This window comes from Peromyscus maniculatus, chromosome 20, assembly GCF_049852395.1.
Source record: "Peromyscus maniculatus bairdii isolate BWxNUB_F1_BW_parent chromosome 20, HU_Pman_BW_mat_3.1, whole genome shotgun sequence".
In the NCBI taxonomy this organism is placed as follows: domain Eukaryota; kingdom Metazoa; phylum Chordata; class Mammalia; order Rodentia; family Cricetidae; genus Peromyscus; species Peromyscus maniculatus.
In genome coordinates this window covers 73,390,371-73,460,533 of record NC_134871.1, presented here as the reverse complement: position 1 = coordinate 73,460,533, position 70,163 = coordinate 73,390,371, and the positions used below count along the sequence as shown (strand labels likewise).

The 70,163-nt window shown below is 47.5% G+C and overlaps 3 protein-coding genes across 6 annotated transcripts; 2 read left to right on the top strand and 1 right to left on the bottom strand.

Annotated features, from left to right (window-relative positions):
* Window positions 1-2,461: 2,461 nt before the first annotated feature.
* LOC102907661 (glycosylation-dependent cell adhesion molecule 1-like) lies at window positions 2,462-4,809 on the top strand. The gene is made up of 4 exons (XM_016000350.3): window positions 2,462-2,577; window positions 3,327-3,371; window positions 4,112-4,309; window positions 4,551-4,809. The coding sequence occupies exons 1-4, from the start codon at window positions 2,514-2,516 to the stop codon at window positions 4,679-4,681; spliced, it is 438 nt and encodes a 145-aa protein (XP_015855836.2). The 5' UTR covers window positions 2,462-2,513; the 3' UTR covers window positions 4,682-4,809.
* Window positions 4,810-30,842: 26,033 nt separating this feature from the next.
* Window positions 30,843-37,919, top strand: Ppp1r1a (protein phosphatase 1 regulatory inhibitor subunit 1A). Of its 2 annotated transcripts, none has more exons than XM_006981789.4 (7): window positions 30,843-31,061; window positions 34,232-34,292; window positions 35,213-35,250; window positions 35,648-35,711; window positions 36,226-36,381; window positions 37,256-37,362; window positions 37,811-37,919. In XM_006981789.4, exons 1-7 carry the CDS (start codon window positions 30,978-30,980, stop codon window positions 37,814-37,816), a joined length of 516 nt encoding a protein of 171 aa, XP_006981851.2. In that variant the 5' UTR covers window positions 30,843-30,977; the 3' UTR covers window positions 37,817-37,919. The 2 variants fall into 2 exon arrangements, with proteins under 2 accessions (XP_006981851.2, XP_076413104.1); XM_076556989.1 differs by having other exon boundaries at window positions 30,858-31,061; window positions 35,219-35,250.
* Window positions 37,920-38,661: 742 nt separating this feature from the next.
* On the bottom strand, window positions 38,662-67,522 carry Pde1b (phosphodiesterase 1B). 3 transcript variants are annotated; one of them, XM_006981790.4, is made up of 16 exons: window positions 67,343-67,522; window positions 67,132-67,254; window positions 48,705-48,818; window positions 47,286-47,468; window positions 47,057-47,123; window positions 46,630-46,746; window positions 44,450-44,590; window positions 43,974-44,074; window positions 43,765-43,890; window positions 43,548-43,649; window positions 42,431-42,551; window positions 42,095-42,176; window positions 41,662-41,770; window positions 41,081-41,211; window positions 40,433-40,555; window positions 38,662-39,971 (listed from the first exon to the last, which is right to left on the bottom strand). In XM_006981790.4, exons 2-15 carry the CDS (start codon window positions 67,239-67,241, stop codon window positions 40,452-40,454), a joined length of 1,608 nt encoding a protein of 535 aa, XP_006981852.1. In that variant the 5' UTR covers window positions 67,242-67,254; window positions 67,343-67,522; the 3' UTR covers window positions 38,662-39,971; window positions 40,433-40,451. The 3 variants fall into 3 exon arrangements, with proteins under 3 accessions (XP_006981852.1, XP_076413103.1, XP_006981853.1); XM_076556988.1 differs by lacking the exons at window positions 67,132-67,254; window positions 67,343-67,522 and adding an exon at window positions 56,104-56,230; XM_006981791.4 differs by lacking the exons at window positions 67,132-67,254; window positions 67,343-67,522 and adding an exon at window positions 55,247-55,550.
* Between the last annotated feature and the right edge of the window lie 2,641 nt (window positions 67,523-70,163).

Sequence of the window (70,163 nt, the reverse complement as noted above, 5' to 3'; positions counted from 1 at the left end):
TCAAGAAACTAGATATCAACAAACCAAATAATCCAATTAAAAAATGGGGTACAGATCTAAATAGATAATTCTCAACAGAAGAATCTCAACTGGACAAGAAACACTTAAGAAGATGATCAACATCCTTAGCCATCAGGAAAATGCAAATCAAAATGACCCTGAGATTCCATCTTACACCTGTCAGAATAGCTAAGATCAAAAACAAAAATGGCAGCTTATGCCAGAGAGGATATGGAGCAAGGAGAACTCCTCCATTGCTGGTGGGAGTACAAACTTGCATAGCTACTTTGAAAGTCAGTTTTTCAGAAAACAAGGAATCAATCTACCACAAGACCCACTCTTGAGCATATACCCAAAGGATGTTCAATCATACCACAAGGACACTTGCTCAACTATGTTCATAGAAGCTTTATTCGTAATACCCAGAACTTGATGCCCCTCAACTAGGGAATGGATAAAGAAAATGTAATACATTTACATGGTGGAGTATTACTCAACTGTTAAAAACAAGGGGGGCAGGGACCAGGAAGAGAGGATGGAAGGGAAACTACAGTTTGTATGTAAAATAAATTTTAAAAAATGTTATTTAAATAAAATAGAAAAAAACAAGAACACCATGAAATTTGAAGGCAAATGGATGGAACTAGAAAGAATTCATCCTGAGTGAGGTAACCCAGACCAAGAAAGACAAACATGATGTGTACTCACTCATAAGTGGATATTAGCTGTAAAATAAAGGATAATTATGCTTCAATCTACAGATCCAGAGAGACTAGGTGGGAAATGCCTTTAATCTCTGCATTTGGGAAGCAGACAGATCTTTGTGAGTTAGAAGCCAGCTTGATCTACATAGTGAGTTTCAGGACAGCCAAGGCTATATAGAGTAATCCTGTCTCAAAAAAAAATACAAATAGATTATTGATAGATGATAGATGATAGATAGATAGATAGATAGATAGATAATATAGAGATAGATTGATAGATGATAGATGATAGATAGATAGATAGATAGATAGATGATAGATAGATGATAGATAGATAGATAGATAGATAGATAGATAGATAGATGATAGATGATTAATAGATAGATGATTGATAGATAGCTAATATAGAGATAGATTAATAGATGATAGATAGATGATTGATAGATAGATAGATGATAGATAGATAGATAGATAGATAGATAGATAGATAGATAGATAGATGATAGATAGACAATATAGAGATAGATTGATAGATGATAGATAGATAGATAGATAGATAGATAGATAGATTGATAGATGATAGATAGATAGATAGATAGATAGATGATAGATAGATAGATAGATAGATAGATAGATAGATAGATAGATAGATGATAGACAATATAGAGATAGATTGATAGATGATAGATAGATAGATAGATAGATAGATAGATAGATAGATGATAGATAGATAGATAGATAGATGATAGATAGATAGATAGATAGATAGATAGATAGATAGATAGATAGATGATAGACAATATAGAGATAGATTGATAGATGATAGATAGATAGATAGATAGATAGATAGATAGATAGATAGATGATAGATAGATAGATAGATGATAGATAGATAGATAGATAGATAGATAGATAGATAGATAGATAGATAGATAGATAGTAGAAGGGGAACTATTTAGAAAGAGATAGGGAACCTACAGGAAGGAAAAGGAACCAAAGACAGTAATAAGGAGTGTCATAATGAAGCCCTTTATTTTGCACAGTAAATATACACTAATGAAGGAAAACATGTATCCAGAAGTATGCTTGGTAGAAGCCACCTCACTGCTGGAATATGAGTTCCTGGATTAATAAATAACCTCCCAATTGTTATTAATCAAATGAGACATCCTATGTGAGCAAACCTAGAATACAACCTAGGAGGTAGAATCCCTGTATCTGTCTCACTCCTCTATTCCTGAACTGATGGGGAGATTTGTGTACACCCTGGAGGACCATCTGTTCTTTCCTGGATTCAGTCACATAAGCCTTATTTTCTGGACCCAAACTGTAAGCCAGCTGCCAGAGGGGTGCTAGAGAAACCATGGAAAGAAAAACAAGTATAATCCCAGCATCATGGGAGTGTCACTCTTCTGAAGGAGACAGATGGTAATTAAATAATCAGATGGGAAAACATATAATAATACTAGTAATGAGTAACATTAAGGAAGACAGCCCACTCAGTAAGTTACCCCACAGGTACAGAGGGATGGCTCCTGGGGCTGGCACACCCTGGTGGTGGCTAGGCCAAAGGGAAGGCTGGGGGCCTTACTTTCCTGCTAACTCATTTCCCAGAAATACCAATTCCCAAAATCCAATGTAGTCAGAATGGGAAGCCAAAGGGAAGCCAGGCCCACTTCCTGGTCCAATCCCCAACCTATTGTCCCACGGCCCATCCTTACCCCCAAAATAAATAAAGCCCCAGTCAGGCTGCTACTACAGCATTCTACACGGCTTCCTAGGGAAAGCTGACCTTGCTCCAGTGCCACCATGAAATTCTTCACTGTCCTGCTGTTTGCCAGCCTTGCCACAGCCTCTCTTGCTGTCCTGCCTGGTGAGTACACCTTCCTTCCCACTCTCCTTAGTCCCCTAGAGGGCATTGGGCTGTCAGATGAGCAACATCACCACCCTTATGGAAAGGTGATAAGATGTAGGATGAAAAAGCCACCACTGGAAGTGAACATGAAGACATATACCCTTGAGTCCAGCAACCCAGAAAGCCAAGGCTGAGTTCAGAAGCCAGACTGGACCCATAACAGGGTAGACTATGGGTGAACAGAGATTATGTTAGATCCTAGCACCAGAGGCTGGTTCACCACAACCCAAGCAAAATCACTGCTTTAGATCTCCTCCCCTCCCTAGTACAATGAGAGCAAGCTGCACACACTGCATCCAGTGCTATCTGTAGCACTCATTTTGAACTATATATAGTCCCAGGGACTTTGGGTACACTAACAGCTTACATAAAGACCTCTGCTATCATTGAAATTTCATTTGAGAAGGAAGAAAAACATAAGCATACTGAAAAGATTACATAGTATTTTAGAAATGCTAATGAAAGTTGAATAATGGACTAGCTGGGCATGGTGGTGCACACCTGCATTTCCAACACTGAGGAAGCAGAAGCAGGAGAGTCATGTAAGTTCCAGGCCAACCACAACTATCAAGAAAAACTCTATCTAAAGCAAACAAACAAAAAAGAGTAAAGAAGGTTGAGGGAGCTGCAATGGGGTACTACAAAAGACCAGTTCACATGTTAACAGTCTTGAAATCTCTAGAGACTGTAACTTCTTCTGTCCTCAGGGTCTGAAGATGAAATCCACATGAAGACTCAGCACACATCTGCCAGTAAGTCTCATGAGAGTATCCCTTGGTTGTTGGTGATAAAAAAAAAAAAAAACCTAGAAAGTAAATGATGCTAGGAAGAAGTGAGCAGACAGTCCCTCCTGCTGTTGGCCTTAATCTTTCCTGCTGCACTAATTGGCCATAGATCTGGGGGCCAGGAACCTTTTGAACAGCACTCATGCTATGTAATCATTGGAAATTGGAATGGAAACAGCACCTGACACCCAAATGTTGGCAGGTAAAATGTTTCCTCACCCTGAGACAAGAGGGCCTCATCAGTTATAGGCACTGCACCACACAGCCCAAAAATCTTAAAAATTGCAGGGTTCAGTTTTGTAGATTAACTGTAAACATGGTTTAATCTTGAGCTAACTTCCCAGATTAACCAGGGAGAAGTCTAAGAAGCTAAAGGAGAAAAACACTTGGAGTTCAGAGGGAAGAACCAAAGTTAATAAGCTCCTCCTACAAGCCAAGCAAAGGGAAGGGTATTTGCAAATGGCTCTTAACTGAGAAGGTAGATTTGCTGGGGGTGTGGGGAAGTGTGATTCCTAAACATGACACTAGAAATCTAATCCGTGCCTTTGAGGAGCTCAGGGATACGGATGCCAGCATGGGACCTGAATGCTCCTATAGATCAGTTAGGGGATGACGCAACACTAATGGCCTGCCTGCTATGCAAACGGGACACTGTTTCTCCCAGAAGCTTTCTCTGCCCCTAACTCCCTGCATGTTCTTGGTTTCAGCTTCCCAGTCCATTCCAACCAGCCACAACAGCAAGGAGAGTACTTCCAATAAGGACTCTTCCAAGGACTCTTCCATCTTCAGAGAACAGCTGGTTTCCAAAGATAATGTGGTGATAGAATGTACCAAATCTAAGAGTCAAAAGGCCCAGACTGGGGCATCTCAGCTGGAAGAGACCACAGGACCCACCACCTCAGCTGGTATGAGCTGGAAAAGAGGGGAAATATCTGGGGAGGTGGTAAGCAGAGAAGGACAGAGCAGGCAGTAACTTGTGTAGTTATAAGGCATCTCTAGAAAGGAGAAAAAGTCCTATAAGGGCAAACTTTAAATGATCCACTAACTGCCAGCACTGCAAAAAGCTTTTCCTGGGGTAGGGTGGGGGTCGTGGAGGTGTGAACAGAGAACCTGCCCTAACTGGACATTTCTATCTTTAAATTACAGAAACCACCACAGAGGGAAAACTGACTAAATTAAACCAGGCAATAGAAAAAAAATTGGATAAAATAATTGGAAAACTTATGAGTAGTGTGGAAGACATAATCCCTGGTACCAGTGATATCACGAGCCAATGAAGATAAGAAAGCCTAACCATGTCCCATGCTGGGCCACTAGATGTGCCTCATCACCCACACTCTGCTCATCCCAACCACCACCTCTCAGTCTCCTCTTCAATGTCTTACATTAAAGTATTGCAACCTGAACCCAGCTCTCTGGTGACTTTGTCAGGCCCAGGAATGGAAGTGGGACACCTTCACTCTACTAGGGTTCCTTTTTTAGCTATCCTATCCCTTTAGGTTCAAACTTCTCATCCTCCTCAGCTTAGAGGCCTGGTCTAGTCTTCCATCCAAAACAAGCCCTGCAAAGACTTGATCCTTGTCATCTTTCTGCACCTCCAACATAGACCACCTCCATGCCTACTATCCCACTGTAGTCTGCTTGCTCCCACCCACCAGTCCATTACAGTTACTCTCCCAATGGCACACACAACAACAGGCCCCATGGCTGCTTCTCAGTTCTGACTTTTCTACTCTGTCCTTGCAGGACCAGACACAACTATCTCCTCTAGAATCTTCTCCTCCCTAATTTTCTTGGATACTACCACCCTTGGTTATTCAATCTCCCTGTTACTTATATGAAATGTTTGGTATCTGATCCTAGGTCCGATCCTGTGCTCTCGTGCCTTCACCTCTCTTCAGAATTCCCATAGCTTCATCTGCCAGCACTTCTTGGGGTGGGTCCCTCTCATTAACCCAGTTAGCTAACATCTACCAAGTGCCTGTCAGGCCTGCCTACCTAATTTGCTCTGACCTCCCTACAACCTTAAGCAGTTTTTACTGTAAAAGCATATGAAACATTGGGAAAAGAAAATCTCTTTCTGTCTTAAAAACACAGGTAGAGAAGATTGCCTAGTCAAGAGTAGGTAGGATGGCAAGAAGGTGAGGCATCTCTACTCTCCAGCATCCTACCCCCAGGACACATGAAAGAAAGTTCAAACACCAACGGAGCAACTAAGCTGCTACAATGCAGGGTTGGCACTCTTCTGGCTGAGAAAAGTCTGAAAGAACTGTGCTCAAAGCTGAAACCCCAGAAAATCACTTCCTTACCTTCTTGCTTTCCTCTAGGATAGAAAGCCCTTTCTTCTGGCTTCCTGGTGCTCTCCAGTATTACTCAACTGTAACTATGCCCCAAACAAGACAGAGAGGTCAACACAGAGTCTTCCTGATGCCGAAGTTTATGATTCGGCAACAATTCTCACCAAAATAACAGGAAAAATAATGTAGGAAGAATTTTTTAGAAAGAAATTAGGAAGATATTTCCTAAGAAGTTAGATTAGAAAATGGAAGTATTGGGGAGATTAAAGCATCACAAACTCATCCTCTGACCCTTCAGTTCATACCACTATAGAGGCTCATTGCCCAGTGAGAACCAAAGTAAGTGCCTGACTAGCTGCTGGGCAGCTGTGCTAATAAACTCAAAACATGGGGCTTCTTGGATAAGAGACTTCAGGATAAGGGGCTTCCCAGTCTCTACAGTCCTCTTACTGCACCCCTGCTGACTCCCGAATCACAGAAACAGAGCTAACAAAGCTACTAGCAGGCAATTACCTCATCTGGAAAGATGCCCTAAACTACCCCCCCTCCACTCTGCTGCTCCTGTGGGAAAAGGATGCATAGGAGGGAAGGCCCCAACACAGAGTACCCTCCTCTTTCCCATCTATGGGCAAGTCGGCAGGGTGGAGGAAAAAAACAGCATCAGCGCAGTCTCCTACTTTTAAATGTTTGACCATTTGTGACCAAAAATATAACTAAATGACCTATTGGTCTATATAGCTGCCACTATGTGGCAGGCCCTATTTCTGAATGAGTTACATGATTTGCTCATATAATATTGTATTTTTAAAAACTTTAAATGCTGTTATTCCCACTTTCACTTGAAGAAAGTGACTACAGGCTCTCATGGCATGTTTTGTATATGCTTGGAACCAGTCAGGGAGGCAGGTGACTGTTGGCCCCCAAGGTCTCTGAGGTAGATCCAAATAGGACAGGAATTAACTCCAGAAATGTACAGTGCCTTAGACTCTACTTCCTCTGCTTCATCAGCTCAGTTGCTCTGCTAAACACAGCTCACTTTGAAGGTTACAAAATACATAGCAATATATGTAGCAGTAATACAGCAAACAGCTCAATCCCAGCAACCCAAAAATAGACTAAAGTTTAGCATAAGCCCCCTCCTAATTTCAAAAGAAACAACAAGCAGCATTGAAATACACCCACTAGTAAATTAAAATACAGCTGCTCAACCAGTAGCCACACCAGCCACCAGAAGGCCAGCCCCCAACTCTGGTTGAGATCCCCTGCTCAACCACAGGTCACACCAGCCAGAAGACCAAAGAAGAAAGCAGCCATTCAACAAAGACAAACTCAGAAATCCACACCTAGATGTAGCTATAAGTTTCTCGTGTCCGCCCAGCCCCAGCGGTCCAGACATATCTCTTTCACCCACAGTCCTACAGCTCCGACCCAAGTAAATGCACAGAGGCTTATATTATTTACAGACTGTATGGCCTATGGTAGCCTTCTTAGAGGCAGGCAGGAAATCCATGGAGAGAGACAGGAAAGAGAAAGGCAGAGTCTAGAAGGATGCGAGCCAGCTGCTCAAGGAACAACATGTAATGGGATGCAGGTAAAGCCACAGAACGCATGGCAAAACATAGATTAATAGAAATGGGTTAATTTAAGATATACGAGCTAGCTAGCAAGTTTGTAAATAATATTAAGCCTCTGAGTGATTATTTTATAAGCGGCTGTGGAAAAGCCAAGCAATATATCACCACCAAAGCCCAGCTATCCTACTATAGCAATCCCTGAATATTTCAACACAGAAGAACCACAAGAAAAGGACCTTAAAACCAACTATATGAAGATGATAGACGCCTTAAAGAGGAAATTAATAAAAACCCTTAAAGAAATTAAGGAAAAGACAAACAAAAAATTGAAGGAAATGAATAAATCCCTTAAAGAAAGAAAAAACAAACAAACGAACGAACAGTAGAAGGAAACAAATGAAACTGTTCAAGACCTGAAAAGGAAGCAATAAAGAAAATACAAACTGAGGGAATTCTGGAAATGAAAAATCTAGGTAAGTGACATGTAGCTAGAATTTTCCTGCCTGGCCCACAGTCAGGACAAATCTTTGTCACCTGCCAGTCCCATAGCCACTCAGACCCAACCAAGTAAACACAGAGACTTATATTGCTTACAAACTGTATGGCCATGGCAGGCTTCTTGCTAACTGTTCTTACAGCTTAAATTAATCCATTTCCATAAATCTATACCTTGGCACATGGCTCCGGCATCTTCACATGCTCCTTGTCATGGCGGCAGCTGGCAGTGACTCCTTCTGCCTTCCTGTTCTCTTTTTTCTCCTCTCTGTTAGTCCTGCCTATACTTCCTGCCTAGCCACTGGCTAATCAGTGTTTTATTTATTGACCAATCAGAGTAATTTGACATACAGACCATCCCACAGCAGGACAGGAACTACAGAGGTAAACTTCACCAACAGAATACAAGAGGTGGAAGAGAGACTCTCAGGCATTGAAAATACGACAGAAGAAATAGAAACATTGGTCAAATAAAATGTTAAATATAAAAATTCCTGACATAAAACATCCAGGAAATCTGAGACACTATGAAAAGAGCAAACTTTGGAATAATAAGAATAGAGGAAGGAGAAAATCCCAGTTCAGAAGACAAGAAAATACTTTCAACAAAATCATAGAAGAAAATTTTCCTAACCTAAAGAAGGTTAGGTACAGGAAGCATACAGAACACCAAGTATATTGGACCAGAAAAGAAAGTCCCCTTGCCACATAATAATCAAAACACTAAACATACAGAACAAAGAAAGAATATTAAAAGCTGCAAGAGAAAAAAAGCAAGTAACATATAAAGGCAGACCTACTAGAATTATACCTGACTCCTCAATGGAGACTAAAAGCCAAAAGGGCCTGGACATATGTGCTGTAAACTCTAAGAGACCACAGATGCCAGCTCAGACTACTACACCCAGCAAAACTGTCAATCACTATAGATAGAGAAAACAAGATATTCTATGAAAAAGTCAAATTTAAACAGTATCTATCCACAAACCCAGCTTTATAGAAGTTACTGAAAGGAAAACTCCAACTCAAGGAGGTTAACTACAGCCATGAAAACACAGGAAATAAGTAATCTCCTACCAACAAAACCAAAAGAAGGAAAGCACACACAGACACAATACTGATAAAATAACAGGAAATAACAATCATTGCTCATTTATATCTCTCAATATCAATGGACTCAATTCCCCAATAAAGAGACACAGACTAATGGATGTGAAAACAGGATCCATCCTTCTGCTGCATACAAGAAACACACTTCAACATCAAAGGAAGACATTATCTCAGAGTAAAGGGTTGGATTTGGACCTAAGAAGCAAGCTGGTACAGCCATTTTAAAATCTAACAAAATAGACTTAAAAACAAAACTAATCAAAAAAGATGAGGAAGGACATTTCATATTCATCAAAGGAAAGATCCACTAAAATGATGTTTCAGTTCTTAACATCTCTGCCCCAAATACAAGGACATCCACATTTGTAAAAGAAACATTACTAAAGTTTAAATCATACATTGACCCTCACACATTGTTAGTGGGAGGCTTCAGTACCCTACTCTTACAACAGGTCATCTAGACAAAAAAAAAAAAAAAAAAAAGAACAGAGAAATACTGGATCTAACAGGCATTGTAAACTAAATGAACCTAAAAGATTTTCAGAACATTTCACCCAAACACAAAAGAATATACATTCTTCTCAGCACCTCATGGAACTTTCTCCATAACTGATCACATACTCCAACACAAAGCAAGTCTCAACAGATAAAAGAAAATTGAAATAACTCCTGAATCCTACCATGATTAAAGCTGGATTTCAACAACAAGAGAAACAACAGAAAGCTTACAAACTCATGGATACTGAAAACTCTACTGAGTGAAAAATGGGTCAAGACATAAATAAAGAAATTAAAGACTTCCTAGAATCCAATGAAAACAAATGCACAACATACCCAGACTTATGGGACACAATGGAAGTAGTGCTAAGAGGAAAGTTCATGGCACTAAGTGCCTTCAAAAAGAAGTTAGAGAGATCTATTAGTGATCTATTAGCACACCTGAAAGCTCTAGAACAAAAAAAAAAAGGAAACAAACTCAAAAGGAGTAGGAAGCAGGAAATAATCAAAATGAGGACTGAAATTGATAAAATAGAAACAAAGAGAACAACACAAAGAATCAATGAAACAAAGAGTTGATTCTTTCAGAAAAGTAACAAGGCAGACAAACCCTTTTCCAAACTAACTAAAAGGCAGAGATGGGATATTCAAACTAACAAAATCAGAAACAAAAAGGGGGATATAACAACACACACCAAGGAAATCCAAAGAATCATTAGGTCATATTTCAAAAACCTGTACTCCACAAAATTGGAAAATCTAAAAGAAATGGACAATTTTCTTGATAGCTACTGCTTACCAAAGTTAAATCAAGATCATATAAACAACATATAACCCCTAAGGAAATAGAAACAGTCATTAAAAGTCTACCAACAAAAAAAATGAAAATAAAAGCCCAGGGCCAGATGGTTTTAGTACAGAATTCTACCAGACTTTCAAAGAAGAGCTAATACCAACACTCCTCAAATTATTACACAAAATAGGAACAAGAAGAACATTGCCAAATTCATTTTATGAGGCCACAATTACCCTGATACTCAAACCACACAAAGATTCAACAAAGAAAGAGAATTACAGACCAATTTCTTTCATGAACATTGATGCAAAAAATCCTCAAAAAAAAAAAAAACTTGCAAATCTAATCTGAGAAAACATCAAAAAGGTCATCCAACACTTAAGTAGGCTTCATCCCAGAGATGCAGGGATGGTTCAACATACAAAAAATAGCCAATGTAATCTACCACATAAACAAACTGAAAGAAAAAAAAACCACATGATCATCTCATTAGATGCAGAAAAAGCCTGTGACAAAATCCAACACCCCTTCATTATAAAAGTCTTGGAGAGATCAGGGATACAAGGAACATACCTAAACATAATAAGGGCAATTTACAGCAAGCTGACAGCCAACATCAAATTAAATGGAGAGAAACACAAAGCAATTCCACTAAAATCAGGGACAAGATAACGTAGTCCACTTTTCCAATATAGTACTTTAACTTTTAGTTAGAGCAATAAGACAACTAAAGAAGATCAAGGGGATACAAACTGGAAAGGAAGAAGTCAAAATATTGTTATTTGCAGATGCTATGACAGTATACATAAGCAACCCCAAAAATTCCACCAGGGAACTCCTACAGATGATAAACAACTTCAGCAAAGTGGCTGGATACAAAATAAACTTTTTTTAAAAAGTAGCCCTCCTATACACAAATAATAAATGGGCTGAGAAAGAAATTAGGGAAACAACACCCTTTACAATAGCCACAAATAATATAAAATATCTTGGTGTAACTCTAACCAAGAATTGAAAGACCTGTGTCTTAGTTAAGGTTTTTATTGCTGTGAAGAGACACTATGACCATGGCAACTCTTGTAAGAAAAACATTTAATTGAGGGGGCTCACTTACAGTTTCAGAGGTTCAGTCCATTATCACCATGGTAGGGAGCATGGTGGCATGCATCTTGACTTGCAGGAAACAGGAAGTTGACTGCAACACTGGGCAGTATCCCGAGCACAGGAATCCTCAAAGCCCGCCCCCACAGTGACACACTTTCTTCAATAAGGCCATACCTACTACTCCAACAAAACCACACTTCCTATTAGTGCCACTCTCTATAAGAATATGGCAGCCAAAATTACATTCAAACTACCTCAACCTGTAAGGCAAGAACTTCAAGTCTTTGAAGAAAGAAACTGAAGAAGATATCAGAAGATGGAAAGATCTCCCATGCTCATGAATCAGTAAGATTAACATAGCAAAAATGGTCATCTTTACCTAAAATAATCGACAGATTCAATGCACTCTCCATCAAAATTCCAACACAGTTCCTTACAGAACTTGAAAGAACAATACTCAACTTCATATGGAAAAACAAAAAACCCAGGATAGCTAAAACAATCCCGAATAATAATAGAGCTTCCAGAGGTATCACCATCCCTGATATCAAGCTGTACTACAGAGTAGCAATAATTAAAACCACATAGTATTAACATAAAAACAGACAGATTGATCAATGGAACTGATCAAAGACTCCAGATGTAAACCCACATATCTATGGACACCTGGTTTTTGATAAAGAAGCCAGAAATATACAAAGGAAAAAAGAAAGCACCTTCAACAAATGGTGCTGGTCTAACTGGATGTCACCAAGTAGAAGAATGCCAATAGATCCATATTCATCACATTGCACAAAACTCAAGTGTGGTGGTATTGTGTTCCCCAAAATATTGTGTTCCTTAATAAACTTATCTGGGGTCAGAGAACAAAAAAGCCATTAGTTAGGCAGTGATAGCACACGCCTTTAATCCTAGCATTTCAGAGATAGAAATCCCTCTGGATCTCTGTGAGTTCAAGGCCACATTGGAAAAAGCCAGGCATGGTGACTCATGCCTTTAATCCCAGGAAGAGTGATGGTAGAAAGCAGAAAGGTATATAAGGCGTGAGGACCAGAAACTAGCAGCATTTGGCTGGTTAAGCATTTGGCTGGTTAAGCTTCAGGCTTTCGAGCAGCAGTTCAGCTGAGACCCATTCTGGATGAGGACTCAGAAGCTTCCAGTCTAAGGAGACAAGACCAGCTGAGGATCCAGCTACACTCAAGCCCAAGTGGATCAAAGACATCAATTTCCAACTTGAAAGATTCTGATTTCCCTGGATAGGCATGAGAGAAGAGGGCTTCCACATTGTCATAGATGTTAGGTAGTCAGGATGCAAAGAAAAAGAAAAAATGCACTATCTGAAACTTCAGCTTCCTAAGTCCAAGTAGAGCTAGGTGCCACAGCCTCTGCTCTTCCTTCCTGGGGCAGCATACTCCAGAGCTCTAAGGCACTACTGAAGGGGATGCTTTGAGACCTCACAGACCTGAGATGAGGATAGGGAGTATCCCCTTTGCTCATGGAGAAGGCCTATGCTCAGAGACAGAAGACTGGCTGCACCCCAGTCTTTCCCTATGAGATGAGTGCACTTCCTCTAGCATCTCCAAAGCTAACTTAATCTGAATAATTCATGGGTCCATCTTTCTTCCAAGTCAGAGCAGCAAGGATACATGGGATATAGTGGCGCCAACTCCACACCACAAAATTCAGTATGTTCTCATGTCTCAAAGCAACCATGAACCCTGAACTTCCTTCAAGAGGTTTTGGGTGCAAGGACAGAGGTACCGAAGAAGTCTTTAATATTACTTCAAGATGCATGATCACATGCTTAAGAGGGAAGAACCTTGCCTTTAATACCAGTACTTGGGAGGCAGAGGCAGGCGGATCTTTGTGAGTTCAAAGCCACCCTGGTCTACAACGTGAGTTCCAGGACAGCCAGAGTTACACAAAGAAAACCTGTCTCAAAAAAAATAGAAAAAAAAATAGGGAGGAGCCTAGTCACAGTGTGCCTAGAGTGGCTGCAAGGAAGCCTGAAGCCACACATCTGTGAGGCATGCACACCTACCTCCACATGCTCCCCTTGAGGTTATCAAGGCTGCTCAGAAGTTTTGGTTAGGAATCTGTCTTGCTTAGCCAAGCAGTTAGGATGGAAGAGACAATAGAAAGTATCTCAAAGACAGCCTTCTCACCAGTTCCAAACATGCACAGAAGCTCTGAGCTCAGCAAGAGTCATCTTGCTTGCACAAGAAGCCATGGGTCAGAAATGATGTAATATGAGAGAAGAAAGAGCTGTGAACTAAACCTCCAGGGGCAAAAATCTCCTGTAGAGGGGTTGATTCGGGTATGAGTTTACACTGGAGTGGGGAAGCATGCATGTTGACTGGTCTATGACCTTGTGGTATCTACAGATTGAATGTTTCTTTCCCTTTAGTCCTAATGTAAGAGTAACTTGATCTGTTTATTTAGTGATAAATTCCTTTTAGAAGGAGTTTTGCCTTCTTAGTAACTATGTGCCATGTTTTCTCAGAGCACGAGCAATATCCCTGAAAAAAATGTAACGTGTCCCTCTGCAAGGGACTCACCCAATAATGGAGTTTGGCCACTAAGCCTGTCCATTTTCTCAGTGCTAGAGACTGCAAGTTTTCTAGGTTGATGCTCCCTCTAGCGGCCTCCTTCTGTTTTTCATGATTGTTAAATCTCTGTGGTGAATTCATTTTCCCTGACGTAGTAAGGAACATTCTAATGGCTTCTAGTTCCATCCTTAAAAGCAGGCATGGGCATACTTATTTTTTCTTTCATTATTATTTCAATCACAGTCATAAGTATCTAAGAAGTCAACCTCTCTCCAGAGAATATTGTCTTTGGCCTGGGGGTGTAGCTCAGTGGTAGACCATATACCTGGCAAGGCCCTGAGCTAGTAAGCACAAAGAGAAGGGAAGAGAAAGGGGAGATGGGAAAGGGGAGAAGAAAAAGAGAAGGGAGTGGAGGATAAAGGAGGGGAGAGGAAGGGCAATAAAGGAAAGACACACACACACACACACACACACACACACACACACACACACAGTCAACAGAACTGCCTTGCCTCCGCCCTTCCTATCCAACTTTTCTCACTGTAGGAGCAGCCCTTGTATCTCACACAGACCCCATGTCCCTAGTTTCCTAAGTAAGCCTGATTCCTAAAGATGATAACCCAAGAACAGGAGTTCCTTTTTTCAAATCCTTTGGATTTATAATAATCCCACTGAGTTTTTCTCCACTTTACCCAAAATGACATTTCCTCCCTAAAAGGTTTCTCTTCCTCCTTATGTGAACCTCCCTGTGGTTAGTCCCACAGGGGCCTCTGAAATCCACAGTCCCAAACGGAGCTTAAGAATCTACAAGTCCAAGCCAACTAAAGACTAGCTGGTAGTAAATAATTCCAGGAGCCTGTGATCAGGCCAAAAGTAACATCCCTCCACAGTTCACTCTAAGGTTCTAAACTCGGTTCAAAGCCAATCAGACAAACAGCAGCTAAAGAATAGTGTACTGAAGCCACAGCCTGCCACTGGTGTCTCCACATGGAGTTGGAGCAGTTTTATTTCAGCCTCAGACACACCTTAGAAACCTTGCCAATAAAATGCTCTCTACAGAAGTCCCCAGTCTCAAAGCCTGTCTTTTACCATTGAGGCTACCGAGAGACCCACAGCACATCTTCCTCCACACTTAAGCCCAGCCAATGGAGAAACACCAAAGAACAATGACAGAAAGGAGGCAGAGCCTTCATTTTCTTAATGGCCAGATCAGTGTCAACAAGCCATAACACCCCAACTCTCTGGTCATGTGAAACTGGCAAATGCCACTGAGATCCAAAGGGGCTTCCTCATCTTCCCCCTATATAAGCCACTAGTCAAAAAAGCAAACAGTGAGGAGAGAGGGAAGGGAAGCCCCATCCAAGCCTGAACCCTCCTCACAGAGGGCAGGAGGACATGATGCAAAGCTGTTGAGGGGCACAGTTGTTAATGCACCAACTCCACCCTTCATGAAACGAGGCCTCATAAAACTGACAACATTCCTCCTCCCAGCTGTCACAGCACTGCAGCCTGCAGGAGGGAGCAGTCACCAGAGAAGAGCCTTTCATCTCCTATTAGTTTCTAATTACCACAGACTGCTTGGCTTAAAACAATACAGATTTATTATCTCGCAGCTCTGCAGTTTCTAAGTCCCTGGTGGGTCTCACCAGGCTGAAATCAGGGCGCTCAGGCAGGACTACATCCCTTTCTCAAGGACCATCTGCTTCCCCGCACTTTCCACCTTTGAGTGGCTACTCACATTGCTTGGCCCATGGTTTCCATTTTCAAAGCCAGCAATGTGAGCCAAGGCCTTCGCACCCTGCCATCAATCCAGCTGTCTCCCCTGTCTCCTTCATCTACATTGAAGGACCCTTGGGGTAAGTGCAGGCCCATCTGGATGATGGAGGACTGTCTCCCTATTTATTTTTAGGGTCAGTTGATTAGCAACCTAGTTCCATCTGGAGCCTCAATTCCCCAGTGCCCATGGATCCTAACAGTCACATCTAACAGGATCTGTGATGGGCACATCACACTGGGGACCCCTGATTGTTCTGCTCCATTATCTGTCCTGTTCCTCTGGGAATCAGCTGCCTAAAATGCCCAAGCCATCTACACAGATGCTAAAGGTTACACAGTGTCCTGATGACTCTTAAGAGTAAAGTACACTACTGCTGCCACACCTCTCATGATGACCCCACGTCATCACCAGGACCATCTCAAAGCCTCAAGAAAGATCTACTCTCTAGACCCCCTTTCCAACTGGCTCTGCCAGTCCCTGGCCCCGCCCAGTCCTCTTCCCTGTCCCTTCCACTGAAATCCTTTCACATGCCCTCTAAGACTTCTGGGTAAATGCCTTTAAGTTCCCAATGTCTTGTTTGAATGTCCTATCACATCTTCTTATATAATATTTTAAGATTTCCTGAGAATCCTACAACCCCTGCAGGCTACTCAAGTGGAAATTGCTTCCTCTCTAGTTGGGAAGGGATGTTCTCTATTCTCCTGTTGCTGCTTTAAACCACATCTTCTTCCTTCAAAGTCTCTCTTCTATGAAGCCTGGACCACAGCTTCTCCCCCATCTGCGATGATCTCAGTGCCTGGTCTTCTTCCCTTTGTTCCTGCCATTTGTGATCACCTTTAGCATTTGTGCAGATGACCTCTCCAGTGCCCAGGCTGCCTAAGTCTTTGACCCCTATACCTCAGCCTGTGCTCCTGCAATAACCTTCAGACCCTTAAATTCAAGGATCTTGCATTCTGTCCACAGCCTCCTTGCCCTTTCATCACCATTACTCTAAGAGTCCAGCCACAATGAGTCTGACTTGATCCTGACCTTCAATTCACTGACCCTGCCATTTTTCCCATATTGTAGCACGAATCTTAAAAGTTCTTATTAATAAAAATAAACTCAGAGCCAGGTATTGGGGTGAATGCTGAAAGATCAGAGAGACAGAACCAGCCACAGCACCTCACCTTGCCAATCCTTCAGGTGATCCTGTTTCCTCAGACTGGATGCCTCTCAGCTGAACTGTGCTGCTCAAAAGCCTAAAAGCTTAACCTGCCTAGTTCCTGGTCTTCACGCCTTATATACCTTTCTGCTTTCTGCCCTCACTTCCTGGGATTAAAGGCTCACTTCTTGGGATTAAAGGTGTGAGTCACCATGCCTGGCTGTTTCCAGTGTGGCCTTGAACTCACAGAGATCTAGATGGATCTCTGCATCCCAAGTGATAGGATTAAAGGCGTGTGTGCCACCATTTTCTGGCCTCTGTATCTAGTGGCTGTTCTGTTCTCTGACCCCAGATAAGTTTATTAGGGTACACAATATTCTGGGAAACACAATACCTCCACACCATATATCTGATAACTATATTTTTCCAACTTCCTTGTACCTAGTTGTTGCCATGTGACTAGCCCATACAAGATGAACACATATTAGGACAATGTAATAAATGTAAAATATTCCCCATCAGTTCATGTGTGTGAACAGTTGGTCCCCAGCTAGTAGTGCTGTTTTGAAAGATTTGTGGAGCCTTCAGGAAGTAAAGCCTTGCTGAAGAAGATGGTTCACTGGAGAAAGGCCTTACAGTTTTATAGCCTGGCCCCACTTCCTATCTGCCCTCTGCTGTAGACACATTGCTAAACGGACTTATTAATAAGAAAACCTGAAGCCAGATATTGGGGTGTAAAGCTGAGAGATCAGAAAAGCAGAAAGAAGCCAATCACGTTCTCACCACTTAGAGATCTTCAGCCAGAAACCTACTTCCTGTATACCCATGCCTCTATGCCTTTCTGTTCTGCCATCTCATTTCCTCTCTGCCCAGCTACATCACTTCCTCTTCCTGCCCAGTTCTGTCACTTCCTGTCTGTCTGTACAGACCTCCAGACCTTTATGGTTAACTAGTGTTGGAATTTAAGGTGTGTGCCACCATGCCTGGCTCTGTTCCCAGTGTGGCCCTGAACTCACAAAGATCCAGATGGATCCCTGCCTCCTGAGTGATAGGATTAAAGGTGTGTGCTACCATTGCCTGACTTCTATGTTTAATATAGTGGCTGGCTTTTTTGTGGATGCTCAGATAAACTTTATTGGGGGACGCAGATAAAATATGACCACACTCTGCTTCTTGTTGCACTAAGATGTGAAGAAGTAGAGTCTGACTGCAAACTCCTGCTACCATTAAGTCAGCGTCTCATGCTTTCCTCTCCATGATGGACTGTATACTCTTACACTGCAAGCCAAAATAAGTTCTTTCTCCCTTAAGTTGCTTCCTTTGTGTAGGAAGTGGAAAACATACATGCATATTTGTATGTGTGTAAATACACAGGGGACATGCATGCATGCATGCATGTGTGCATGTGGGTGGAAGCCAGAGAGCAACCTCAGGTGTCACTCTTTGGGTGATATCCAGCCACCTTTTTTTTTTTTTTTTTTTTTTTTTTTTTTTTTGAGTCAGGATGTCTCACTGGGACCTGGGACTTACATACTCTGCTAGGTTGGCTGGCCAGTGAGAACAGGGATCCTCCTGCTTCATCCTCCCCAGCACTGAAATTACAAGTGTGCACCACCACACCTGGCTTTTTACACAGGTGCTAGGGATCAAATTCAGGTCATCATGTCTGCTCATCAAGCACTTTGCTGCTGACGGAGCCATCTCCTAGGTCCTCTTAAGTTGTTCTTCTTCAGGTGTTTATTTGGTCACAGCATTAAGAAAAGGAACTTGATACAGGCAGATTCTAATTTGTTCCCTTGACAGAAAAGGAATCTGTCTTCCTGTCCTTTCTAAACCCTCCACCCACCTGAGTTGAGAAAAAGTTGGAGTGGCCATCTTGGGACACATGTTGGAAAAGAAAAATTCATAAGTGTATGGACAACATAAATTGGAGTTGATGAAAAATTGGAGTTGATGGATTATTACATTTTTAATAAGAACACAAAGCAGCTTAGAGAGGCAGGTGAATATGAGAGAAGTTAAGGGGAGAAGTTAGGGTGAATAACCAAAATACATAGTATGAAATTTTCAATGAGATTGAAAGTCCTGAACTGTATGGAGCTGCTATCTGTTTAACTTCTAGTCTTCTTATGCCATAGCATCATGACCTCATTACTACATCTGAACTTAATATCCTTGTGCATTTCATCTTCCTATTCCACTAAATATCACCACTCCATCCCCAAACTACATGCTAAGGAATTAATCATGATTTCCCTCAGTTCCATTCCAGTGTTTCTCATCTAGCCTGATGCCTCTACTTCCACTTTTCCTCTTCTAATCCATCCTCCATTCAGTATTGAACAACAATATTTTCAAAGTACATATAAGATCATATCAGACAGCTTGCTGATTAAAACCCTTAGGTGATGCCCACTTGCAGTTCAGATAAAATGTAAACTCTTTACCAGGCATGGTCTGGTTCCCACCTCCTCTGTTTCCACTCTCCTCAAAAATATATTCTACCCATGCCAGCATCCTTTGTGGTCCTTGGACACAACAGCATCTTTCAGCTCAAGTCTCTTGTCCATTTCATTCTTATTTTTATTTTTATTTTTATTCTTCATGTATGTGTTCCCTGCATGTATGTCTGTGCACCATGTGCATGCAGTACTCCTGGAGGCCAGAAGAAGGCATTGTATCCCAGGGACTGGAGTTACAGATGGTTGTGAACTATCATGTGGGTGCTGGGAGTTGAACCTGGAAGAGTAGCCAGTGCTCTTAATCACTAAGCCTTCTCTCCAGCCCCATAAGCAGTGTTGATGGTATAGTGGTGAGCATAGCTGCCTTCCATAACATTCTTACTGCTGTTAGCATGCTATGATTTTGGAGAAAGCCTTCCTGGCTATCTTATTCTTCACCAACTCACCATATGCTTTGGTCATTGCATACTTATCTGCCACCACTGAATTTACTATGCTTTGAAATCATATCATTTGTATATTTGTTTACTAGTTTGTATACAATTTTTCCACATGAAAATATCTGTTCCATTGGAACACATTCATCTCAGTTCCCAGGGAACTTGGGAACTAATTGATTGTTCCTACTCACTACTTCCCTCCTGTACCCTGAATAGTGATTATATGGCACAGCTAGAGTTGAATGGATTAATTTAAATTGAATTCATGAGTGAAATGAATAAGTGAATGGATGGATGATGAATGAGCTGTTCCTTTCCCAGCAAGCAAGGAACAGAAAGAGACTTTAAATGTCCAATAGCTCCCTGCTAAGGAAGGGACAAGGTCCTCTCCTTTGGTGAAAGTGGGCATAAAGAAAGATGGCAGATCAACTTGATGTGCCATACTTTGCTCACGCCCATGAGAGGCTGACCCCTTTCTTAATGGAGACAACAGAGGAAGAGTGGATGGAGCAGGGGATAGATGGGGGGTAGGAGGAGAGAACGGAGGGGAAACTGTGGTCAGTATGTAAAATAAATTTTAAAAATTAATTCTTTAAAAAAGGATGGTAGATAAGGGGCTCTCAGAGTGGCTGTGAAGAGAAGGACACTGGGAACTAAGTGATTCAGGACTAAGATGGCCCCTGTTCTCCACTCCTGGCCTCTGAAGGGTTGGAGGAAAGATGAGGAAAAAAGAAAGCCACTTGCCCAGAGAATCTGCTGTAGACTCTGAAGACCAGCCACAGTGAGGAAGCCTGAAGTTACGTTTCAGAAGGGGTTTTCAATGTGTGTATGTGTATAGGGTGGATTCAGGATATTATAAAAGCATACAGTCCTTCTCCTACTCCAAACTTTTGTTGTAGAATATGGAGTTCCAGCATGTGGGGCAGGAGGAAGGACAGAATGGCCCCCATAGACTTGCACTACAGCAGGACCCTCCCCTGACCTGGAGAGACAGGACCGCTAGGGCTTCACATGACCTGGCCTTAGAGTAGCAAAGCACTGGTTATGCCCACTGCTGGCTCCTGTCTGTCTCAGGAGCCCTTTTCCTTCAGTGGATTCACAGGATCTTTTACCCATCCATCATAGTTTTAGAACCACCCAGGATCCCAAAGCATTAAGTTAAAAGAGGCTACCCTCCCTCCTCCACCACCCAGCTTCTGCTTGGACACTCTCATTTAAAGATCTCTTCAGCACCGGCAAGATCCTCCAGGCTCTGGTAGTTCCAGTGAGCAAGTCTCCCTCTCAGCCATGCCAAGCCTCTCTCCTAACTTTCATCATTGACTCAGTCTGGTAGAAAGCACAGAAAAGTTGGTTCAAGTTTATATGTGACAATTCTTGAAATATCTGAAGATAATTATAATTGAATAATGAATGCTCTATTTGTCAAGCCCTTGATAGGAACAGTGTTGAGAATTTTATGGGCCTTATCTCACTCAATACCTGCATCAACCCTAGGACGTAGGAACTATTATCCCCATTCAACTGATAAAGACAGAGCTCAGAAAAGCAAATTACCAACTCAAGGTAACTCAGTTACTAGAAGAATCAGGATTGTCCTAGAGCCAGTCTGACTCCATGGAAGGTCTAAACTCACCCCTTTCATTTATAATCCAGCCTCCTGAAGCTGAGTCTCCTTCTCTGCCCACTAACATCAAATCTCAGGGCTTCTTCTCTGGAATTTTTAAGCTCCAATCCTCCACAGTAACATCCAAATTCAATAAAACTCTTGCAGCCACAGAACCTCACATCCTCTTCCCTGGCACTGGAAAATGACAGCTTCCAACAGCTTTCCAGTCCAGACTGCACCCCAGTCCCCCCTCAGCCCTCAACCCTGCTCCCTCCTTACACCTCCCTTGCTACATTTTATGTTCTTCATCTCCCAGGAGTTTCTCAATCTACACCTATCATAGGGGTTTTTTATTGCTGTGAAGAGACACTATGACCACCACAACTCTTATAAAGAAAACATGTAATTGAGGTGGTGGCTTAGGTTTCACAGGTTAGTCCATTATCATCACGATGGGGAGCACAGCAGTGGTGCCGGCAGATGTGGTGCTGGCTACATCTTGACCAAGAGGCAGCAGGAAGTCAGCTGACTGTCACACTGACTGAAGCTTGAGGAAAGAGACCTCAAAGCCAGCCCCCATGGTGACATACTTACTCCAACAAGGCCACACCTAATAGTCCCATTCCCCTTTGGGGGCCATTTTCTTTCAAACCACCACAACCCCCGTCTTATTCTCACACCCTTCTTCCCCAAAACCCTACTCATTCTAAAAAAAAAGGGGGGGGGACTTCCAGTTTGACTTCCTCTGCAAACTTACAGTTTCTCCAGCTGCTCCTTCCTCTGTGCTCTCAGACCTCTTATTTCTTTCTGACCCTGACACATCAGTCACTGCTGCAGTTGTCATTGTCTGTTCTCAGGGTTCCCTCCAGGGCTATGGGTTGGCTTCCACCTCTGCACCCCTCACAATGTGGGTGCTTAGTAAGTAGCTGTCAATGTCTGATGTGAACTGATTCCCTTTAGATACTTCAAGTGGAAGAAGTATGGTTAGACTTCAGAAATCTAGGAAGCAATATCAGGGAACCCACTGAGACTTCAAAAGAGTTGACGCCAAACCCTGGGGGCACCTGGCCTCCTCAGACCAGATAAAACATTGTAATTCCCCTACTCAACAAGAGGGAAATCATGCCTGGTACTGAAAATCTAGCCAACTACTCAGGACTAGGGAAGTCATGGATCTCAGAGAAAAACCTATAGCCATCATTTTACTAAACCAGCATAATTCATAACTACATTTTCATTATATATCTTTATACCATTGGATAAGTGAAGTTCTCACCCCTCATCAATGAAACATCTTTCTGCAACAGACAAAGACCATTGTAGAAAATCACAGCTGATCAAAATCCAGAGTTGTGAAGCCCAGCCCTAACTAATACCTCTACAACTCATCTCTTACACCTAAGGTTCAGGGAACATTTTGGAAGGGAGTGGGGACAGAAAGATTGTAAGAGCCTGAGGAACAGAAGTTTGCTGTGAGATTATGTCTCCTAGAAATGTCAGGGAAGTTACACCCATGAAGTCTCATCTACATGGCTGTCTCACACATGACCCAAACAAGGGTGACACCAATGGGCATGCTAAGTAACGTGGAAGGGGTAAGCCCCCAAGGCCCCAACCCTAGACAAAGAACTACAGGCAACTAAGGAATTCTGAGAGTGGAAGAAATAGTCTTCCCCAGAGAAGAGTACACCAACTGATTATCCAAGACCAATGGTCAATTCTAAAAACATATACATACAGGTAGCATGTTTTAGGGTTTCTTTAGCTGTGATGAAACACCATGAACAAAAGGCAAGTTGGAGAGAAAAAGGGTTTATTTGGCTTACATTTCAGCATTGCTGTTTATCACTGAAGGAAGTCAGGACAGGAACTCAAACAGGGCAGGATCCTGGAAGCAGGAGCTGATGCAGAGGCCATAGAGAAGCACTGCTTAGTGGCTTGCTTCCCCTGGCTTGCTCAGCCCACCTTCTTATAAAACCCAGGACCAGCAGCCCAGAGATGGCACCACACACATGGGCTGGGCCCTCCCCCATTGATGACTAAATGAGAAAGTGCCTTACAGCTGGATCTCATGGAGGCATTTCCTCAAATGAGGTTCCTTCCTCTCTGATGACTCTAGCTTGTATCAAGTTGACACACAAAACCAGCCAGTACATAACATTATATAGACTGAGCAGATTGTATTTATGCATTATATATGTATGTGTATATATATTTGTAACAATTAAAGAAAAAGAGGCCATGAATTTGAATGATAGCAAGAAGATACATGGGAGGCACTGGAGAAAGTAAAGGGAAGGGGAAATTATGTAATTATAGTCACAAAATTTTTTTTTTATTTTTTATTTTTTTTTATGGGTTTTTCGAGACAGGGTTTCTCTGCGTAGCTTTGCGCCTTTCCTGGAGCTCACTTGGTAGCCCAGGCTGGCCTCGAACTCACAGAGATCCGCCTGGCTCTGCCTCCCGAGTGCTGGGATTAAAGGCGTGCGCCACCACCGCCCGGCTTTTTTTTTTTTTTTTTTTTTTTAAAGATTTATTTATTTATTATGCATATGCAGGCTAGAAGAGAGCACCAGATTTTATTACACATGGTTATGAGCCATGATGTGGGTGCTAGGAATTGAACTTAGGACCTCTGGACGAACAGCCAGTGCTCTTAACCTCTGAGCCATCTCTCCATCCCCAGTCACAAAAAATTTTTAATTATTCTTAAAAAATATAATTCCAAGTCAGACAGTGGCGGTGCATGCCTTTTAATCCCAGCACTCGGGACACAGAGGCAGACAGATCTCTGTGAGTCCAAGGCCAGCCTACTCTACAGAATGAGATTCAAGTCAGCCAGGGCTACACAACACAGTGAAACCTAGATATATATATACCTAGGAAGGAAACTGGATTTGAAACAAGATCTGCTGCCCTCTGCTGGCCACCACATCTCTGAGCTGGTTTTTTGTTTTTTGTTTTTTGTTTTTTTTTTTTTGTTTTGTTTTGTTTTGTTTTGTTTTTTCACTCGTTGTCGGAGAGTTGTTGGTAAAGACTTAGAACCTGACAACCCTCTCCCCAGACATAATGGGAGCAACCTCAGGTGCTTTTGTAAAAGAAAATTAAAATTAAAATTTCAACGCGTCACTGTATTAGGCAGACTGTGTAACTGTAACAAAATGCCTGTTAGAAATAATTTAAGGGATTTTTTTCAAAGGTCTCATTGATTCTGGGCCTGAGGTGAGGGAGAACAGCATATTAGAGGAGCATGTGGACAGGAAGCAGAGGGAAACTGTAACAGAAGGGGCCAGGGCAAGATGGATCACCAAGGGCATGCCACAGGAACCTACCGTGACCAGGCCCCACCTTCCAAGCTTCGTCACTTTCCAATAATCTATCCATATACTTTTAGAATTATTTATTTTTATTTTATGTATATGGGTATTTGCCTGCATGTATGTCTGTGCACCACACACATGCCTAATACTCACAGAGATGGTGCCCATGATGCCAGAAGAGGATATCATATCCCTTGGAACTGAAGTTACAGATGGTAGTGGGTGCTGTGAATCAAACCCAGGTCCTCTGAAAGAGCAACAGGTGCTCTAACCACTGAGTCATCTCTCCAGGCCCTCTACTCACATTTTTAATCCATTGATGGATTAAACCAATGATTAGTTCAGAGACCCCTCACAGACACATTTGAGATGTCACAATCCAGCCAAGTGACAATGAAGATCAGTCGTAACAGGCAACAAAATACTGTAGGTGAGATGTCAAACAAAGGAGCAAATCATCTCAAGGAGAGTTAAAGGGAATTTAAAGAACTGAATTCCTGAGTGCCTGGGCCAGACCAAAACTATCAAGGGGGTATCTCAGTAAGAGAAAAGGGGTGTTTGTGAGGAAAAAAGAACAGCATTTCCAGCCCCATTTCTTTCCTCACCCCTTACCCTAGACCTCAAGGGACACTGGTGCCCATTTTCCCCAGAGCTAAACATGTGGCCCCTGGGAAGGGCATGTTCTGGAGTCTGGGTGCTAACAGAAGCTTAGGATAAAGAGGATTGAGGAACTGCAGCTGGAAGAACAGCTGTGAGAAACCTTGGCTCTCAGAGTTTGTCTGGCAAGATGAGAATGAATCTGAGACCCTGGGAGGAGAACTCCTCATAGGTCTGTCTCAGGACCACGGCAATAGGGCTGCCTCAAGGAGCAAAGGGATCCTGGTTGCTGAGGAACTCTCTGCTTCCATCCTTCCACTCTTTACCCCTAGAAGCATCCTCTTCAAAACCACCAGGGTCCTAAGCACTTCTAGGGACAGGAAAGAGACCCAGTGTCACTGGCCTCCTGGGCCATCCTGAGCACAGCTAGAGTATCTAGGATAGCTGTACAGATACTGGCCAGCCTGTGTCCTCTCAGACCTTCTCACCAGCTGCTACAGGCTAAGAATGCATGTCCCTCTAGAACCTCAGAAGGGAACTAGAATGTTGATGTCGTCACTGGTTAAGAGTATCCAGATGAAACTGCCTTGGATTTGGTGTGTGAGAGGACACAAAGAGACACACAAGAGGGAAGCAGAACACATGAAGAAAGATGCAGAAATTGAAGTTGTGCTGTCACAAGCCAAGGAACATCTGGAAGTAGCCAGAAAAGGTAGGAGATGCTCTTCCCTAGTGCCAGGTCCTTCTGACACCTTGACCTGGAACCTCTCAACTCCAGAAATAAGGATGAATTCTCACCATTGTAAGCCCCCTGCTAGTAGTATACTGTCACACATGCTCTAGAAAACCATGGAACCAGGTCCCTCCAGCCACAGCAGTGATCGTGATCGATGGAAAAAGGAATGCAGAGCAGGGCTGGGGCTCAAAGCTCTCTCCAAGCTATAACTTTCAAATGACCCTTCCTGCAGTCACGCCCTCCTGCTGAGAGCCCCAGGAAGAAAGCTGGCATTTGCTCCCCCAGCCACCTACAACAACACACCAGAACCCAGGGGGCCTTGGCTTCCTCACTCCTGGTAACCTACACTCATTCTGTCCTGGGGCTAGGAAATTTTCCACCATCCCACCTCCAAGTCAAAGTCGTTAGATTTAATCATTAACCTAGGGGAGGAGGGTAATTAGTAGGATAGGATGATAACCCATGCTGATGAGGACACAGCTGGACATTAAGAACAGCTGATCTGACAAACATGGGGAGAAGCAGAACCTGACTGAAAAGAGGCTGGAATGTACTCCTGGCATATCTGCACCTCCCACCCCCTGCCCCGAGTTCTGAAGGCATCAATAGCCCTTTCCTCTATCCTGCTTTGGCAAGCACCAAAGGAGAAAACATTTGCAAGCATGTAATGGATGTAACCCATTTGGGACGACATAAGCCCAATCCTCTCTATATATAACAGGATTGCCTCTTGTTAAGCCAGTTTTAAGACTGAGGAAATTGAGAGTTTGAGAAGCTAAGCAACTTGTTTAAGGTCACAGACACTAAGTGATGGAACTAGGATTTGAGCCCAGGTGAGTATGAAGAGCCCAGGGTCACGTTGACACACACACACACCCTCTCTGACTGTCCTGGGAGTTACAGCATCTTGTTCCTCTACTTTTGTGACACTCCAGACTGGTAGTATTAGCCACCTATCTATCACCATCTGGCACTTAAGCTGAATGAGGTCCAGAAACAGACACTGGATCTGTTTTGAGTACCTGGAGCACTTAGCATAGTGCCTGGCTTGTGTAAATGTTTGTTGAAAGAATCAATCCAACCTGTAAGAAGGTTGAGCTAATAGCTATCTATGAGTTGGTCTTCTGCTGAAGACCATCTGGGTGCCCATGTATTTAAAGAGGTCATCTGAGTCAAGCCCTGACACTGGCCCTTCTTCTTCTAGCTTGATGCAGCAAAGGTTGGCCATGATGCCAGTCCCTAGGTCAAGTGCTTCTGGTCTCTAGCCCAAGGGCTTGGATGGCTGCTCCTAAGTCTCTTCCACCTCAACTAGTGGTAGCTGTGGCTAGTGGAACAGTAAAGCACTTTGGAAGAGGGTGAATTGAGTGAAAGTAAGTACCAGCCCCGTTCCCAAGAGTACTAGCTGCAAGGCTGCCACCAGGGCCTGGGACAATTGCATTGTCACAAGCAAATGGGCCTTTTGAAGCTCTCTCTTCCAGCTCACTGCAGAAAGCATGTATCTACACCAATGAGGCATCTGGGATCTCCAAGAGGTTCTGGAAGTATCTCTAGTGGAGACATCTTCTAGACGGGTTTTGAAAGCCTGCAGAATTACAGTCTCAGGAATGGTACCTACCCCTCCTTCCAACCTCCCTGCTTCACAGGACTAAATCCCTAACAACTCTCGAATTATTCAAAAAAGCAAAGTCACTCCAGAGGTCAGAAGCCACAATGAGAATGTTCAGAGTATATGCCACAAACTCTGAAATAATTCCAAAAGAGGGTCTAGAAAGGCTTAAGAAATAGCAGCACCTTCCCAAGGAACCATGCAGATGGGCTTGTTGCTTCTTTGGGGGTTAAAAGCAGCTGCAAGCTTTTCCTCTGCAGAACTGTGTGAGCAAGTGTGTACGAACAACTGTGTGGACAATGTGCTAGTACCGTGCACTCCACACCCAGGAGTGCACTCTGCCACCTGACCAGGCTGGAAGCTGGAGGCAAGGTCCTCCCTGCTGTCAGCCTGGTCCTGTGACTTCCTGGCTGAAGCTGGCTTGCCTTGGATTCTTGACAGAACATTAAAACAGAAAGACATCTTCAGGCTGCCTCGACCCCCACAGGGGAGCAGGGTGAAGAGCCACCAAGGGCATTGGTAGCAGAGGGAGGTTTTGAACCTGACCTCCCAAATCCCAGCTCAGGTGGACCTATCGCTCTACAACACCCTGGTTACCCACCCTCAGGCTTGGTTGTGAGGATTAGTGAAATTAACACTAAGGTTAGTGGAGCAAGGAAGTTAGATCAGCAAAAACAGGGTGTAGCCCATTAACCTAGAAGGTAGCACAGGCAGCAGGAAGAGTGGGCCATTAGATGATGGCATCACCATGTCACATCCCTGTAACCTTAAATATTCATGAGCCAGAAGTGTGCCCTGGAGTAGCTATGACTCTGCAACCTGGGATGTAGCTGGGGGCAGGAGAGAAGGGTGACCACTTGGGCACTCTTCACATAGACACATGTGAGCAGAGAAAGAGACAGACTCGGCACTCCTAAGCTGGGAGCCCTATCTAGGCAGGCACAGGCCCTCTGCAACTCCCCAGCCCTTTGTGTGCGATCCACACTGCTTCCCACACACCTAGCAGGTGCTCACAGTTACTCAGCTCAGGGCACAAATAAAGGTCAAAGCAACATGCACACACCTTCACAGTCACCGCTCCACTTGGCCTGCAGAAGCTGTGCTGGGGCCCACTCCATCTCCCTCCTGCCAGCCAGCCCTTCATCCTTGTGGTGGCCCAGGGAGGTCTCTCTTTGCTCTGGCTTTCTCTGACTACTACTTCCTGCCCCCTGATCCCCTACACCCTGCCACCACTGCTACACAGTGGTTCCCAGGACCCTTCTCATTTCCACTAAGCCTCTCTTGGCCCCCACCTAGCCTAAAGCTTTCAGATCAAAGGAAGTCAGAATCTGGGAGTTGAGACGGGAACACTAAGGACAGGCAAGGTACCTAAGGAATTCTAGGGCTAAAATTTAAGGGAAAGAAAGGAACATGGATGAAATGTAAGTAAACTGGACCAACCCATGAGAGTGGAATCTATCTCATAAGAGCCCAGATAGAGGAACCCTCACTCTGAAATTCTGCATGGAAACAAGCCAGGAGTCCCCCGCCCAACACACACTCCAGCACTAAATTAGATGTGGCCTGCTTCTGTGTCAGGTCCCTAACTCCATGGATCCTCATCTATGAGGCATGGAGGTTCTGACACTGCAAAGGAGATGGGGAATAGGGACTGTACCTTCAGGTCCTTCAGGACAAAGAGACAGAGAACCGGCTCTCTTTAGAGGAGGACACAGTGCTCCTAAGTGTATATGTGGGAGAGAGAAGCAAAGAGAAAGGAAAACAGTGACGAGGCCCTGAGGCACCCCATGCTCTGTCTCCCAGGTTAGGTGGTTTCACCACCTCTTCTTACACCCCTGGCCTGGGATGTGAGTGCACAGACATTGGGACCAGGGACACTGAGAAGCCCAGTGAACACCTGCCCTGCTGCTCGCTGTGACAGGGGACAGGGACAGGAAAAGCATCCCCAGAGTCTCAGTGCTACAGTGAACAGCAAATGGAGGGCCCCCTGGCTAGAGCCTTCAGGGCTGCTGAGTGGCTGCAACCTGGCCTTGCCCTGGAGAAAGCTGAGCCTGCCTGCCCTGTAAAGAGATCCCTGGGGGGAGGGCGGCGGCTATTTTTGGAGGAAAGAGGGGAAGGGGCCATGGAAAGCCTACCAGAGGATCCCAGATTGAGTGTTAAAGTTACTCCCTAGAGTAGGGGGGTGGTCAAGGGCCCATTCTCCTGGAGCCAGGCCAAAACCTGCTTGGACCCTCCCCTCGGTTCAGTTTAAGATTAGAAAGAAGCTGATCTCCTGTCCCTGCCATGCACCTCCTCCAGCACTGCGGGCTTTCTTCTCTGTCTCAGTGCCTCCTAAATCCACCAGGGCCCACTCCCCAGTGTCCAGCACCCACCTCTCTCTGTCCACTGTCCCCCCGCCCTAGTACAGGGCACTCCAGCTCCTATGAATATCCTGTCACCCTCACTGGTTAGTATTGAGTGGTATGTTGGTCCCATACCAACCCAGTAAGTTCTTCTCATAGTCTAACTTCCATGCCTCCAGTCACAGCAAAGCATTTTCATTTTTCTGCCAACAATGAAAGTGGACACCAGTCATCTGCAAACAGGCCTTTCCACCAGAGAAGCATCCCTCTCCATCCCTCTACCACATCTCAGTCCTCCCTTTGAAGGCCTTTCACCTACTTTGCAGGCCCACAATGTAGCAAGCAGAAAATGAAATCTATTTCACAAGCAGGATTGGCTTTCACCCCCATGGCTCCTTCTTTATCCTAAATGGCCCTCTTTCCCCAAGCCCGTAGTCCACCCTCATTTCAGTCACGCTCCTGAGACCCTCCTAGGCCTTCCCCTCCTCTCCCTGTTCGGCGTGTTCCCTGGACTGGACAGGATCCAAAGTCCATAACTGCCCTCCAAGTTTTCACTTCCACTCTAGTATTTTCCTCAAGGGAAAGTCTTCTCATACCCCAAAGCTCCTCCACCACTGTCTTCATCCCCTTGGGTGCTGCATACCTAAATTCCCTTCCCATCTTTTCTCATTGTGAAATCTCATTTACATCATAAATACAATCTTCCTCTCAGGCTGTGCTCTTCCACTTTCCCAGACCCTGAAACCTGCCCCAGCTTGAAAAAGTTCTTGATAGCCCCTTTTCACATGCACCCTCTGCCCAGAATTCTAGGATACCTGGATGCCCGCCAACCGATGGACTAGAACAGCGACCCGCCCAGGTCTGGCTCTCCAGCCGGAGGGGCGGCGACCCGCGCGGCCGCCAGTGCAGCCACGATGGGGTTAAGGCTCAGGACTAGGGGAAGAGGGGGCCGGGAGGGGCGGTGCAGAGCCAATCCGCAGCAGCACAGTCCTCGGGCCGAGTGGGGCGCGCCGAGCCTGGAGCTGCGAGCCGAACGCCGGGCTGGGGCCGGGGCCGGAGCGCAGCGGAGAAGGAGCGCGCCCGCCCCAGCCCGAGTCCCGCCGCCACCGGGCCCCAAGCCATGGAGCCAGATAACAGCCCACGAAAGATCCAGTTCACGGTCCCGCTGCTGGAGCCGCACCTGGACCCCGAGGCGGCCGAGCAGGTATGGGAAGGGCGGGGCAGCGAGACTCGGCGATGGTCAAGGGACCCGGCCGTGGAACCTGAATCCTTGCCTCGCCCCTCAGCCCGGCACCGCACCCCTTCTGGGACGCACTCGCCCAATTTATGAGGGGAGGGTCCTCCATCCCCTCCCCCAACGGCGGAGCCAGGTCTCCCCATCAGTGCGGGTCCCTGTGCTGGGAGTCTCCGAGAGCATCGTTCACTCCCTGCCCTGCCTTGTGGACACGACCCCTCCTCCTCTGGCGACCTTGCGTCCCCTCACTCTCAGTCAACCCCCGGAGTCTACCGGCTGGGTGTCGGCACTGACCTAAAGGGTACCGCCGGAAAGGGGGCGGCAAGTGGGAAGAAGAGACAGCTCCGCCCCTCCGACTCGTTCGCACCTGGGCCCTGAGTGTAGCACCCAGGGGATGAAGACAGCGGTGGAGGAGCTTTGGGGTGAGGGCGGGGATCTGCAAGCTGATATTTGTTCCCTTCTGCAAGTCGGAGCACGTGGGTCCTGGGTCTAACTCCTGCCCTTTCGAGTAGGGGGTGGGGGTGGGATGCGGGGCTCAGTGCTGCGGACTAGAGCGCCTAGGGCCGGGGTCCAAGCTTAGCCAGGAGCAAGCCACTAAAAGAGCTTGGCTCACCGGGTGGGAGTGCAGGGCCCTGGCCCAGCCTCCTGGCCTGGCCTATTTTTAGCTCAGAGCAGCCTGGCAGAGGCGGCAGTGTGTGAGTGAGCAGTGTGCCTCAGCGTCAGTGAGCGTATGGAAGGACTACTACCTGCAGCCTGTCTCTTTTCGCATTCGCTGGCCATGTGGAGACCAACTCATCCACAAGAGCACCCAGCTCTCACCAGGCTGGGGCTCCTGCTTCTAGCTACTCACTGCCAAGCTCCCCACCTGAGAGACTCTGACACCTCTAGGGATGGGCAAGAGAGAGAGAGGTTTCCACAATGCTCAGGCTGATTGATAGACTTGGGTGTGGATGAAAAGGGCCAACACATGTGCTCTTTGAAACTTTACTTCTCAGGGCAAGGGAAGGCCAGGTATCCTGGCCTTGGGCATCTCCAGAGCTGTAAGGTCTGGCTGGAGAGGGTGTATTGAGACCTCATACACCTGAGTGGAGGAGTGGTTTCTGTGGGCTCAAGGAACAGGCCTACGCCCTGAGACAGGTGATTAGCTAAAATGACTTCTGACCCAGGAAAGGAGGCCCAGGAGTGGGACTGTAGGAGTTAGAAGTTCTGAGAGCTGCCTCCCACTAGCAGACAGGACCTGACACTGCTTCTGTTTGGTGTTGAGGTGGGAGGGAGGAGGGCAGGCTAGCTGATTCACAGAGCTGGGGGCAAAGGAGCACGTGGGGGCGTATGACAGTGTTAAGGAGCCGGAGTGGGCAAAGAGCTGGGACTCTGCCCACTCTTTTCTAGTCTTCAGAGATCTGTCTCCTGGGCCTAGAAGTTTGCCCCCATCCTTCCTGCTGTGCTACCCCGTATGTAGGCAAAAGCCCCAAGCACAGCAGGAGCTCCTACCCCGGCCTCCATGGGGTGGATGGAGGTGGGGACAGAGTGGGAAGCTAAGCGTACAGCAGAATTAGGGTGGAGGCTGCTAACCCCCACCACAACCTTCATATGTCCTTGAGAGCTAGGAGAGGTGGGGGCAGAAACAGAAAAGAGACCTCTCTGTTGGGTACCTAGGACCCAGGGAGTCTGGCTTTCCTCCCTCCTGACAATATCACAATTCTCAAGGACTCAGGGTGCTTCAAATCTCTCTATTTAGGGCAAAAAGTCTGTTAAGGGACCTGCCCAACCTCACAGAGCCCTGCTGACCTTTTGGGCTCCCAATACAGGTGCTATGTCAAACCACTAATCCCAAATCCACCAGTCTGGGTCACTTGCACTCCTCTCCAGCAACCACCCCAAACCCCAAACCTTCCCACCCCACCCCTACTCAGTCAGAAGGCAAGTAAGGAGTCAGACCCTAGCAAAGGGGTGGTCCTACTCCCACATATGTGAAGCATCTTGTACCAGGAACAGTCAGAGACAATTCACATTTACTATTTAAACATGCACACCACACACACACACACACACACACACACACACACACACACACACACACACACGTCTGGCTCTACTGGGACCTTGAAATGTCACTAAAAACAGATGCCACCGATTTCCCCTGAAGCAAGAGGTCACTCACAGCCCGTTCCATACATGCTGTTCTTTCTTTGGGAAGAGCCCCCTCTCTGGCTCACACAGTCCCTCCTACTATTCCCACTTTCTAGGCATCTTGTCACCTCCACCCACCACTGCCAGTGGTGGTGATGCCAAGTGATAACTACGAACAGATCTAACCCTGATCATTTGGGTCCTTGCTGGACTCCTTCCTGCCTCCCCACGGCTGCCCTGAGAGCTGCAGGAGCTCTGCCCCTGTGGTGCCACTCTCTTCCAAACCTTCCCCAGAAAGGGAAAAACTGCACATCCCAAGAGTCTGAGGAATTCAGCAATAATCAACAGACAGCAGGACAAGAAGAAAAACCAACAGCAGGAGGGTGGCTGGAGTTCTGTTGGAACCCTAGCTGCCAATCAGCTCTATATTCTAATTTCCCCTGTGGCTGGCCAGGATTCTACCCCTCCTCATGTCCTGCTCACCATCAGGACCACTTCCCCTGTTCCCTGACCAATCAAAAAGCCCATGTGTCCAAGGCTAAGGAAAGTGCTGAGGAGCTGTAGTGGCCAGGGAAGAGGTGTCCTCAAGCCCTTCTTCCTTCATGATGGGTGAGCTGAGAGAGGCCTTCTGCAGACAGGTATGAGCACACAAAAGGTTAATATCTGCTTAGAGGGTGGACTAGAGGCTGAGGGAAAGTCCTCTGGCCTCTCATGTTATCTCTGACCATTGATCCAGGATGGATCAAAGGACAACAACAATTGATGATGCACAGAGTTGACAAAGTTTCTGAAAGGAAAGCTGAACAGGACAAGGGTGGGGTGGGGAGGCAGTACAGGGAAGGAAACGCGTAGATGGCCCAGGTGGCCTCTTGAGTTCCTAAGAACAGCTCATCCCTGAATGAGCCAACAGTACTCTCAGGTTAACCTGACACTTTCTGAGGGATGTACAGAGTTGGCCTGAGTGGTGTTCCTGGTTAACCTGACCTTTTACTCCTCCTCCCCTAACCCAGATTCGGAGGCGCCGCCCCACCCCTGCCACACTTGTGCTGACCAGTGACCAGTCATCCCCAGGTAACCCAAAGGACACATGCCTGGAAGAAGGGGGTCCCTGCAAGAGGGGATGGGTGCTAGAAAGGAAGGGCAGACTTGAGTAGTAGACATTTACCCCATGCTGCCTCAGCAGGACTTATTTTGTTTTTAGAAAGATGGAGCTGTGCTAGGAGGGGAGGGAACCACCTGGTTCCTAAGCCCTCCAGGAACTGGGATGGCCGACTAAGTGCAGGTTGCTGTGGCGACAGCCTTCTAGGTTTCTCCAGCAACTGCGATGTCACTATCCACACTCCCAAATGCAGTGACAGCTGTGAGGGGGAGAGACCGCCTCCATCATCTAGCATCAGGTCTCCAGGGGGTAAGGTTAGAAACAGCTCAGGGAGCAGATGGGATTCTGGTCACCAGAGTCCCCACCAAGGTCTGGAGAATGTCAGAGGAGCTTGGTAGGTGTGAAAAAGAAGTGACCAGGCTAGTCTGAAATCTGGGATGCCCCCAACTTCCATAAATGATGCACATCTGTGGGCCTAATCAGAACAAGTTTGTTATTCTCTCTCAGGCAGCCCTGCTCCTGTGAAAGCTCAGTTCTGGCTTTGGGGGTGAAAGAATAACTGGGAGGAGAAAGAGACCTGGATGCTGCAGAGAAGGGAAAAAAACAGGACCCCAAATCTGCCTTCACAGACCTCAAAGCCTGAGGCTAGGATGCAGGCTTAGCCTGGCCACAGGGCCTAAGTCTTGACAAAGCCAAGCAGCAGTGCAGGGGGATCCAGAGAGAGCAGGCTCCTGGGACAGCTCAGAGCAGAGGTGACTGCAGAGTCCCTTCTCCTTAAGAACTCAGGTCTTTGGGAACTACCTGGGTTTCCTGCTCTTATCACTGTTTTTGTTGTTGTTGTTGTTTGTTGCTGCTGTTGTTGTTGTTGTTGTTGTTTCCTATTTTCCTCCAGAGATAGATGAAGACCGGATCCCCAACCCACTTCTCAAGGTGAGCTGGTCCCTCCCACTCAACCCAGCACTGAAAAGTCAAACCCTGGTCCTCCAGTTCTAGGATGTGGCTCATTGAGAGAGAGCACCCACTTAGCATATACAGGCCCTGTGTAAGCTCCCCAGAACCCAAAGCAAAAACTGTGTTCCCTACCAGTAAGGCCTTTGATGCCCTATTCCATGCTCCCTGGCCCAAAAGGTGTGGGAGTACCTCTACACACGTTCCACCTCCTCTCACACACAGTCTCCATGTTCAACCTCGTGGAAACAGCTAAAAAATAGGAATCTTCTCTTTCTCCTGAAACCCACCTGCCCTGATTTCTAATCCAAAAGCATGCCAAGGCAGAGGAGGAGGGTGGGAAGGGCTGGCACCCATCTAGACTCTGTGTCCTTCACAGTCCACTTTGTCAATGTCTCCACGGCAACGGAAGAAGATGACAAGGACCACACCCACCATGAAAGGTTTGGCATCTCCTTTCCAATTTCCCTTCTGCCTGAAGCTGGGGAGTAAATCTAGTAACCCTTTGCAGGGAATCCTTGGGAGGTCACTGGAGTTGCCTTTATTTGAGTGGAGCTGTTGCTATGTGAAGGAGTCTCTTGTGGCCTTGGTGAAACTAATTCATAGCCCAAGCCTGAATACCACCTCCTCACGATGGCAGATAAATAGCACATGTGACGTCATCAGCATAGCACATGGAAAGTACTATATTCCTTGAGTCCAAATTGAGGCTTTTCTCCTGCCCCTAGGGAGACCATAGATCCTAGTAAATTAGGAGTGTCTGTGTACTTGAAGGCTCTTTCTCTCTCCTTATTGCCCAGCTAATGTTCCTCGATGTTTAGATCTCAGTGCATCGGAAATTCAAGCACCCAGCAATGTGCACAGACCAATTGGTGGGGCTACTGAATTTGGGAGAACCCCGCAAGGGAGATTTTAGGCAGTCGTATCCAATGTTTCCTCCTTTCTCTATGCCCCTAGAGCTCCAGACGATGGTTGAACATCACCTAGGGCAACAGAAGCAAGGAGAGGAACCTGAGGGAGCCACTGAGAGCACAGGGAACCAGGAGTCCTGCCCACCTGGGATCTCAGACACAGGCTCATCGTCAAGGCTGGTTACCCCTGGGATAGCACAAAGTATGTACAAGCCTGGAAGGGCCCCAGAATGCAGTTTCCCAGCCTTGCAAGAAGACAGCTTTACCCACTGGGGGAAGGGGAGGAGTCTCAGCCTGGGAGAGATGGAGTAGCAGCCTAAAGCCCAGTCAGGGACATGGATGTATTGCACATATCACGTGTTTGAATCACTTTGTCTTACTGTAAGCTACCACCTTGGACTCCAAAGATCTTGTTGTGGCTGAGAAATGAGGAAAAAACCCACCACATTGGAAACAGTATTTGGCCCTGCAGTGGAGCCAGGACTACTTGCACCACTGGCCAGTTTACCAACAGAGCTGGCGTCTATTTCACTGGGGTTGCCTTAGAGTCTTCCAATGAGTCTGGCTCAACACCTGATACAAACAAATCCTTCAATACAGAGAATGTAATGCTGATGGTGATAATCCACAGCCACAATCCCAAATGTATTCCAGAATTTATATCATTTCCAACTGTGTGAAAGTGATACAGTGCACATACTGTGTGTTACATAACATACCCAGCAGAGCATCCTGTAATCAAACACATGCCTTTTCTACAGTCCAGTGAATGGTCACACAGAGTGGGATAAGTAACAATATAGCCTCAAAGCAGTTCATGTCAGACTTAGCCTCATTTGAGTTTATACTCTAATTTTTTTTTAACTTTTTAGAGTGTTTGGGGTTTTGCTTTGTTTTATTTTTCAGTCTCTGGTTACAGGAGAAAAAAGATAGTGAAGCTATCATAGTAACTGTGATCAGAGAAACCCTGGGTTGCAGGGCCAATCTGTTCCCAGTGGGTCTTGGGGCTCCTTCTCAACAGCTGCAGCCCTTAATAAGGGACGGCTCTCCCTCCACCACCCACTTTCCCTCCCTAGAACCTGCAGAATCCACCCCCAAGAATCAGGAGCAATGTGGTGTGCAGCCCAGCACAGAGGACACTTCAGCCCACATGTCACCACTGGATTCCCAGGGAGCCAGCTTGGTAAGCCCAATGGGCTGGGATTTGGGCTTGCAGGAGACCAGGTTGTAGGGCCTTGTATTTAGAACCAGCGGAGTAGACAAAGGAGCAGCTTTATTTAGTCACTGAAAAGTTAGCCTCTGTGGTAAGTGGCCACATATCTCCTCTGACAAAGAGAGAGGGATTAAGTAGCTGCAGGAAGGATTAAATCAAGAGTTTGTTGGGTATACCTTCTGGAACAGGTGATGCAAGTAGGCCATGGGTTTGATTTTATTTTTTTAGTAAAGGGCAGTTGGAGCCAAAGTATTATGGACTAAGAGCAGAGATACTTCCCAACACCTGCCTAGAAGAGAGAGGGTTCAGACTGAGATCCACAGCAAAAGCTGCCTCAGACAGTGGATAGTTGGGGTGACCAGAGGGAAGGAAGAGCCTACAGCCCTTCAATCACCTTCCCTTTCCTTCCCTGCAACAGGTCTGAAAGGAGTTGACATCCTGGGATCACCACTGCAGTGTGGAAACTCATGGACACTGGATGTTTCTTAATCTCTTGTTTTTAAAAGTGATAAATTTGGTGTTAGGTCCTTGGTGCTTTCCTTCTTTCCAGCCTGGGGATCCCTTCCTCCCTCAGCTCTTGTCGGCACTCCACAGCCCCCACTCTCAGGACCAACTAGGGAAGGAATTAGGGAAACTGGCAGAAGCCTTGCCTTTACTTTCATAAAGAGAAATGGGAGTCTGGAAGTCAGAGGTCACCTCAAGGCTTTCCTATCTTACTGAGGAAAGCTCTGCCCACATAGCAGGGCTGCACTCTGGGAGACTGCTGCTCTAAAACAGATAGCTAGGACTGTGCTATGGCACCGTCTGCTGGACATAAGTGGGAAGTGCACATTGTCTCTAGACCCCTGAGAAAGAAGTATTTGGAATTGTCTGGCCTCCAATTCTGTGGCCACTATTTCTTATTCCAGCCTGATAGGACAGATTTCCTGAGAACGCAGTGGCTAGAAACCCAAAGAGCCACCTCACCCCTTGTCCTACACACTAAGGTCAGGGTAAAACTAACACCATGCACAGATGGAGAAATGGCCTCTGGTCCCAGCCAGGCGTCTCATGATGCTGATTCTGATTCTCCCAAAGAATTAAAGAGAGTAAGGGAAAAGGCAAGATTCTTTCATGCTGTTTGCTGCAGCAGTGCCATACAGCCAAAAAAAGCATAGCCTGGGTACCAGATAGGCTTCACCTGGGTCTCCCTCCAACACTCAGGGAGAATACCATGCCAGAATTACATCTACCTCAGAAGAAAACAACTATAAAGACACATGAGAGAACTTGTACCTTGTGAACACCACACACATCCAGCTGGTCTCCCTTTATTGATCTCTGGCTATATCAGGGGCCTGGGAGACCAAAAGCATGGGGGAGTCACATGCGGTTCAGAGTGGCAGGTCTAATGACCATGGAGATGGACTTCACGAGAACAGGGCCCACTGTACAAATGCATGGCTGGTATTTACAAGAAAGGAGGAGGCAGTCACCTGGACTTGGCCTTTTCTTGGGTGAGGTGGGGCAAGGAGCCTGAGGACAGGAAGAGGCTCTGCCTGGCTGCACTTGCTCTGTGTGCTTCAGGATACAGCAGCCCTGAACCCCTCCCCATCTGCCTTTCACCCACCAGAAGCCCAGAGAGGGGAATCTCATGGTGGGCCAGTGTTGGGAGAAGGGAGGCAGGAAGGACCCACTCTGTGCAACATGGATTACTGGGTAATACCTCACCCCACTTACACCGGGGCCAGCTGTATTTTCCTTCCTTTGCTCATAAGATACATCCTGAAGGAAGACCTCAAAGCATTTACAGACATTGGTCGGATGAGAGCCTCCTAGTCCCCAGGGACAGAAAGGAGGCAAAGGGCCAGAGACCCAGGTAGGGCAGGTGACAAGCTTCTCAAGCCCAGACCAGCCCCACGTTCTTGGGGACCCCAGGGAAGTCTTCCTGCAGACAGAATCCCGATGGCTCCTCTCCTCTCCCAGCCACTGTCTGGGCATCAGAGAGAGGGAGTTTGCATGGGAGTGGGGCCGAAGCAGTGCAAGTCTAGGGTCAAGAGGATGTCCCCCCCCTCACCCTAGGGAAGTACTCGAAGGGACACCTGCCCTTCCCATGCAGGGCTTTGAAAACTGCCAGCCTCCTATCCTATTATGGCCCTTCCTTGGGAAACAGTAAGGGAAACCCAGACCTGCCAGCTAAGATCTGGGGTGGGGGCTGAGGGAGCCCCCAAAATGTATTGCTTAGAAACTTGGAGGCAAGAAGGATGGGGAGGGCCAAGGGGGCTGGCATCTCTGACCCTCCCCTCCAGGCCATAGGAAACCTTCAGGAAGCTCACCCCTCCCAAGTAGCCACCTGGCCAGGAAGGGAGTCCAGAGGCAAGGGGTGGGCACAGTGACCACTGGGGGCATGTGGTTCCCCAGGCTTGTGTCCCATTGGGTATTGGATGGGGAGGGGAACTTCCCCCACCCCACCAGCTCCAGCATTTGGCTTTCAGTTGGGCTATCTCTCCCACGACCAACACACTCCCTTGAAGCAGATGGGGGAACCAGTCCTGATGGATAGTGGTAATGACATCGAAGACTTTGGACTCAATGAGGACCTGTGGAAAGAAGGAGACACTTCAGTGTTCTGTTCTTGAACTTCATCTCTAACCTGATCTTTCTTCTGCAAATCCCACCCAGTCCTCCCTTGGTCCCCAGAATAGCTGAATACTAATGCCCTTCAGATGTATGGCTATGAGCTGGGCTGAAATGTCATATTTATTCACTTGCCCTCACTGAGCCTTGTGCCTAGACTGGTGCCTGTTCCCTAATTTCACAGAGCCTAGCACATGTGTCACCCTGTCTGTGCTGTTCTTTCCTTTCTTTCTTCAAGGAAGAACTGGGACCAAAGAAGGTCCAGGAGCCCCTTGCTTCCCACCCATGCCCTGGCTCAGTCTTATGCCTCCAATTCTCTGCTTTGTTGCCTGGAAAAAGAAAGAACATCCTACTGAGCAGAGAGCCCAGAGATGGGCCACCTGAAGCCAGACTGGCTTGGCTGCCCTCCTGCCCCCTAGCTCACCTGGACAGCCCCCAGTTCTCTAATCCAGATTCCCATTCTGGTTGTGCTCATCTTCTGCAGGGGAGGGCGGGGCCTCTTCCTCACAGGGGGATAGTTCATCAATGGACATCTGGTTGGTGATGCCTACAGAGGGTTCCAAGGAAGCTGAGGTTAGGCCAAGAAGTAGTTTCTCCAGAGCCAAGGTGTATGTGAAGAAAATAAGAGGACTGACTTTCATCTACCACCTGCCTCTAAGCTGAGCTGCCTCCACCCATCCATCTCACATGAAAAACTCACAGCCCTTGCTCACAGTGCAGCCAGAACTACCGAGTAACCCAGATCTCCAGGGGTACCATTTGGAGATAGCCACAGCGTGCAAAGAGTCCACCCGTGATGTGCACAGGGCCCCAGGGCTTAGAATACAGTGGATGTCCCTATCACCTCTCCAGCTTTCATTCTAGAACAGCCCAAACCAACCAGCCAGCCTTTCATGGGGCCGCCTATTTCAGTCTGACTGGCTCCATTTCCAACTCTAGGAGTCAGAGTTGCCTGGGACTTAACAAAAAGTAGACTGCTGTAGCACTGCCAGCCAGCCCTGGGATGTTCACACACACACACACACACACACACACACACACACACACACACACACACACACACAACACCCACCACTTGCTGCCCGTTCCTTCCACTTCTGTTTGTTCTCCTGAATGTACTTGATCCAGGTGGAGCGGAAACTGACCACATCAGGGTTGGGGTCTCCTACGTCTACATCTAAAGAAGGCTGGCGCCACTGGAAGCTAGAAACAAAACCCCATACAAACCCCCAGTTCCAGATGTGAGACCCAGCCCTCTTCAGAATCCAATTCTTAGCCCTCAGCATGGAAGAGATGGAAGATCAGGAAAAGGTTGAGGCTGTAGTCCTCTTCTTTTCCCTCTTCTAAATACCCCCAAATCCTTGTCTATCTTCCCATAATTGCACCCCTCCCTCTCCACACTTAGTCTCCTGGTAGAAGGAAAACAGAAACAAGATTATCTGAAAGACAGCTTAGACCCTTAAGGGAAAAGTAATATAGGGAGCCTAGGTATGAGCCACACCCCTCTAGTCTCATCCTTCTGTGACTTTCAAACTTGAAGCATCCCACCTCCCTCCTACCCTCCCTCCCACCTAGGCTGTATCTTTTCTCCTGAAAGAATCCTCTTTGTGCAACCAATGAACTAGGACATATGGTTACCCCAGCCACAGTCACCTAGGCTGACTTTTAGATTTGGAATCATCATCTGCCAAGGGCTGGACACTCTTCTCTGCCACATCAGTCAGCACAGAGAAGGTGGGCTCCACAATGAAGTCAATGAAACCTGCAGGAAAGGGGCAAGCAGCAAAATGTCTCACTTGGAGGACTAGGCAGAAGCAAGAATCTCATGGTTGTGAGCCCTGGCTGCAAGTAACAAAGCCTAGAGAAGTGACCTGGAGCTAGAACTTTCCCACTGGGGACAACTTGGAGACAATATCTCTGTGAGCCCAAAGAGACTCTTCTAATGCAGCTCCAGGTATCTGTCACAGAACCCCACATCCAGCCCAGCATCCTTGCCTCAACAAGAAGAACAGTTTGGGAACTTGGAGGCTTAGAACAAGCCTGGCCAGGCCCAGACAGCTCCTTTCCTCTTCCCCCTCAGACTCACCTATCTGGGACTGAGCCACCAATGTGGAGGTACGATCACAGAGTGGAGAGAAGGGCAGCCCCAGCTCTGCTTCCTTGTCACCCTGGGAAGAGAAGATGCCTCGGGGTTGGGAGGGCTGGGGAGATAAGTGGCTGCAATGGAAGAAAAGGACACTACCCTTTGACCTGGAAATGAGGGGTGAACAGAGATAACCAGTATCCAGCTCTTGGGTAGAGACTTGACCCCACAGGCTCGGGATCAATTCAAGAGTGAAATAAAAGGTAGCCAGGTGGAGCTCTGGAGTAGCTGTGGGAAGCTTGCATATCGGGGGTAGGAAGGCTCCATTGGCAGGGTTACCTGGCGGAAGAACTCTTCCATTAGGGCCTTGGTCCAGCGGCTGTGGACTGACCACTGCTTGGTTGGATGACTGATGTCAGCAGCGTGAAGCAGAAGAGATAGGGCCTTGGACTTGTCAATCCTGGTTAGGGCAGATGTTAAAGAAAGGGAAACTGGTCTTTTAGGAAAAGGAGACCTTGGCCATTCTCCAACTTTCAGTCACACAAACACTCCTTTTCACATAACTCTAAATAGTCTGCATACATGCAAACTCATCTGTATGTATAGATGTAGAAGCACAGATCAGTAGCTGAGAACCCAAGCTCTTAGAATCAATGGGCGTGAATTTGACTCCCCCTCATATCTACCACCCACTATTGTGAGACACTAAACAAGTTACTGAAAACATCCATAATTCATTTTCTTCAAGCCAAAAGTGAAAATAATAAGCCTACCACATATTGAGTTGTTCTGAGAATTAAATGATTTATAACAAGTATTTCAAGATGTCTGACATGTAATATGCACTCAGTGATATTATTTACAATGGAATCATCATGATACTTGTCATTAACTGCCCCCCCACAACGATGTCTCACGGTGACCCCACAATCCCCATTCAGACACCATACACACAGATCAACACACAATTCTAGGACACAATCACTTCTCTCTTACTCATACTTATACATTCCCAGCCACTTCTCAACAGCATTAGATAGAATTATAACATTTGTTCTGTCTTTGTTTTGTTCTTTTTTAACCTCATACAACTCTCCCAGTGGCCTTTAAAACAGGAGTTAGTGTGAAAGGAGGCACTTCACTGTTGGCATTTCAGATAAGGACAAGTGTCCAGAAAAAACAAATGTATTTCCCAACATTCCAGAGTAATCCTGCCCTGCAACTACAATAAAAACCCCTATCCAGACCCCCAGCCAATGCTCCATCAGACCCATTAGATAAATCCAAGCCCATGTTCACAAATACCACACACACCCATGTACACGCAAATGAGTGCCTGGAGCCAGAAGTGTCTCTTAACCAGGTAAGAGCCTAGCACAGCAACTGTCCAGTGTACATGCTGCTTCACAAGACCCTCCCTCTGGCCTGTCCCTACCTATACCCTTCCATGTGCTACCTTTCCAGCTGCTGCAGGGCTGTCTTCATGGACTTCACTTGCTGGAAATGGCAGGACATGTCTGTGGCCAACACCATCTCAATAACCAAGGCCCGAAGTTCTCTAAGTGGACAGAGAGAGAAGGGACTGGTCCTCTCAGCACTAGGCAGGACTAAAGGATATGGGGAAGAAGGCTGGGATAAGGGTGTCAGGGATGCCATATGCTGGCTCTGCTCACACAAACTCATCCTTGGTGAGATTGATAAAAATGTTCATCTCATCGTCCTGCATCATTCGAAAAACAGAGCTGATGTGGTGATTCTCCAGCACCGAGCGATCGTTGTATAGGATGGCACATTCTGACCTGTAAAGCTGTATGTCATGCCCAACCCCCTATAAAGCTGGCAACCTTGGCCCCTCCTGCCCCCACCATGCCCCATTGCTCACTTGGTCTGGATGTGGAAGCTGTTGGTTGTGCCTGTGTGCTCATAGTCATGGATGGCTGCAGCAAAGATGATGGCCAAGACCTCAATCTCTGACAGGCAGTGCTAGGGAAGAGGAAGAGGATGAACTTGGACTAGCCCTCTGCCAGTCACTGCCCAGACACCTTCCTCACAACTACAGCACTCCATCTATCATCAAAGCTAGCCATATGTTTCAGCTCTCAGAATGACCAGAGGCCTTCCTCTGTCCTCATCAGTCATATGCCCACTACACCCCATCATGTGTCCCCAACAGTGCCCAAGAAGTATTGGTACACCTGGGAATTCTCTGGATGAAGTTAATGCAATTTGACTCTGAAGCTATTGGGACACCAAGGAAGCAGGAAGCAGGATTAGGAAAAGGGCACTGAGAGAGCAGCCAAGACTTCCTAGTTCTGGATCCACAGGATCTGAACAGCAGGAGCATGACTAGGCACCTACCACCATGCCTGTGCGGAGCAGGAAGCAGTGGACTGTCTGGGTAACATCAGCTGCGTGGATCTGGTTGTGGTAAGGGTTCTTATATTTCCCATAGCCTGTCTCCAAGGCCTCCAGGAAACTCATCAGAAACACAGTGGGAATCTGCAGGAGTGGGAAGAATGGAGACATCAAGGATCTACAGGAGTGATAAGATGGGCAATCCCAGCATTCTTTACAAGGTAGTCAGGTGTAATGATGCCCCCTGTAATCTCAGCACTTGGCTAAGGCAAGAAGGTTTGCAAGCTCCAGGCCAAGGTGAGCTACACAAGGAGAGCTTCTCAACCCCACTTCACCCACCTACCCTCTCCAAAAAGAATTGGGTATGGCCCAGAGAACTATTACAGGCTCTGATCCCAAGAGAATAGGGCTCAGATTCAGGATCTACCACCTGCAGCCTGTGTGACCTTGGGTAATCCACATGCCTCCCTACTTGCAAAATAAAGATAATACCACCTACCTGGGATTTAATGAAAAAAGTACAAGGCATTTAGTAAGTACTCTCTAAAGAATATCTATAATTATTATTATTTCCCTGGAGATTTCTAAGAGAAGGAAAAAAAGCCTCCCTCCTACCTTCCAACTACCTGCACCATCCCCTAATCCAATACCATAGAGAAGGCTCAGAAGCAAAGGAAGAATAAGGTGAGCTGCAGAGCACCCTCGAAGCAGATGTGGAGCACCTGCTGCTCTGAGAAGCCTTCCTTGACCACCTCCACTCCACATATGCCAATGAGCAGCCCACCAGGCCCACAATATTTACACACATACACACACACCCCAAGAGCCACTGTCTCATGGATAGAGCCACTCTCAATTCTATCTCTGACTACAGATGCCCCTGGGGTATCTTTGCCTCCTTCAAGAGCTCAAGGCTCCTAGAGGCCAAGGCTAGTATCTTCACCTGAGGCCAGGAAGGGATCCAGGGCTCAGGACTTGGGGAGGCTTCTGCAGATGAGCTTCAGAATGACAATGGACACAGAAGACATGTCACTTCTCAGACCCTAGCATCTCCCACCCCTACCCCTGGAGGGCTGTGCCCCAAATTCAGGGAATTTTAAAGGACTGTTTCCATGACAACTGCCCTTGCTTTTGCGTTGCCATGGTGTCCCTAAAGGGAAGGGAAGAGAAAGGAGGGATCAGGGAGGGAAGAGACCAGGGAGCTTGGGAAAGAAGCCTGACCAGGACCCAGTGGACATCCCTTTCTCTAACTGTGAAGCCGTCAAGCAGGCTAGCTAAAGCCAACCTAGTACAGCTGCTCTTGGGGGCCCCTCAACCTCATCCACCCACATAGGGAGGGAGTTTGGGAGAAGCTGGTGTCTGAAGTTCATCACAATGACCTAGTGAAACAGGAGCTAGGAAAGGGGCCTGCTATTCTTGGCCTGAGAAGGGCCTGGAAGTGGCAAGAAAAGTTCAGGAGGCCAGGCCTCATGACGGTCTGGAGGAGAACCCAGGTGAGCAGCTCATGGCTACCATGACAGTTCTTAAGAGGTGTCAGAAGAGGAAGAAAGAGTCAAGGGTCAGGGAGAGGCTGCATGGACAGTATTCCAGTGAGGTAAGACAGGAGGACACACACACACACACACACACACACACACACCCTGTACTACTTAGCCTAGGCCCTTCAAGACCAGCCACTTCACCTTCAATATCTGACACCCCTGGTGTCACCCCAAAGTCTCTTGTCAACCCTGGGTTCTGAAGTGGTTTTTCCTGGCCCAGTTCCTTCCCAGCGCTGTTCCCTCCAGATGAAGGATCTAGAGCAGCCTTCTATCTAGATCGCCTTCCTCTGCCAAGCACACAGCCCTTCTCAGCTCTTCCCAGAGCTAGTCCCCTTCAGAAAATCCCCAGCAGATTTCCTTCAGAAAATCCCCAGAGCTGGAGACAGAACAGTCAAATTTGCACATTGGCCCCTCGCCTCCCCCAGGGAACAAATGGAGAGACTCAAATCCCAAAGGATGGCAGACCTGTGCCCTCAGGAAGCAGTGAGTGAAGGGAGAGGCTGGATTACAGCAGTTTCAAGAGAGGCAAGAATGACGTGAGCATGGTGTCATCCGTGACACTGGGGCGAGATTCGGGAATCTTTTAGGACAGCACAGAGAGGAGTGGAGGGTCCAGCCTAGAGGTGGGGGATGGTGCCCAACCTTGAAGCGGCTGATGAGACTATGCCGAGTCAGCAACTCGAAAACAATGGTCCTCAGAGCATGGTCATCTGCTGCCCGGTTCAAGGAAAAGACATCAAAGCACCAGAGGTCCAGGTTCTGTGGAGAAACAACAGACTAGGCAGGAAAGCTCCCCTCTAGAGCTCCCCTGCTATGGCAAGATCAGCTGGACTTGTAGGCATACTTCCCAATGAACCAAGAAAGCAAAGGTGGTTATGTGGGTTTCTTTTATCCCAGGTGTCTCTCAGAACCAGAGAGACAAGAAGACAAGTGGGCGAAAATGGTTCAGAAGAACATGGAAATAGTACTTAAAAGGGAAGTAAAAATCACAGCACAAACAGAATCTAGAAGTCCCAATGGCTATTCCAACCCCTAACCTTCTCCTCTTTCCCAAAAACCCAGGGGTCACCTTGAGACAGTTGTGGACTGCAGTAGAATACGTGGGGCCCACAGCAGTATACGTTCTCCGGAACATCCTAAGAAAGAACATAGAAAAATCAAGTATACGGTCTGAGGAGCAGAGATGTAGACAACTGGGGCTGTGGAGATAGGTCAGGGTGAGTAGGGTCATGAAAGGTCAGGCTGCTGGGACAGAGGCACAAGAGAGGCAGGGGAGACTGAGTATGGGCAAACCTCACCGCTCCACGAAGATCCCCGCCTGCACAGCATGCACAATGCTTCGGAACTTGGGCTTCTCTTCTGCCCTGCGACCTTTGGCTCGGGTCTGCTGGGTGAAGGTGGAGGCCAGCCAGTCCCGCACCTCCGAAGGCACAGCATCTGACCGAAGCTCCCGAAGCTCGTCCTCAGTATCCAGAATTTGCCTGGGGACCAGGAGGAAAGTCACAGAGGAAAGAAAGCAAGTGCTTCCATACCTAGAAACCCTGCATCCAGCCATACCCGCTTAGTGACTCTCCCCCTCAACCCTCACCTGCCCTTTCTTTTACTACCGCTCTTAGTGTCTGTCTTCCTACGGAACATCTCCAGTTAGTGAAAGAGCTCACTGTGTGAGGTAGTGAGGTCACGATAGACACGATTTAGCAGACAGTGAAACACAACCTTCCAGGGATTCTGCAGGGCAGCACAGTTCACCAGAAATGAACTATAAGGTTCACATATGAAATTTAATTTTTTTCCAGGTGTGGTAGAGCAGGAGGACCAGGGTTCAAGGCCAGCCTTAGCTTACTTAAGATGGCAAGTTCAAGGCCAACCTGGATTATATGAGCCCTTGGTTCAAACAAACAAAAACAAAAACAAAAAAGAAAATTTAACTTTTCTAGTAGCTACACTAAAATGGTAAGAAGAAACTGGTCAGGGGCTTGAGAGATGACTCAGTGGTTGAGAACACTTGCTATTCTTGCAGAGAACCAGGGTTCAGATCCTAGAACCCACATTAGGCAGTTGAAACCGCCTGTAACTCCAGTTCCCCACACCCTCTCTGGCCTCCATGTTGGCATGGGCATTCATGTAGTATACATACATACATATACACAGGCACATACAAGTAAAATTAACATAAATAAATCTTTTTAAAATTAAAGAAAAAGAATGGTTTCAAAACTGGTACGTTTAGTGGTACATTTTATTTATGCTAATTCCTCCAAAATATTATTTCAAAATAAATCAACATACAATGAGTGATGACATATCTTGTGGGGGCGGGTTTCTATCTCTAGAAGCCAGGATATAATTTACAGATACATTTCAGTTCATCCTTGCACACTACATGTACTCAGTAGCCAAATGGAATCAGAGTCATCCCTCCCCGGCCAACACAGGTCTAGAGATGTGGTCCATGTAGGTCAGGACTGGATGGTTTCTAGGGTCCCTTGCATCCCTGAAGCCAGTACTTTTTCCTTTTGTCTTTTCCAGCACTGGGGATCAGACCAGAGTGCCAGGAATGTGAGGTAAGCACTGAGCTCTACCTCTCCAGGCAGTCTGTCCCTGTCTCTGCATCTCACAGCCTCTGTATCTCTGCCCCACCCTCTCTTTGTCCCTGTCACAGTCCTCTCTCCAGCTCTGCCTATCTGACATCTTCTCTGTCTGCAGGCCTCTCTCACCGTGTCTCATCGATGTAGACAGCCTCCAGCAGGGAAGCTGTGTATTCCAAGTTTTTCTTCAGCTCCTCAATGTTAACCTCCCCATTCTCCAACTGCTTCACCATGTAACGCAGCCTGCAGGGTATGAATACAGACGTCCTGTTTAGATACTAGAGCCCAGTCAGGGGGTTCCCCAACAGGGAGCACTTTGCAAAAACACCTTCAGTCTTCTGAGTTGTTAATAATTCTAACACTAATGATAACAGAAGTCAGTGTTTTTCATACCAGGCTATGGCTTCTGCCTGTAGTAACTTTATATATCCCCACAGTTTTAGCCTAGGCAGGTAGCAGCCCCAGGAGTGATGTTTCTGGGGATGATTTATTTCACAGTCTCAATATTTCCCCATGAGAGAGGGCTTTGGGATCAACACCAATCAAAACAATCCCCAGGATCCTTTCATTGTCTTGGTCAAGATGGGGAGGAGGAGCAGGTCTACAGCCCCTTGACCCTGGCAAGGACAGCAAAGGCACAGAACAAAGACCAATCTGAATGCTTTTGCCTGGCCTCACTCCACGCAGGCAGAGCTAATGGATTATGATTCCAGAATCCATCAACCAGGACAAAGCAAGTTAACCCCTGGCTGCCCGGGCTCATGCCACAGATAACCTCTGGCAGAGTCACTGTGCCATGTCCTGTCTCTGGCCCAGCTGAAGTTCCACCCTGGTGAAATGGTGGGGTGAAGCCAGGCTCTCACTCATCTGATGCCTTCCCCAAGGGGGACAGTCCCTTCATGCTTTGCAGTGTTGGATTCGGGGGCAGGGGGAGGGGTGTCACTGATTAACTGAGAGGTTTCTTGGAAGTCTGGCAAAAGCAGCTCAGAGTTCCCAAATGAAACTCTCTGGCTCTAGACAATGATTTTGAAGAAAGCAACTCACCACCCTCCCAACACATCCCACCCCCCACCCCCACCCATCACCAGGCTCTCCTGCCCAGGTGGGATGAGACAGTAGCTAGGACAATTCCACACTGAGAGGGGCTTCAGAAACCCAAGGTCACCCTGTGAGTCAGGGAGGAGAAGAGAATGAGTCAGGGACCAGAGGCTGAAATTAGCATCAATTCCCAGGGATGCTGGGGGAGGGAAAACAATGGCATGGCATTCCTGAACAGAATCGGCTATAGAATCCTGGGGTCTCAGCAGCTTTGGAATAGGGGTGCTGAAAATAGCCAGCCCCAGGAAGTATCACCAGCCAAGTCTCACCTCAGAGTCCAGCAGTCCTGGCCTACATGTCTGAGAGTAAATGGGGCAGAAGGGAAAGGGGCCAGTCTGGGGGTGGGGAGCTAGAGGGAGGAGCCCTGTGCCTCCAGAGTGGACTCTTGCCTACCTCATCACCCAGGCCACACTGTCAGACAAGGAGGGTGGGTTTAGGAAAACTCAGCCCACTCCTGCTTCACAAGGGAAAAATGAACAGAAAGGGACTAGACATCTTGGAAGACTTTCCCAGCCAAATAAGCAAGAAAAAGCCACCAGCCAGGATCTGCCAGAATATCACAGAACAAAAGGTGCACTCTGCCTTTTGGCCCAAACAGGGCTTCCCTCTCTACTTAGGCCCTGCTACTGGAGGCTTTGGAACAGGCGCGCGCGCGCGCGCGCGCGCACACACACACACACACACACACACACACACACACACACAGAAAGAAAGGCCTCTCCTACTGCCTGTGGTTCACCTCTCCTCATATTCCCACCCTTACCCTAATCTATTACTTCACTCAGACCCCTTTCAACCAAAAGCAGTGTTCCCAGTAATCAATGCCCACCACTGTCTTTCCCAACCAAGCCAGAGGAAAACCAGTGCTGGCTCCCAAGTGAACAGCCACACCCACGGCTTCTTATTTGCATTTATTTGCATAACTGCTAACAATGCAGCTGGGAAAGGATTGCAAACCGCATTTCCAATGCACAAACCCCACTCCTTGGAATGGTTTACCACACTGTATAGTCTTTGAGGCTGGAATTCCAGGTTCAAAGTTCACTTCCTGCAATGTGCCCTCGGGCAAGTCACTAATTCTGTGTGTGTGTGTGTGTGTGTGTGTGTGTGTGTGTGTGTGTGTGTGTCTTGCCTGTATGTATGTCTGTGTACCACAGGCATGCCTGGTGCCGGAGGAGTTGGGGAGCCTCCATGTGGATGCTGGGAATCAAACTAAGGTCCTTTCCAAGAGCAACAAGTGCTCTTAACCACTGAGCCAACTCTCCAGCCCCTAATTCTTAATCAGTATGTATTAAAATGTGACCTGGAGATAAAATAAAATTAAAATGTGGCCCAGAGGGACTGGGGAGATGGCTTAGTGGCTGAGTGCTTGCTACTCTCCCAAGGACCTGAGTTCAGTTCCTAACACTCTTGTTTCTCCAAGGATTCAACATCCTCTGCTGGCCTCCACAGGCACCTACACACAGGTAGTATATATGCCATGCACAAAAATAAATAAATACACATAAAAATAAAATATTTTTTAAAAGCAGTCTAAGCCAGGCAGTAGTAGCACTTGCCTTTAATCCTAGCACTCGGGAGGCAGAGGATTTCTAAGTTCAAATCAAGCCTGGTCTACAGAATGAGTTCCAGGACAGCCAGGGCTAACACAGAGAAACCCTGTCTCAACCCTACCCTCTTCAAAATAAATAAATAAACGTCTGGAGACGTTATTTATGATACCAGCATCACCTTAAATCAAAATGTAGACTCCAAACTTCACTGCACATTTGTGGGACCAGAGGAAGGCATGCATTTTTAAAATTTATTACTCCTGTGTGTTTGTGTGTGTGTTGAATGTGTGTGTGTGCTGAATGTGTGTGTGTGTTGAATGTGTGTGTGTGTTTGTATGTGTGTTGAATGTGTGTGTGTATGTGTGTGTGTGTTGAATGTGTGTGTGTGTGTGTGTGTGTGTGTGTGTGTGTGTGTGTTGAATGTGTGTGGATGCAGGTGTGCCATGACCCTTGTAGAGGTTGGAGGACAACTTTGTGTAGTCCATTTTCCCCTTTGGCTTTCACGTGAATTCTGAGGACTGAACTCAGGGTCAACAGGCTCACTCCAAAGCTCTTTACTCCCTGAGTCACCTCCCTGGCCCAGAGCCACAGGTTTTTAATGAATACCCTAAGTGATTCTTAAGCACTCAGCTTTTTACTCTAGAGCCTCAATTTCTTCAGCTGAGAAGTGGTAAAGCAGTCACACAATGATATTAAGAGAACTAAAGGAAATAAATGTGCAACAAGCCTGGCACGGGCTAGAGATCCCCATAAATATAACCTGGACAGGAATCAACTGACAGTTTCACTGGCTCCCACTCTGCCCCAACAACAGTCCTTCAAACCCAGCAAGCACCTTCCTGTTCAGTCTTAGTCTAGGAGAAGAAATACAGTTTACATGCAGGAGATGACAGAAAACGTTAGTGACTAGCGTCTCTCCTATACAGTTTAAAACCTCATTTGATTCTTACAGGCATGTTAGGAAAGAAGAAAGTGTCTTTTACCCAAGGTCAAAGGACTTGTCAGTCTCAGGTTGGCAAAGCCCACAACTCACACTAAAGTGAAGGAGACCTACCTATGTCCCTACACTTGGATGGTATGATGACAGCACAAGTCTGACAGTGTAATTAGCTTGTTGAGAGACATAGGGCATTGCACCAGAGCCTCAGCCATGTCCACCTTAAGTGTTCTGCTGTCTGGACCCGTCAGTGAATTCACAGGACATGGCAATTGTCAGTGTGGCACAAACAGTGCCTGGTTTACCTTGGTCTCCATACTCAGAGCACACCGTATGTGCTCAATAAAAGTTCATCAACTAATCTGGGCGGTGGTGGCACATGCCATTAATCCCAGCACTCGAGAGGCAGACTGATCTCTAAGTTCAAGGAATGCCTGGTCTGCAGAGTGAGTTCCAAGACAGTCAGAGAAACCCAGTCTCAAGGGGGAAAAGAAAGGTCATCAACTAGAGGTGTAGGAAGACCAATCAAATGGAAGGCCACCTGCCAGAACTTACAAAGGACACTTCCCAGACAGGCTTCTGAAAGATTACTGGTGAGCCCTGGGACAGGAGTGAAGCTATAGGTTGACTTTGAACCATTTACATTCCCCTTCTCTGGCTGCTAGATTTCAACCAGGAACACACAAAGAGCTTCTGTAGGAGTCTGAACAAAACATGATCAAAGCACCAGAAAGAGGCGTGGGGGCGGGGGGAGATTAACGAGTAAATTTGACAAATAAGAAATCCAAGAAGAGGAGCTGGACTCAGGCAGCTGAGAGGATCCAGGTGCTGAACTGTATCCTCCTAAAGTCAAATACACATGTGGGTACACGTGTGCGCACACACCATATGCTAGACAGCAAGGCCTCCTTTATCTCAAAGTCCTTCAGAGGAAAGACCCCCATCCCTCACTAGCTGCAGAAAGTCCTTTTCTCCACCCACATCACTTCTAGTCCAGCCCTGTTTTAGACCTCAGAGAACCTGGCCCCTCCCTGGAAAACAAAACAAGTCTCCAGGAAGACTGCAGTTTCCCAGAATTCCTTACACCCCATCCATACCCACTTCACCATCACATTTCCTCCTTCACTTTCAGTGCCCTCTGATCTGGACCCTTGGCAGGCCCCAGTCTCCCCTGGCTCTAGTTGGAATGGAAGACTCTGGCAACAATAATCCTAACACACAGAAGACCCCAATCCATTTCTATGGATCACAATGTGACAGGCAATCTGAGTATTTCCAAAGTTGCCTGCCACTATTCCAGTACCAAGACTGCCACAAAGATCTTTGTAGGTAGGGGGCTTAGAAAAAGACTGCTTCAACCCAGGGGGCTGAGAGAAGAAGACAAAGAAAGGGCTAGCAAAGAACTCAGTGGCAAAGCTCTTACCTAACATGTACAAGGACCTGTGCCCCCTCCAGCACTAGGGAAGAGAGAGGGAGAGAGGGAGGGAGGGAAGGAGGGAGGGAGGGAGGGAGGGAGGGAGGGAGGGAGGGAGGGAGGGAGGAAAGAAAAAGAAGGAAGGAAGGAAGGAAGGAAGGAAGGAAGGAAGGAAGGAAAGAAAGAAAGAAAGAAAGAAAGAAAGAAAGAAAGAAAGAAAGAAAGAAAGAAAGAAAGAAAGAAAGAAAGAAAGGGTGGGCCTGGTATGGTAGCTCATACCTGTGATCTCAGCACTTAGGAAGCAGAAACAGGAAGAATGTCATGAGTTCAAGGCCAGTCTGGGCTACAGAGTGAGGGAAGAGAGAGATGGGGGCTGTAGGGGATGCAGGCATGTGAGGTCTTAAGGATACCAGGGATCAGGAAAGGGAGAGAGAGGAGAAACCTGTGAAGACACCTGTCATAGTCAAGCAGAAGTGATAAACAGCAAAAAGAAATGGAAATAGAAGAGTTCACAAGCAACCACCCCTCTCCTCCCCTCTCCCCTGGCTTCCCCTCTCCCCTGGCCTCCCCTCTCTTCCTGGCCTCCCCTCTCTTCCTGGCCTCCCCCCCTCTCCCCTGGCCTCTCCCCTCTCCCCTGGCCTCCCCTCTCTCCTGGCCTCTCCCCTCTCCCCTGGCCTCCCCTCTCTTCCTGGCCTCCCCTCTCCCCTGGCCTCTCCCCTCTCTTCCTGGCCTCCCCTCTCCCCTGGCCTCTCCCCTCTCTTCCTGGCCTCTCCCCTCTCCCCTGGCCTCCCTCTCTTCCTGGCCTCCCCTCTCCCCTGGCCTCCCCTCTCCCCTGGCCTCCCCTCTCCCCTGGTCTCCCCTCTCCCCGGCCTCCCCTCTCCCCTGGCCTCCCCTCTCCCCTGGCCTCACCCTCTCCCCGGCCTCCCCTCTCCCCTGGCCTCCCCTCTCTTCCTGGCCTCCCCTCTCTTCCTGGCCTCCCCTCTCTTCCTGGCCTCCCCTCTCTTCCTGGCCTCCCCTCTCTTCCTGGCCTCTCCTCTCTTCCTGGCCTCCCCTCTCCCCTGGCCTCCCCTCTCCCCTGGCCTCCCCTCTCTTCCTGGCCTCCCCCCTCTCCCCTGGCCTCCCCCTCTCCCCTGGCCTCCCCTCTCTTCCTGGCCTCCCCTCTCTTCCTGGCCTCCCCTCTCTTCCTGGCCTCCCCTCTCCCCTGGCCTCCCCTCTCCCCTGGCCTCTCTTCTCTTCCTGGCCTCCCCTCTCTCCTGGCCTCCCCTCTCCCCTGGCTTCCCCTCTCCCCTGGCCTCCCCTCTCCCCTGGCCTCCCCTCTCCCCTGGCTTCCCCTCTCCCCTGGCCTCCCCTCTCCCCTGGCCTCCCCTCTCCCCTGGCCTCCCCTCTCTTCCTGGCCTCTCCTCTCTCCTGGCCTCTCCTCTCTTCCTGGTCTCCCCTCTCCCCTGGCCTCTCCTCTCCCCTGGCCTCCCCTCTCCCCTGGCCTCCCCTCTCTTCCTGGCCTCCCCTCTCTCTCTGCCCCCCTCCTCTGACCTCCCCTCTCCATCTTGGTCCTGCTCCTCCTGCTGCCCTTCCTCCTGGCCTCTCCTCTTTCTCTACCTGCCTCCCATCTCCTGTCTTCTACTCCACTCTCTTTCTGCCTCCTTTCTCCTCCCCTCTCCCTGGCACTTACCTAAGGATGGGCCCCTGGAGATGACTCCTCTGGACAGGAACAGGGTTTGCCATGGAAATCAAAGTTCTCTACTCAAAATATCAAAAAGCCAACCCCAGGGCCCAAGGGCCCCTACTGGGGAACAACTCCTTCTTGAACCCCCTAACTTCCTCTTCCAGGTTCCAGCAGAACTAAGCAACTGACCAGAGAGCACTTTTTGGACAGGGAACTGGAAGGGCCTGGCTAGAGAGATGATGAGGCAGAGACCTAGCCCACAGGAACTGGGTGAGAGGCCGCGGGAAAAGTTTCACATCTGAATCAGACTGAAAACAAGAATCTGCTGTCAGAAGAGTCCCAGAAAGGCCAGAAATAGCACAGGCCAGCCCCTTGCTCTGAGGAGGTGGGGCTCCTCTTTGGGAAATAGGGATTAGCAGGCAGTGTCCGGAGGCAGGGACGGGAACCATCCTGAATCTGTCACGGAGAAGTCTATGGTAGGAGTGGAAGAGGCTCAGCCAGAGCCCAGAGGGGCTAAGCAGATCCATCTCCTGCAAATCTGGGCTTCTCCTAGGGCCTTTCTCCCAGGAGCCTTGGCCCACCTGAGAGAATTCACAAGGCAGGAGAATGAGCTCCCCAGAGAGTGAGTAGCAGTTGGGAAGGGGCTTGCAGAAACTAGAGACGCTCACAAGCAGGGAAGTGCTCCCCACTCCACAGTGAATGAAAAGTTTGTTGTTGGGGAACTTGTTCAAAGAAAGAGAATGTGGGGTGATGGGCGGGGCCTGGCAGAAAACAACAACCAGAAATAAACAAAGAACAAACAGACACACAAAAACCGATGCTAGCCAAATTACTCCTGATTTACATGCAGAGACTGGGGGTACCGTGAATAAACCAGAGTGAGGACAACACAGCTCAGGAGAAGAGGAGTGACGACAGAGCACAGGAGGGCCAAAATGGGGCTCCCGGAGAGCTTAGGGACCAAGACTGCTCTTCCATCTCCGTGACTTCGCCCTCCAGGAAAAAAAGCCTAGCCTCCGCAACCCAAGTGTACTGCGCACACAGCCCCAGCAGCTTCCCGATTGGCTACAAGATGACATCACCAATACAAGTGCATTGGGGCCACGATTGGTCTACTGGGGCTAAGGCGGAGCTTAGGAGGAGTTGGGAGTGTTAAAGCCAAAAGTATCCTCAAATCTAGGGTCCCGCATTAGGCGTGGATTGGGGGAAAGGGCTCGCAGGGATGAGCATGGCCAAAAAAAGGGAAAAAGAAAGAAGCAAACCCAGAGCTCTGGTTTTATGACGGGAAGTCTTTTCCCTCCTTCCTTACCGCTCAGAAGCCGAGAAATTAAAATACCAGTACTGTGCCAAGGCCTTAAAGGAGTATAAACAAATGAAGTTTAGGGACCTGCTGTTTCTCAGCAGCGGAGCTCTCTGACAAGTGGAAGTGGGCTTCGACTGCAGATGAGTGGTAGAGGATAAAGACCCACGGGTTGCTCTCTAGAGGACTGGTAGCCAAGAGGGGTTGCTGTGAGGCAGGGGGACCACTCTCTGTGCCCCGCTGCCTTCACCCTCCCTTCCATGGCCACCAGATGCTTAGCACTTTCAGAAAGAAAGTGCTAGACCCAGCATCACGGTCTCCGGCCAAGCTTTGGCTTGTTTTGCTCCTGCTGACTCCGAAGGATGGCGGGAGGGGGGGGATGACAGCCAGCTGCATTCAGCCCCAAACAGCAGCATCCTCCAAGCTGTGCCAGCTTCCCGTCCTGCCCTGCTCTGCTAATCTCAACTCTCCCACTGAGAGGTAAACATTAATTTAAACTGGAGAGGATATCTTGTCATCCTACTCTCTTGCCCGCAGCACCAAAGGTAGCACACAAATGGCTGCTCACCCCATACCATGTGCTGTGTCACCTAGTCCAGCCTGTGATTATAAATAGACGCTAGTAAAGAGAGATTTAGGGGCAACCATCGTCCCTTTCCTGGGAACTCATCCAGACCTTGTACTCTACCTCTGACAGAGCTAAGTCACCTGGCTAGGAGGAAGGACAGAGATGCGTAGACCCCACAAGAAGTCCAGTATCAAATTTCTCTTCAGCCCTTAAATATGATAATTTATTTTTATTAGTATATGTTAATAAATTGTGTCATTTTATGTTATTATGTTAACATAAAAAGTTAGAGGTTTCATTATGGCACTTCCATATTTATATGTCATTTTTGCTTGCTTGGGATTTTTGCTGTTGTGGTTTTTGTTGCTGTTCGAGTTTTTTTTTTAGACTTTATTGTTGTTTTGTTTGTTTGTTTGTTTGTTTGTTTGTTTGTTTGTTTGAGACAGGGTCTTTCTCCATAGCCCTAGAACTCATGATGTAGGCCTGGCTGGCCTTGAACTCACAAAGACCACCTTCCTTTGCCATCCAAGTGCTGGAATTAAAGGTGTGTGCCTCCACACCTGGCTTTATGCTTTGTTCTTATTCACCCCTCTCCTCCACTGCCCTCTCCCATCCTCCATGACCCCTTTTTGCTGGGTCCTCTCCCCTCCAAATCATCTCCCCACTTGCTTTCCTGTCACATTTATTCCCTTGCTCACTCTTCCCCTCCCCTCTTCTAAGGTCTCTTCCGCCCCTGTTACAATGACCATTTCTACTTTCATTAACCCTTAAAATTAGAGGTAGAAAAAGCCCAAGCACAGGCTTGGCCTCCCTGTCCTCCCACACTCAACTTTCTCCACCTGTACCAAGGACTAATCATTGGCACAGGGGACAAATGTTGCGTCTGGTCAGATAAACTGAGAGTGGGAACAGGAGTAGTGCTGTGGGAGCGATTATCCAGCTGTTCTCAGGGGTCCAAAATCTCAGAAACTTGGGGAGAGGGGAGAAAATCAGCTAAGTCCCATTTTAAAATGACATGAGTAAAAATCAGGAGAGTTTGTCTTCATTTTCTCACTGTGTAGGACCATGGGCAGATCTCTCTGAGTTCTAGTTTCCATGTTTAAATCTGGCAAATACGACATGCTTCCCAGAAGTCTAGTGAGGACCTGATGAGATAGTTATGAGAGCACTTTGGGAACTATACAGTGGTACATCCATGCAAGAGATTATTGCTTTAGTCCAATCCTTTAGTTAGTTTTGCAAATATTCATTGAGAGGTTTCCATAAACAAAGTCCCAGATGCCCACTAGTACCCAGGACCCAATTTTCTCATGCAGTCTTCTATGTGCGGAAAATCTCTAGTCTCTCCTCGTGTCTAGGGCTTCTCTCTCTTCTGTAGTCCACAGGAGCTGGAAGGCAGCAGAAGCAGAGGCAGGGACTGTGCAGAGCGTGGAGCTGCAGCACCCAGGAGCAGCCAGAACTTTGCCCCACACTCCCCTCAATCCCTGCTTCCCATTGCTATCTGAGCAGCTCTAGTTCTGGCAGCTGGCGGGGTAGAGTGGCGGGGGTGGCTCTAGAGATAAAAATAGCCCCCAAGTGGCAGAACTGGGGTGCCATTCTGGAAGATGACAGAACTCAGGTTGATATAGTAGCCATGGTATCCACGGGAAATCTCTAGGCACTGGACAGGGGAGGGGTTCGAGGAAAGGGCAGAGATACTGTCAGCACTTTCCCATCCTGATGGGTGGTGCTGTTAATGAGGTAGATAGAAGCCCAAAAGATCAAAAAGAAATTAAATAGAAGTGTAGAAGGTCCTGGAAGGCAAAGAGGGACAGAAAGAAATCTGGGAGGTGCTCCAGAAGATGGCTAGGACAAACACTGAGCCACAGAGTGAAGGAGTCTGCTTCTCCCTTGCTTGTGCATGAAAACAGCTCCCCAGTCTCCTAACTAGAAGTCATTCCTAACGAGTGTTCCTAGCAACAGTCCAGCACAGCTCAGACTGTGCCATGGAAAGATACAATTTAAGCAGCTTAAGCCTTATATCAGACTAATAAGAACTCAGGTGTCCCAATGCCCGGCCCAGTACAGCACACAAATGTATCACCTCTCCCTTAGATTTCAGCCCTTGAGAAAGGGAGTAATTGGGAGAGGTAGGCAATAACATAAGGTGAAGGCAGATGGGAGAGGAGGTGCCAGGACCCCATTCAAAAGAATGCTTCTCCAACTCACTTGTCCATTGATCCCTCTCCCTGCACTGTGGAGTTCTGCTTATTAGCCACCTCCACAAACCACCCCACTAGTCCAATAGACCACATCCCAGCAGATGTCTTGCTTCTAGGAAACTGACCAGATGCTTAAAGCAGTCTAAGATGAGTAAGAGCTGTCAGCTTGGCAAGAGACGACTGTAGGTGTGGGGCAGCATAAGGCTGGGTCAGCAGGATTACAGTCTAGTTGCAGTACAGACCCCATCCTACCAACTAGCTCTGGGCATTGGCTGCTTCCTCTGTAGCCCTGTGCAGCTCTTACATTCAGGGCCTGGCTTTGCAGGCACTAGGGAAGCAGGGTATCTGGGCCTTGATTCCCAGGTTCTAGAATTCTTCCTTTCTGATTAGCTCACTGCTTCCCCCAATCAGCATTTACCAGGTCTTAAAGGAAGAGGATAGCTTCCTTTTTTATCAGAGAAAGGTCACTCACTATCTAACCACTATGAATTTCCCAGGAAGTTCTCCTGCATATCTACCCTCAATCCATTCTGTAGCAATCAAAACAACGGCCAACTTTGTTGACATTTCAAAGGCAAGCAGAGGAGATGTGTTATGCATCTTCCAGGTTGGAATTCCTAAAGCTCTGGCTTGGTGCAGAGATGCTCCAGGCTATGAAACTTGGCAAGTGTGCTCACTCATCCCAGGCTCAAGGGAGTTTCCAAACAAGGTGGACATAGAGGACAGAACTAGGGAGAAGGTGCCAGGCTAGATGTTGGATGACTGATAAACAAGGGAGCAGGAAGCTAAGAATGTGGAAGGAAAGGGAAAACTTCTGAGGCCCAGGATCCTGTCAGTCAAAGGTTCCCCAGACACCTGACCCAAAAGCCCCACTCCTTTCCCAGCCTAAACGATGCCAATACCAGCTGGCAGCCTCAGCCCACTGCAGCCACCTTAATTATTTGTAAATCTGACTTCTCATTGCAGCTGTACAATCAACTGACCTGAGAGCCCAGCTCAGCCAAGAATAACCTTAAAATACTCCTGACCCTTCTCTCAGCCCTATCCCCAGGCCTCCCTGGATACAGCTTGGCCTTCCTCTCTGCCAAACCCCATTACAGCAGAATCCTAACCTGATGTTTTCTTCCGAACCAATAAGAACGGTAGATAGAACAGGAGCTGGGGGGGGGGGGGGTAGTGTGTGTGTGTGTGTGTGTGTGAGAGAGAGAGAGAGACAGAGAGACAGAGAGAGAGAGACAAAGAGAGACAGAGAGAGAGAGACAGAGAGAGAGAGAAAGAGACAGACAGAGACAGAGAGACAGACAGAGACAGAGAGACAGACAGAGACAGAGAGAGACAGAGACAGAGAGAGACAGAGAGAGAGAGAGAGAGAGAGAGAGAGAGAGAGAGAGAGAGAGAGAGAGAGAGAGAGAGACTAACAACACCACTTGGAGAGCCCTGCATTGAATGCGTAGCAACAACTTTTCTCTGACCCCTGCACAGGAACCCCTCTCCCTGTCCATCCCATCTCAGCCCCTCCCAGAACTCCCTCCCAGCTCTCTTGGACCAGCTATCATCCCCCTTAGGGGACAATCTCTGGATCTAACTACTTCTCGCCTCCCCAGTGTCTCACCTCCACCCCACCTGCTGCCCTCGTTTTAGGCCTCTTTCTCTGCAGCTGTCCTGGAGAGAGTTGGAAAATAGCTACTCAACTTCCATACCTGAGAAAACCAGCCCCTTGAGATTCAAAGTCAATTACTTGGCTTCTTCCCTGGAGGAACTGAGAGGATGAGGTTGCTGATCAGGCAGAAGAGAGGTCCTGCAGGAAGTGGGAGTGGGGCTGGACTCTGAAGAAGGCCCAAAGGGTGTCTTTCAGTCAACTCACCCCACAGTCACCACAGCAACACCTACATGATGGGATCCTCCCCACAGATTCTCTGGCTCCCAGCCAGAAATGAGGAGGAGGAGGAGGCTGAAGACAAGAGGGGATAAGTGAAGGCAACAGGGGCCAAGAGGGCAATGTGGGACACAGAAAAGGAGGAAAATGAGTCTAGGAAAGAAAGGAAACCCAAGAAAGATGGGGGCAGAGGAGAGAAAGAGAAGAGAGTAAGAAGGGTCAGAGGGAAGGAAGGGGACAGCAGAGGCCTTAGAGATTTCCTCAACCATTCTTTTGCAGACTCAAAGACAAGTAAGACCCTTGTAAGGGTTTAGTGGTGGCTAAGCTGGCTAGTTGGTCTTTCAATTTTAGAAACAGAGTCTCATGTAGCCCAAGTTGGCCTTAAACTCCCCCGAATGCTTAGATAATGGGTATGCACTGCCGCACCTGGTCTCAAGGTTTTCTTTTCCTCCGTTCTAGTCTGGGAGGGAATGAGAGGGGAACGGTCTAGAGAGGTCCAGGCTTTTCTCTGAATCCCACCTGGCTTTCCAGGCCTATTGCCCTTCACCTTCCTCTGGGCAAAAAATGTCAAGTAAAACCTCACATGTAGCCACTCTGTCTTCCCAACCTGCCTCCTGGGGCTCTGAGCAAGCATAATAGTATCTGGGTTCTACAGGACTTGCAGAGAACTTCTAAAATAAGAAGTAGAAGAAATGCAAAGTTAAAGTAGAAATAGGAAACATATGATAGAAGAGGGGACTATTACAACCAGAAGGAGAGGTTCCCTAAGCCATAGCTGGCAGTGAAGGAAGAAGAGCTGACCCAGAGGGAGAAAGATCCCCTCACTCGGTGTTCTCTCTTCTCCACAGTTCCAGGTAGCTGCGGGATATGATCTGCCTGACAATATTATCCCAGGCCAATAATTTATGATAAATGCAGAAGGGGGTTCCCCAACACACACAGGACCCCACCAAGAAGGAGGGCTGCTTCTCACACTGACCATTGCTCAGAACGACAATTGTTTCATCTTTGTCCAGTTCAGCCATTGGGACAAAATAACAAAGACTTCAGCTCTCCTTTCACAGTAACCCACATCTTTCACAATTTAGCTCATTTCCAGCCCCACTGAGGTCAGAAACATGTCCTCACCCCTCCCATGTAATCAGCAAAACTCGTTTAAATCATGCCCCAAATATTGAGGTCCAGTTTACTTGATATTCATGTATTCCTGCCTCCCAAATCTTCATCTTTTTCTCTCATCCAGTCATTAGTCTTCCATTAATTCCTTCACAAAGCAAGTTCCACCATGCTGAAAGATCTCCAGACTCTATCATTTAAAGCCCCTTCCATATGGACAATACCAAAGAATAGAGACTCTGGGAAACCATATGAGTTCAAGATCACATGGCACAGAAATGTCAGAGTGGGAATTTGAGCCCAAACTTACCTCCTGATATTCTCTCTGACCTTCCATTATTAGCCTCCATGACTCCTCCAGTACCTATTCTGACCAGATGTGTGGGAAGCTCTTTCTTTTATCTGAATTTGAGTTGCCCTGTATCTGGGTCTCTCCTCAGCTTACTGCAAGAATTCCCCTCCCTCTACATCCCAGACGCCACTCAGTCCTCATTCACACAGTGCTGTGAAGGAAAGAGAGATGATGGGAAAGGCAGTATAAAAACCAAGGAGACATTCCCTGGACCATAGCGAGAAATGAAAGAGACAGGGCTGGTTCAGGGAAGACAGCAAAAAAGCCCCCACTGAGGTCTGAGAGGACTGGCGCTCCTGTTGCCAGAGGTGGAAGGAGCCACAGATCATCCTGCAATCTCCACAGCAGCTCCACAGCTATATGCACAGAAGGGGGAATGACAGCAGGATTCCAATGCTGGTAAGAGCCACACAAGATTACTGGATAGAACATATTCGACATGATAACCAATGGCAGGATCAATCAGTGAGACTCCGGGTCCAGTCCCTCAGATTCCTCCTGCTGCCCTCTGGATCTCCCCCAGGACTGAAGATCACACATACACCATATCTCATTACTAGCATGTTCATTCACATACACTTGTACATCATCTCATCCATGCCTAGAAACATGAGGCATTCGGGTAGGAGCATACCTTCCCAGCATATTAACTGTCAAACACACCATTCATAACCATAAAAAAAAAGAGAGAGAGAGAGAGACCATCATGGAGCTGTGCTTCTGTAATTCATCACCCTCTACCCAGATTTATAGATATACATATCTGGCACTCACAGTTTCAGTCTCTCATTGACACAAAACACAGCCTTTGTATCCTCTCTGTAACTCACTCAGTTCCAGGCTCTATCCTGAGATTCAGTAACTCAAAACATAGCAACCATACCATCTCCCTTTCTTCTGCCTCTGTTTCCTGCCCATGCCTGCCTCCTGTGTGGAGGTACACATACACCACAGAGTTGGAGAAAGAACTGGATTCCATGACTTCATACACACATAATACATTAATTTCTTTCTTCATTCCCTTATAATAGTATTTCTTGAGAGCCTGTGTTGTTCAAGGTACCACATGAGACTCTATGAAACAAAGATAAGCAAATATCACCTCAAATAGGTCCTTGTTCTAGCTAGACTCAGCTATTATGACCTTGAACCTCTGGAGTCCTGAAAATAAAGCAAGGGAGAGACAAGAAAAGAAGATTGTGCCTTTACTGTCCCACAGACAGGAGGAATTTCTATCTGTAAAATGTAAAATCCTGAGAGAAACTGGGGCAGAGATGGGAGTGAGGCTTGTATTGCCCTGGGAGATGGAACTCACATCTGTGTTTTCATGTGTGCATAACCCCCAAAGAAAGACTGGGCAAAAACCCAGAGTGGCAGGATTTTACCTCCTGTATAAGAGTAGCAAGATGGTGTGCCTCTCCACACCACTGACAGCTCCTTGAGGGCAGGAAGCATTTTCACTTCATCCAGTAGTGCATCTCCAACATCTAGCATGCTACCTTTCCCAAGCAAGGCACCCAGACTGTTCTTGAATGAAAAAATAAACGAGCCAAGGCAGCTCAATCAATCATCAATCTTGGTTTGTCTTATTCAAAAAAGACTCTAAAAACTACTTCTACATCTAGACTCTCTCCCCCACAGTCCCCAATTCCCTCTGGTCTTAAAAGGGGACAGCCAAGTCACATCGCTCATCTTCAGCTGGAGATGCTGAAATCAACATGACCAGCCCCTCATTTCCAGGCTGCCTTCCTCAGCCTCTTTATTTATGAATCTCCTGAGTTAGAAAAGTTTCCCTGCTAGCCAGAAGTAAAATCTCACTGTTAGAGACTTGCCCAATTCATACAGTCTCAGATTCTCAGCTGACCCTTGACAGAGTCCTAGTGTGGGAAATGGGATTCCTGAATGTTCTTTCCAATAAGAAACTGCCCTGCATGATTCGATTAGTGGAGGCTTTGTATCCATAGGCAAAAGCACCCTAAGAGTCTGGATGTCCTAGATTAGAACTTTAAAGGGAGGGGGAGTAGGATTGTTGGGTTTGGGAACCAGATACATAAATAGACAGATAGATAGAAATCCCATCTGTCTTCATTTCCACTTAGTGCCTAGTCCTGAGACAGTCATGTCTACCTCCCTGTTTCCAGACCAAACGACCTCTTTTACCCTCACCCCTGAGAAGGAGGGAGGGCCCTGTTTCCATTTCAGGGAATTCCTCCTTTCTCGCTTCTTTAGAAACAATGACTAGATGGCTGGGAAACGCCTACCTAGGAAGGAAGAAAGGAAGGAAGGAAGGAAGGAAGGAGGGAGGGAGGGAGGGAGGGAGGGAGGGAGGGAGGGAGGGAGGGAGGGAGGGAGGAAGGAAGGAAGGAGCCTGAAATCCTGTTGGTTTTTGTTTTTGTTTTTGTTTCCTTCTTCTGGTTGTCAAAGCCTCCTTAGTATTCAGACAAAGACAAATCCAGAAAGCCATCAACCTGGGCTCTACCTTTAAATCTTTCTCTACCTTGAGAAAAACAAAACTGAAAATCCACTCCTGGGGGTGAATCAGCTAGCTAGCATTCCTTAGGACCAACTTGCTGAAGTGACATAGACCAAATTAATCAATGAGGTCACTGATTCTTGCCCACCATGTAAGGCCATCTCAACTAAAGCACTGTGGAAACAGGCTACCTCTACAGTTTTCTCTCCAGAGTTCAGTACCATCTTCTGGGGTCCTCTTTTCTCACATTAAAGAGGAAAACAGCTTTTCATTTTCAGGAAAGACTTTTACTTAGATAGAAAAATGTGGAAGGTGATGAAAACGGCAAATCCATTCTACCACAGGGTCCTGCTACCTGGAACGAGGGTCAAGTCTGATCAGCCATTAGTGCCATCCTGAGACACTGGAATTCTGTCTGTGGCCCCTGATGCCTCATCCTTCCTCTCAGCCACTTCCTCACCGGCCACTCTCCTCAGCTTAGTTACCATTAGCAGAGCATCATTTTCTGTCTATCAAGACCCACCCAACAAAAATCTATTCAATTCGGTTTTCTATTTCTTTATCCTAGAACTCATTCCAAGGCTGCGCTTCATAGAATCCAGCAAATTGCACTGGCCAGAGGCAGCGAAGGCGGGGGATGAAAGAGCACATTTGGATTCCAAGCCTTGTTGCCCACTGTGCCTCATTCTCCCTAAGGCCTCTGTAAGCAGCAAGCGTATAAATCAGACTCACCTGCTCAATCTAAGCTGTCAACTCATCACCACTGGTGAAATATTTAAAGAACAAAACAGACATGGGCATCTGTCCACCTCCTACCTTTATTCCCTCCCTTTATCAGAACCAAGGAAGAAAAGACTCAATGCTTGCTGCTGAGGGAACTGAAGAAGAATGGGGTTCAGGGATGGTTATCATTTTGTTTCCTATCGATCACCTCTTTCCTAGGGCTGCAGAGAATCTCTTAGAGATTCTCTTATTTTCTGACTAAGAATCAACAGACTGCAGAGATTATCCAATGGCACCTGCCCGGGAGATGAACACTGTGAATGACTTGTCTCAGATCCAATCCTGTTCTGCTTTGAGGAGCAAGATAAAAACTTCCTTTTCTTGCTCAGAATGGTTCATGGAACGCCTGAGCCCTTCCTCTCTTTTATTCTTCTCCATTAACTCTAGTCCCACAATAAGGAATGATGCCTACATGTGCTTGGAGATCCTGGGAGATCCTGTATAAACAAAAAGGCTTTGATTAAGCCAATTATGCTGTTCCTGTCAATCAATCTTCTTCTCCACCACCACCCTTCTAGCTCACAGGTGAGGGTTCCAGTCACTTCTCCAGACTCCAGGTGGATCATTAATATGCAATTTCCAGACCCCAAAGCAGATGATTCTGTCAAGTACAGGGCACCCTCATCCTGCTCTCTGTAGGATGCAGGAGGCAGACCTACCAATCCCAAAGAAGATACATAGAACCCACAGGTTGGCACAAGTATTGCCCTGCACTAGATCCGCATTGGTATGCAAGCACTCTTCACACCTCTGACCCATGGACACTGGTGCACATGCATGCAATGTGTCCCATATCTGCACAACCTGCTCATGGATATGTGTGAGTCAGCCTGACACCTCCTAAAAGCTGCCTGTCCGCAGCCCTGTCACACCACACATACTGTGTGCTGCCTCTTCGAGCTGCTGCGTGTGACACCCTGTCACCCAAAGGGCCACAAACACAAGCACAAGCTTTGCAACTCCTAAACCCGCTCTAGCCAAAGAGCCTCCTCTGCAGATGCTTCACACATGTGGCCTGGACACGGGTGTCAGGGCCATGTTTCCTCGCACCTGCCAATATGTGTGCCCAGAGAATCTACCTGCTGGGTCCAGTTGCTCACCTCCCCCCTACACACACACACACACACACACACACACACACACACACACACACACACACACACACACACACTCACACAGAGCCCAGGCTCCCCCTCTCCACATTCCTTTGCCAGAAACTCACAGAGACCGCAGCTTAATCCACATCTTCTTGCTGGGGGCGGACTTCAGCTCCAGGGGTGATGGACAATCCGACTCCAGCATCTCTGGAGGACTGCGGGGGGACAGCTCCATGCTTAGCCACTGTCTAGGGAACAGAAGGAGGAGACAGCACCTCTGCTCAGCTTTGACCCCTTGCCGAGAGACCCTCTCCCCTCATCTTAGACCCTTCCCACCTGCGGCTGGCGTGGACCAGCCAGGCCGGTGTCTCTGGACTCGGCCCAAGCTAACAAAGCTGCAGTTCCTGCGGCTGCTCCTCTCGTGCTGCCCGGCCAAGCTCTGGGCTCCCTCTTCCAGCCCTCCGCGCCGCCGCCGCCGCCGCCACCGCCGCCGCTGCCGCTACCTCCGCCGCCGCCGCGCGCTACCACAGCCGCCTCCTCGCCTCCCTCCTCCTCCGCGGGCCAGGGCCCCCTCCCTCCGCTCCCCTCCCTCTTCCTTGGTCCGCCCGCCCGCTGGTCTAGCGCGCGGCTCAGCCACTCCTCCCCCTCGCCTAGGAGCGCAGGGGAGCCGGGGGCGCACACACTCAGGAGCGCCCAAGGGCGAGCACGCGCACGGGCACCGGGCACGAGTGACTGCTGCGTGTGCCCTGAGCAGGGGGCGGGGGGTGGGGTGGGGGGAGTGCGTGTCGACAACGCGCACAGGCGGCCCGCAGGACTTGGTGTGAATGGTGGGGTGGTTCCTCCCGAGTGTATTCAGAGTTTCTGTGGATGCACACATGTGGTCGCAAGCTTCCACGCATGGATAACTGCCCGCGTGTTCCCCGTGGTTCTTATCTCTCCCTGGGGCACCCGGAGGTGGGTGGAGTGAAGCCACAAGCCTCAGAACCTAGCTAGGCCAACCCGGCCCAGGCTCCTGTCTTTGAAAGGGAAAGTTCTGGCGGCTCCGAGAAAAGCTGGCATCCCACAGCTAGCCTCAGCTCCTACAGCGGTGTCTTCCCGACCTGCCTCTGTCGCCCACCCCACGGTTCCTCCAGACACCTGCCTGGAGGGAATTTCTCCCGGACTTAAAGCTCTGCAGAGCAAGCAGCCCCCATGCCTTCCTTAAATACCCAGTAACTGCACACAGCCAGGAAATCAGGCCTGATAGCTCGCCTCACTCGGCCTGCAGCAGTTCCAGCTAGTTTCGTTTTATTCTGCCTTCAGAGGAAGAAATTTAAGGGCTGAAGGCCCAGTGCAGAACAGCCTCTCTGCTGAATAAACATTTTGTGAAACAAGAGGATGGGATTTAAACTCAAGACCGTGTGGCGGCAAAACCTCTTCCATCCAACGGTGGAGTCTTGCTGGTACCTGTTCTATTTCTTTGTTCTCACCTACTTCGGTACTGGAGAAACTCCCATGCAATCAACAAATAGAAATAGATTCACTGACTGCAACTAACAGGTGTTTTGTTTTGTTTTAATTTCTAACATGCCACTAATCCAGGGTTCCAGAATGTGAATTTGAGTTTGGAAAGAGAGGTGATTGCAAGAAGACACACAGTCTAAGCTATTGCGAGGCTCTTTTCCCAGGCGAAGGGGGAGAAAGGAACAGAAGGGGAGTGCTAGGCTCCCATTGTGAAGGAACTGCCAGCTCAGGTCAGGACTTCTTCCTGCAGAGAACAGCCCTCAGGAAGTGCAGAGGTGGAAGGCTATGACAGAGTTGGAGATAGAGCCAAAGGTGACAAGAATCTCCTCTTCAACACACACCACGCTTCTCTCTTCTCCAGAGGAGCAGTCACAGCCAAGAGACCTCAGCGTCTGAGACCCTATCAGTCTTGCACAATGCAGCTGACAAAATTTGTGAGCAGTCTCCTTTATTTACTAAAGAAGGGGTTGTCTGGAAACTACACAAGAATTAATTGTGGATTAGGACTAGAGTTAAAAAGCTCTACCTCAGAAATTACATTAGAACTAAGGAGTTTCCAGACGTAGACAGGCAGTTCAACTAGAACAGTTAAAGGGGAAGGAAGGTTCCAGAGTGGACTTTCAATGTTTCTTGTCAACACCATGGCAGACCCAGCTCTCCAAGGCCCCTAACTCCTGACCCTTTTAAAAGAAAGGTCATTTGTAGAATCTGTCTACCTTCCTTTCCATTCAATAAGAAAAGTAAGCCCAGAAAAAATAATACAGTCCCACAGAAGTTAGCCTCAAAGTCAGAGCCGAGTCTCCCAACCTTCTAAGGCCTTTTCCACTTTTTAGCTTTCACTTTCTTTAGTTACAAGTTCTGGTGTTCAGCTTCACTCACATCCCTCTAGCTGCAGAGCAATCACATTCCAGCTTTATGAACTCCTGAAGAGACAGGAATAGTGTGGTATACTTGCAGCTTTATGAACTCCTAAAGAGACAGGAATAGTATGGTATACTTGCCCCCATTCACAGAGTCAAGAAACAGTTATTCTCTCCCTGTCTTTTCCACCTCAGCTCCCTTCCCATACCTTTCCTAGGCTCTTTCTACCCAGCCTCACTGCCCTTCCGTTCAGCTTCTGCAGAACTGCCTTGCTCTCGCCCCTTGGAAAGTCTGCCTCCTCACACACCTTGCCCCACAATCCCTTCCAACAAGCTCAGAGTTTGATAAAGACTAAAAGTGATGCTTTGGCAGCAGGTGACGGATGGATGTGATCTGCCTCCTACGGGAAAGCTATTTAAAGGGACAGCCCCACAATCCTCTCTTTCCAAAGTGACAAGAGAAAAGCCTGCTCTTCAGGCTCTACGATGCTGCAAACTCAGCTCAAGTTAACTTCTGACTTCCCCAATCTGCAACCTGGTCTGCAGCTCCTGGTTCCTGTTCAGGTGGGAGGGAGAATACCTGACAACTCACTGAGGTGTGGGGGCTGAGGAGGGGGACTCATCTTCACCTCCTTTGATGACAGATACTTGGGAGAAGCAAGAGGCCTTAGGGGGAGGAAGGCTGGAAGAACATTCTTCCCCCAACAACGTGAGCACATTCCAGCCATGTGCCAGCCTCTTCTCAAAGTCAAACTTTGTGAGGGAATAATTAACTGATCCAGGCACCTGAGTCT

Excerpts from the sequence above, each read along its gene's own strand:
- LOC102907661 (XM_016000350.3), top strand. The coding sequence starts at position 2,514 with ATGAAATTCTTCACTGTCCTGCTGTTTGCCAGCCTTGCCACAGCCTCT. Across the intron at positions 2,578-3,326 it reads CTCTCTTGCTGTCCTGCCTG|GGTCTGAAGATGAAATCCAC; the intron begins GTGAGTACACCT and ends TTCTGTCCTCAG. Across the intron at positions 3,372-4,111 it reads GACTCAGCACACATCTGCCA|CTTCCCAGTCCATTCCAACC; the intron begins GTAAGTCTCATG and ends TCTTGGTTTCAG.
- Ppp1r1a (XM_006981789.4), top strand. The coding sequence starts at position 30,978 with ATGGAGCCAGATAACAGCCCACGAAAGATCCAGTTCACGGTCCCGCTG. Across the intron at positions 34,293-35,212 it reads CAGTGACCAGTCATCCCCAG|AGATAGATGAAGACCGGATC; the intron begins GTAACCCAAAGG and ends ATTTTCCTCCAG. Across the intron at positions 35,251-35,647 it reads TCCCCAACCCACTTCTCAAG|TCCACTTTGTCAATGTCTCC; the intron begins GTGAGCTGGTCC and ends TGTCCTTCACAG.
- Pde1b (XM_006981790.4), bottom strand. The coding sequence starts at position 67,241 with ATGGAGCTGTCCCCCCGCAGTCCTCCAGAGATGCTGGAGTCGGATTGT. Across the intron at positions 46,747-47,056 it reads CAGTCCACAACTGTCTCAAG|AACCTGGACCTCTGGTGCTT; the intron begins GTGACCCCTGGG and ends GTTTCTCCACAG. Across the intron at positions 41,212-41,661 it reads AAATCTAAAAGTCAGCCTAG|CTTCCAGTGGCGCCAGCCTT; the intron begins GTGACTGTGGCT and ends TTTTGTTTCTAG.